This window comes from Protomyctophum bolini (genome assembly GCF_963924005.1).
Source record: "Protomyctophum bolini genome assembly, chromosome: 19".
Classification (NCBI taxonomy): domain Eukaryota; kingdom Metazoa; phylum Chordata; class Actinopteri; order Myctophiformes; family Myctophidae; genus Protomyctophum; species Protomyctophum bolini.
Window position 1 is genome coordinate 27,830,905 of NC_137880.1, and position 72,089 is coordinate 27,902,993.

General features: G+C 41.2%; 2 protein-coding genes and 1 long non-coding RNA gene across 3 annotated transcripts in view; all 3 read right to left on the reverse strand.

Moving 5' to 3' along the window:
- Window positions 1-4,037: 4,037 nt before the first annotated feature.
- Window positions 4,038-5,153, reverse strand: LOC308334741. Its single transcript, XR_013965914.1, has 3 exons — window positions 5,075-5,153; window positions 4,824-4,960; window positions 4,038-4,745 (listed from the first exon to the last, which is right to left on the reverse strand). It is a non-coding gene; the product is annotated as an uncharacterized lncRNA (long non-coding RNA).
- A 10,513-nt stretch (window positions 5,154-15,666) lies between these two features.
- lin28b (lin-28 homolog B (C. elegans)) lies at window positions 15,667-46,663 on the reverse strand (the record flags this gene model as incomplete). The annotated part of the gene is made up of 4 exons (XM_080791455.1): window positions 15,667-15,982; window positions 21,507-21,694; window positions 41,805-41,995; window positions 46,636-46,663. 4 exons carry the CDS (start codon window positions 46,661-46,663, stop codon window positions 15,667-15,669), a joined length of 723 nt encoding a protein of 240 aa, XP_080647581.1.
- A 7,713-nt stretch (window positions 46,664-54,376) lies between these two features.
- The window catches only part of prep (prolyl endopeptidase), an 18,093-nt gene continuing 380 nt past the window's right edge, over window positions 54,377-72,089 (reverse strand). The window contains exons 2-14 of the mRNA XM_080790271.1: window positions 71,909-71,983; window positions 69,703-69,836; window positions 68,713-68,843; window positions 67,893-68,102; window positions 66,341-66,462; window positions 65,757-65,862; window positions 64,060-64,251; window positions 63,432-63,629; window positions 62,726-62,829; window positions 59,428-59,659; window positions 58,458-58,589; window positions 57,639-57,795; window positions 54,377-56,529 (exon numbers count right to left, since the gene is read on the reverse strand). Of these exons, the coding sequence (XP_080646397.1) occupies window positions 56,235-56,529; window positions 57,639-57,795; window positions 58,458-58,589; window positions 59,428-59,659; window positions 62,726-62,829; window positions 63,432-63,629; window positions 64,060-64,251; window positions 65,757-65,862; window positions 66,341-66,462; window positions 67,893-68,102; window positions 68,713-68,843; window positions 69,703-69,836; window positions 71,909-71,983 (2,088 nt within the window). The 3' untranslated portion in view covers window positions 54,377-56,234. The remainder of the gene's footprint in view (window positions 56,530-57,638; window positions 57,796-58,457; window positions 58,590-59,427; window positions 59,660-62,725; window positions 62,830-63,431; window positions 63,630-64,059; window positions 64,252-65,756; window positions 65,863-66,340; window positions 66,463-67,892; window positions 68,103-68,712; window positions 68,844-69,702; window positions 69,837-71,908; window positions 71,984-72,089) is intronic.

Consider the following 72,089-nt stretch of genomic DNA (forward strand, 5'->3'; position numbering starts at 1 on the left):
ATACTATAGCGCGCCGTTTTTCATCATTTTTGATGATTTGACAAAAATGAAAAAATGACAAAAACGATGGGTTATAGCCCATGTTTTTTGAAATTTTGAAAAAAAAAGTTAGCCTCGTTTCTCATCATTTTGGACCGTGGGCTATAGCCCATATCGTACGGCATACTATAGCGCGCAGTTTTTCATCATTTTTGAGGATTTTAAAAAAATGACGAAATGACAAAAACGATGGGTTATAGCCCATGTTTTTTGAAATTTTGGAAAAAAAATTATCCTCGTTTCTCATCATTTTGGACCATGGGCTATAGCCCATATCGTACGGCATACTATAGCGCGCCGTTTTTCATCATTTTTGAGGATTTGAAAAAAATGACGAAATGACAAAAACGATGGGTTATAGCCCATGTTTTTTGAAATTTTGAAAAAAAAATTATCCTCGTTTCTCATCATTTTGGACCATGGGCTATAGCCCATATCGTACGGCATACTATAGCGCGCCGTTTTTCATCATTTTTGATGATTTGACAAAAATGAAAAAATGACAAAAACGATGGGTTATAGCCCATGTTTTTTGAAATTTTGAAAAAAAAAGTTAGCCTCGTTTCTCATCATTTTGGACCGTGGGCTATAGCCCATAGCGCGCAGTTTTTCATCATTTTTGAGGATTTTAAAAAAATGACGAAATGACAAAAACGATGGGTTATAGCCCATGTTTTTTGAAATTTTGGAAAAAAAATTATCCTCGTTTCTCATCATTTTGGACCATGGGCTATAGCCCATATCGTACGGCATACTATAGCGCGCCGTTTTTCATCATTTTTGAGGATTTGAAAAAAATGACGAAATGACAAAAACGATGGGTTATAGCCCATGTTTTTTGAAATTTTGAAAAAAAAGTTATCCTCGTTTCTCATCATTTTGGACCATGGGCTATAGCCCATATCGTACGGCATACTATAGCGCGCCGTTTTTCATCATTTTTGATGATTTGACAAAAATGAAAAAATGACAAAAACGATGGGTTATAGCCCATGTTTTTTGAAATTTTGAAAAAAAAAGTTAGCCTCGTTTCTCATCATTTTGGACCGTGGGCTATAGCCCATATCGTACGGCATACTATAGCGCGCAGTTTTTCATCATTTTTGAGGATTTGAAAAAAATGACAAAATGACAAAAATGATGGGTTATAGCCCATGTTTTTTGAAATTTTGAAAAAAAAAGTTAGCCTCGTTTCTCATCATTTTGGACCGTGGGCTATAGCCCATATCGTACGGCATACTATAGCGCGCAGTTTTTCATCATTTTTGAAGATTTGAAAAAAATGACGAAATGACAAAAACGATGGGTTATAGCCCATGTTTTTTGAAATTTTGAAAAAAAAAGTTATCCTCGTTTCTCATCATTTTGGACCATGGGCTATAGCCTATATCGTACGGCATACTATAGCGCGCCGTTTTTCATCATTTTTGATGATTTGACAAAAATGAAAAAATGACAAAAACGATGGGTTATAGCCCATGTTTTTTGAAATTTTGAAAAAAAAAGTTAGCCTCGTTTCTCATCATTTTGGACCGTGGGCTATAGCCCATATCGTACGGCATACTATAGCGCGCAGTTTTTCATCATTTTTGAGGATTTGAAAAAAATGAAAAAATGACAAAAACGATGGGTTATAGCCCATGTTTTTTGATATTTTGGAAAAAAAAGTTAGCCTCGTTTCTCATCATTTTGGACCGTGGGCTATAGCCCATATCGTACGGCATACTATATTTCGCAGTTTTTCATCATTTTTGAAGATTTGAAAAAAATGACGAAATGACAAAAACGATGGGTTATAGCCCATGTTTTTTGAAATTTTGAAAAAAAAGTTATCCTCGTTTCTCATCATTTTGGACCATGGGCTATAGCCCATATCGTACGGCATACTATAGCGCGCCGTTTTTCATCATTTTTGAGGATTTGAAAAAAATGACGAAATGACAAAAACGATGGGTTATAGCCCATGTTTTTTGAAATTTTGAAAAAAAAAGTTAGCCTCGTTTCTCATCATTTTGGACCGTGGGCTATAGCCCATATCGTACGGCATACTATAGCGCGCAGTTTTTCATCATTTTTGAAGATTTGAAAAAAATGACGAAATGACAAAAACGATGGGTTATAGCCCATGTTTTTTGAAATTTTGAAAAAAAAGTTATCCTCGTTTCTCATCATTTTGGACCATGGGCTATAGCCCATATCGTACGGCATACTATAGCGCGCCGTTTTTCATCATTTTTGAGGATTTGAAAAAAATGACGAAATGACAAAAACGATGGGTTATAGCCCATGTTTTTTGAAATTTTGAAAAAAAAAGTTAGCCTCGTTTCTCATCATTTTGGACCGTGGGCTATAGCCCATATCGTACGGCATACTATAGCGCGCAGTTTTTCATCATTTTTGAAGATTTGAAAAAAATGACGAAATGACAAAAACGATGGGTTATAGCCCATGTTTTTTGAAATTTTGAAAAAAAAAGTTATCCTCGTTTCTCATCATTTTGGACCATGGGCTATAGCCTATATCGTACGGCATACTATAGCGCGCCGTTTTTCATCATTTTTGATGATTTGACAAAAATGAAAAAATGACAAAAACGATGGGTTATAGCCCATGTTTTTTGAAATTTTGAAAAAAAAGTTATCCTCGTTTCTCATCATTTTGGACCATGGGCTATAGCCCATATCGTACGGCATACTATAGCGCGCCGTTTTTCATCATTTTTGAGGATTTGAAAAAAATGACGAAATGACAAAAACGATGGGTTATAGCCCATGTTTTTTGAAATTTTGAAAAAAAAAGTTAGCCTCGTTTCTCATCATTTTGGACCGTGGGCTATAGCCCATATCGTACGGCATACTATAGCGCGCAGTTTTTCATCATTTTTGAAGATTTGAAAAAAATGACGAAATGACAAAAACGATGGGTTATAGCCCATGTTTTTTGAAATTTTGAAAAAAAAGTTATCCTCGTTTCTCACCATTTTGGACCATGGGCTATAGCCCATATCGTACGGCATACTATAGCGCGCCGTTTTTCATCATTTTTGAGGATTTGAAAAAAATGACGAAATGACAAAAACGATGGGTTATAGCCCATGTTTTTTGAAATTTTGAAAAAAAAAGTTAGCCTCGTTTCTCATCATTTTGGACCGTGGGCTATAGCCCATATCGTACGGCATACTATAGCGCGCAGTTTTTCATCATTTTTGAAGATTTGAAAAAAATGACGAAATGACAAAAACGATGGGTTATAGCCCATGTTTTTTGAAATTTTGAAAAAAAAAGTAATCCTCGTTTCTCATCATTTTGGACCATGGGCTATAGCCTATATCGTACGGCATACTATAGCGCGCCGTTTTTCATCATTTTTGATGATTTGACAAAAATGAAAAAATGACAAAAACGATGGGTTATAGCCCATGTTTTTTGAAATTTTGAAAAAAAAGTTATCCTCGTTTCTCATCATTTTGGACCGTGGTCTATAGCCCATATCGTACGGCATACTATAGCGCGCCGTTTTTCATCATTTTTGAGGATTTGAAAAAAATGACGAAATGACAAAAACGATGGGTTATAGCCCATGTTTTTTGAAATTTTGGAAAAAAAAGTTAGCCTCGTTTCTCATCATTTTGGACCGTGGGCTATAGCCCATATCGTACGGCATACTATAGCGCGCAGTTTTTCATCATTTTTGAAGATTTGAAAAAAATGACGAAATGACAAAAACGATGGGTTATAGCCCATGTTTTTTGAAATTTTGAAAAAAAAAGTTATCCTCGTTTCTCATCATTTTGGACCATGGGCTATAGCCTATATCGTACGGCATACTATAGCGCGCCGTTTTTCATCATTTTTGATGATTTGACAAAAATGAAAAAATGACAAAAACGATGGGTTATAGCCCATGTTTTTTGAAATTTTGAAAAAAAAAGTTAGCCTCGTTTCTCATCATTTTGGACCGTGGTCTATAGCCCATATCGTACGGCATACTATAGCGCGCAGTCTGGCAGTGTGCCGCAGGTTCGAGTCCCGATCCCGACGGCCTTTATTGCATGTCACTCCCCAATGTCTCTCTCCCATTTACTGTCTGTCTCTCTGTAAAAAATATCAAAAAATAAAGGCGAAAGCCGCAAAAAAACAAACAAACATTAAAAGAAATATCGCTGCAGTACTGAAAATCTTTGATCATAAATTCTGGCATTCTTAGTTTTACCTTTTAAAGAAATTTAAAGTACATTAATTAATAAAGAAGAAAAAAACTAAATCCAAACATGCATGACATGGTTGTTTGTGTGCAGCTCGCCACATCATGTACATCAAGTTCAGGGCAAAAGGCAGTAATGGCAGAAAATGTTATAGCGTAGTAACATTTTCAAGTAAAGTAAAGTTTCACACAGGTTTCACTTGTGATGTGATGGGATGAAAAAGAACCCCTAACTGGTAATGAAGAACTTAACTGAAATAGAAATCCCTCACATCATGATGGAACAAGTGTTAATGTGTTAATGTGAGGTTACCCGCCAACACTGTCCAGTGTTTGGCCTACTGTATACCCTCAGATCCACCATTCCGCTCTCCTTCTACACCCAGGTTCCAATTTGATAGGAACGGCGCTTCTTCACCATTTTCTTCATGTCTTGGTCTGGTTTAAGGTCAGTTCTTCTGAGAAGACGGCTTTTGCCAACAATGGGATCATGATTTCCATGCCTGGAAAAACAATGTTCAATAAATTAGAATACAAGACAATTCCGCGAGACATTTCTTGGGGGTGGGGGCAGACCTTACTTTTTGAGGTATTTCTCAATGGCATTTCGTTCGTATATATCTCCATGTGTTGTTATCACAGGGTCCCTAAACATCTTCTTAGTCAGTGGACAGATCAGATGTTGGGGTGGAGCATCCGGACTTTGACCCACCAGTTTCTTTCAATGAATAAGAATGAAATGAAAATAATGTAGTTAAGTTTAGTATGCAAGTTGTCCAATGATCTACAACAAGTCCATATCATAATTTCACTAAAAGGAATAACTCATCACCTTCTCAACATCATCAATTGAGGTCCCGGCATTTTTTTTCTGTATTCTCCTTGGCTGCTTGATTGTATCTATCACGGCTGGTCAAGAAGTCCTCCGCCAAAATGCTTCCAAAGGGTAAGATACATATTGTATTCATTTTAAAACATGATTAAATCAATATACAGTTACCAACATAACGTATAAAAAGCATGCATTGGCCTGGTCGTCGGTCGAGCAGTCCAGGCACCTAGGCTGGATTGACGGCATGTCGCGGGTTCGAGTCCCGATCCCGACGACCGTTGCCACATGTCTTCCCCCCACCCCATCTCTCTCCCCCTTTCCATCGAAATACTGTAAAATCTCTCAATAAAGGCAAAACCCGAAAAAAATCATGCATTTCCTTGACACATTTAAATTGCCTATTTATGCCTTATGCAAAGCACTGTCTGTCAATTGACTTTGTGTATGAAAGGTGCTAAATAACAATTCCATTCGAGGGTCGCCGGTCCTCTCGAACGGAACAGTTTAACGTCATGCCCAGGACGAAAAGATATAGAGAACACCAACATGAAAAATAACAGTATATAGCGTTGTCTATATAGCGCGCCGCTCAATGACCTGAGACCATGGACCAATGAACCATGTAAATACAACACATTGAGCAGGGCACTGCAGGGAGTTGAACCCCATTCCGGTAAACCAGAAGTCCGACACCAGTGCCTTAGTTTTTGTGTTGTTAATTTACAGGTCCAGGTGTGCATATGCATGTGCGCCTGTGCGTGTGTAGGTGCATATGTGCATTTGTGTGTGCACGCTTCAATGACCACTGTTGGACCCCATGGGGATCAAGGACCTCTGGGAGCCACCCATAATTCACAACGGTCACAGCAAACTCTGTTGCATCACAACTGGTGGCCAGTCTTAACCAACACCGCCGCCGACCCACAGGAGAATACCATCGCACAGTGGTATCAGACCAACCACAATCAGCCAGCCCTCAAACCAAACCCTTCGACCTAGAAGAACTCGAAACTGCAATGGGAAAGTTGAAACCCGGAAAAGCAGCAGGGATTGATGACATACTGGCAGAAATGATACAGCACCTGGGACCTAACGCAAAGACCTGGCTGGTGGGGATACTGAATACATGCATGGCACAGAAAACCATCCCTTCTGTCTGGAGAAAGGCCAAAGTGGTTGCAATCCCCAAACCTGGCAAAGACCCATCATCCCCAAAGAGCTACCGACCCATTTCCCTCCTCTGCATCACCTACAAGAGAGGCTGCTACTCCAACGCCTCATGCCACTCATAGACACCAAGCTGACTAAAGACCAAGCTGGTTTCTGTACAAGCTGCTCCTGTGCTGGACAGAGCTCAACCTCACCCAACACATTGAGGATGGGTTTGAGGGAAAACAAATAACTGGAGCAGCATTCAGAGATCTCTCTGCTGCCTACGACACTGTCCAACACCGCACAATGGTCAGGAAAAGCCTCCTTAACAACAGGCGCTTCTATGTCCAGTTAAATGACCAGAGGAGTAAATGGAAAGCCCAAAAGAACGGCCTCCCACAAGGTAGCGTGCTCGCCCCCCTCCTTTTCAATATCTACACAAACGACCAGCCACTACCCACAGAATGCCAGCGTTTCATCTACGCCGACGACCTCTGCATTACGACCCAACAAGCAGACTTCAAGAAGATTGAGTCTGTCCTTGAAAGTGCCCTCCAAGAAATGTCACGCTAATACAATACAACCACGTGAAACCCAACCCTATCAAAAACCCAACTATGCAGCTTCCACCTGAGGAACCGAGACGGGGAAAAAGAACTGAGCGTCACTTGGGATGGTCACAAACTCTCCAACCATACCCACCCCATGTAACTTGGAGTTACACTGGACAGGACACTCTCCTTTAAAAAACATCTGGAGAACACAAAAGCCAAGGTCAACACCCACACCCGTTAAATAAATGTTTACACACCTCATTCAAGTTGCAGGCAGGCTAGCTGTCTACCTTGATCTCCGTCCTAAGAAAGAAAGACAGAAAAAGAAACACACGCATTTAGAACGACTTAAACCCTCTATATTTAATAAAACAATTCTGGACAGGAATCCTGTATTGCAGGGGTGCCCACATTTACATTGTGATCTACCAGTAGATCACATTGTGATCTACCAGTAGATCACACATGGCATGCCCCCTGTATATAATCTATCACTTGAATTAAGGTGACTTGATTGATTGACATAAAAAGGCCTGTCAGCTCAAATATTGCACACAAACATTTATTATATATATATTATATTATATATATATATATATATATATTATATATTATATATTATATATATAACACAAACTGTTATTGTGACAGTAATAATTGCTATAGTGTGTTCAGTAACAGTGTTAAGTAACAGGACTATTCCTGTCTCTCCAGCTCTTTAATAAATAGAAAGGGTTTTTTTTTTTTTATCAGGTATGTGACACATTTTCAGCCAATCAGGAGAAAGTAGCTATTTATGAGCTTAATGTTCCAGTTCTATTTGTGTCTGTTACAGTCATTACAATTCCACTTGTTTAATCTGTATGCTGACTGCGTTCCTGATTGGATAAAATTGCAGTTTCAGAAAAAGCTTTTTCTGTTTAACAAAAAGATGGAGGGAGGGGAGACATCTGACCTCTGTTACTGAACACACTCTATAGCAATGATTACTGTCACAATATAGAGCTATTTAACACTGTTACTGAACACACACTCTAGAAATGATTACTGTCACAATATAGAGCAATTTAACACAGTTACTGAACACACACTATAGCAATGATTACTGTCACACTATAGAGCAATTTAACACTGTTACTGAACACACACTATAGCAATGATTACTGTCACACTATAGAGCTATTTAACACTGTTACTGAACACACTCTATAGCAATGATTACTGTCACACTATAGAGCTATTTAACACTGTTACTGAACACACTATATAACAATGATTACTGTCACAATACAGAGCAATTTAATTTAGGTAACCAAATGGACTCCAATAGTAGATCTTTACACTCAATAGTTTAATTGTTAAGCATCTGCTTAATTTCCCCACAAAACAGAGAATGTAGAAGATTGCTTTTAATCCTTTGTTTGTACCATGTTGATGTTTTGTATGTATCACTATAGGAGAGCGGTTAGTGACTGTGCCTTATTAACATTAGTGGTAGTCAGTGGCTCAAAAATGTCCCTTATGAAGTTGTGTTGTGTTTATATACGTTACTACTATATGAAACTGTGATCCAGTAGCCGAATGGTTACAGTCGATGGTTTCTGAACATTGGGGCCCGGGTTCTCCTCCCAGTGGAAGACAGAGTTTGTTTTCTTCTTAAACAAAATTGTTTTTGCATCAAGTCGAGGTCCTTTATTCATTCAGTATCTGAGCCACGGACCACCATTTGAGGCTCAAATACTGAATGAATAATGGACCTCGACGAGATGCTAAAACAATTGTGTGAAGGAAGCAAACTCAGTCCTCGATGGGTTAACCCGGGCAGTTTTGTCTACTGACCGCCGGCTACTGGAACACACAGTAGTACGAACATAATATATAAACATCACAACAAGTAACATAATAAGTGATAACAGATGTTTGAACAACAACAACGTTAAGTATTAAATAACATTTCATTGTTGCGCACATACCTGCTGCTGTCACTTTCTTCCGGTGTGAGGCCACGCCCGCGAGTTTTTGCCACGATTTTCTTGTAGACGTGGAGCTTCCTTGAGATCCGGAAGTGGCTCTTCCGGGTACGTCACGGTTAAAATAGTCAATACAGACACGGGTCCCCTTACTGGACGAGCGGGTTACGTCACAGCTTAAATAGTCAATAGAGAAACCAGTCCCACTCCTTGTAGCGTTCTCAGTGGTATAGCGGTCTTGACACCATAGACACACATAACTCACCACGATGTCATGAGAAAACCCAGTCGGCCTCTATAAAGGCAGGCACAGGTTAATTTAGAGGGAAGTTTAACTTTTACCCGTGGTACAGCTGGTACTATACACGCAGCAATGCCGGCATTTAAGCGCGCACCAGTAAGTGCGTGTCTTGCACGCGCATGATGTTGCGCGTGCATGCGTGCATGTGCGCTTGTGCACGTGCAAGCGGGGGGAAAAACGCACTTCCGGTCCCTCACAGATCACCGCACTCACGGAGCACGGTCCCCTCACGAAGCACGGCCCGCTCACGGAGCACGGCCCGCTCACGGAGCACATCTCGTCTGCGAGGCTGCAGCTTCTCAATCAGCCACATGGGTGAGCTGTTGGCGAAGAATTGGACCCAAAATGATTATAGCTCTAGGCTCAGGCTTCATGGCATATTACATCCTGTCTGTCTCCAAAGGCTTTACACTAATTTATTTTCTACTTCTCTTCTCTTTTTCTTTCTTTCTTTCTTGTATAGATCTAGTGATAATGCAAGCAAATCACTTTTGGTGTTTTTAAACTGAATTGTGATGAATTTGTAAAACTTGAAATAGTTTTTCTTAGAACACAACCCTGGGCTACAACAGCTAACTGCAGCTGCACTAAACGGTTTTAAAATGTTAATTTATCTAAATTACAGGTCTTGAAAAGTTAAATGTAGTTTATAAGCCTGGAAATGTATATCCCAGTGTATAATGTAAATGTACAAATACATTATCCGGTGAGATAAAATTAACCATTGCACTGTCTTAGACTATATGTATTTTCTTGGTTGTTTATTTATCTGGCCCTCTGAGGTCTTAACCAATATTAAAATAGCCTTGTTTTAGAAGCATGAAGTCAATAAAAATGGCACAATCTTCTCTCCTGTATTTCCAGTTAACAGACCAGGTTATATTATTAACTAACTATCACCTGAAATGATGAGTCCTTATTTCCTTTTACTACCACTTAGGAGCAGAAATGCACATCGTGTGGTTCTCATTGTCAGTAGGCTAAGCGGGAGTAGCAGTAGCTCAATGGGTGGGTGTGTTGAACAGACAGGGCCTATACTGTATAGTGTATACTCTCTCTAGCCTAGAGCAGTGCTCCTCAAAGTTATATTTTATTTCACTATTATCTTTAACGACCCTATAACTCTGAGAGTATATCCTACAAATGGAATCATGCCTCTTTGAATAAATTACCTTCCCATTTCTAGGCCTACAATACAGTATATAGAGCATTAAACCTGCCGCATAGATTCATCAGATGCATTCAGGACAATGTTGGGCCATGGAAGAGATTTCATATCTTAAGTCTTTTTTTATTATTATCATTATTTGTGGAAAAAAGACATAACATCGATTAACTCCTTTGTATGTGTTGCCTTGTTGTTGAGTGCACCATACATCTTAATCAAAGCTTGATAACAAGATCATAACATTCTTGCAATTACATTATTCTGTGATCCTACATGTAGCCTTCACAAGTCTCAATAAAGTCACTATTAAATGTTACCACATGTAAGTAATCTGTTTTCTTGTACAATCATTCTAAGCCAGGTGTCTTCAACGTTTTTCAGCCCAAGGATCCCTTAGCTGAGAAAGAGATGCAGCAGGGACCCTCTCCCACCCCCACTTAATGTATAAAATTGTGTTGCAGATTAAACTCTTTCATAGATCAGCTTCATAGACTTGACAGCACAATAATCAGTGTATATGCTGGATTCATGTAAATGTGTATTTTCAAACATTTAACCACTTAAACCATCAATATTCAAACTTGACCTTTAACTGGTCTGCTCTTTTTCCCCATCTACACCAAACCTTTGCTGAAAATAGACAATCTACAGGCTCACAAGGCCTCGTAGATCTATTTTGGGCTAAAGTTGTCAGAATATGGATTTGAGGGTTCAAGTGGTTAATGCAAAAGCAATCATCCTGTAACACAAAGATAATAGGATGATCTTTGTGTATCATCCTATCTACTATCATATCACCCCCCCCCCCCCCCCCCCCCCCATGTAGAAATTATTGAGGATCCCTTGGCTAGGGGTCCTGAACCCCCTGTTGAAGACCCCTGTTCTAAACTATATGAGGTGTTCCCGGTGGAGTCAAATACTGAACTGGACAATAAACAAGATATCAATCAGTAGTTACATTGATTGGCAGAAAATGTAAAGCTAACATAAACAACAATATCACTTATCTTTTAACTGTGGTTGTGTATTTTTGTTCAAACTGGCATTAGCAGATATGAAGTTCATAGGCCCACTGCAATATAAGTAACTCTCTCAATGGAGTTTGAACTGTAATACTGCGGTCATATCCCAAATATCCATCTTTAATCTCATGAGTTAGTTTCAGTAAACAAAAGAAAAGGAAAAAAAAGTATTGATAACAATATTCATCTTCATAAACATTTTTAGAATGACCTCTATGCTCACGATTAGTACACAAATCTACTCATTTTCATATTAAATGTTAATAATGCCACTCAAAACTACAAACGTAGTTCACGACAGGAAGGGGCATGTCTCTGGACAATACAACATTCTGATTATCTGAGGTGGTCAAAATGGCCGATGAAGGCCATTACCCAGGCTGACCGGAGAGAGAACAAAACCATCTATTTGGTAATAGGATCATACAGAAAGAACATATAGTTAGGCACTCCTTGTGCGTATGCGTATTACAATCCTATTCGTGTCCACCTCATTGCCTGTCATATCAAGTGGTTACCAAAAAAAAAAAAAACGCGGTTATGATAAAATACTTACAAACTAAAAAAGGAAAAAAATGTCTTTTCAAAATGTGTTCATACGGAAATGTAAAATATTTTATATATGTAGATAGCTAGCCCAATAAACTGAGGTAAATTCACTGGTAGTCCAAAGCTGAATGACAGGTGTGTATCGGCAAACACACTTGTCACACATCTGTAGCTCGTAGACACCTTTCACTCTGGATTTTTGAGACCAACAAACATGAGACCATTTTCAAAACTAAGGTAAAGTCTTGAGAGGGCCTTGATTGTTATGATATTTTTGGAGTCACACTTGGTGAGCCATCTCAGGGCCGTGATTGGTTGAAAATGCCACGTGACTCTAGTGCGTGCGCACGGCGTGTAACGAACAACTGCATGGAGGAAGAGGTAAAAGGGTTTTTGGAGGAGGTAAAAGGGTTTTTGGAGGAGTTAAAAGGGTTTTTGGAGGAGGTAAGAGGGTTTTTGGAGGAGGTAAATGGGTTTTTGGAGGAGGTTAAAAAGGTTTTTGGAGGAGGTAAAAGGGTTTTTGGAGGAGGTTAAAAAGGTTTTTGGAGGAGGTTAAAAGGGTTTTTGGAGGAGGTTAAAAAGGTTTTTGGAGGAGGTAAAAGGGTTTTTGGAGGAGGTTAAAAGGGTTTTTGGAGGAGGTAAAAGGGTTTTTGGAGGAGGTTAAAAGGGTTTTTGGAGGAGGTAAAAGGGTTTTTGGAGGAGGTTAAAAGGGTTTTTGGAAGAGGTATAGGGGTGCATGGAGAAACGGAGGATATGAGGTAGGCATTTGCTGTAAACAAAAAAGGAAGTAGTTATGTAGTAAAGGAGAAAAACTGAAGCCTAACACACTGCCGAACGACATTGTCACTTGGCGAAAATAACAGATTTATTTGCTTGAAGATCGGTTATTTTCTGCAAGCAATACAGTATAAATGAGGCTTTAGTAACTCATCAGATCTGGGAAGTACGACCAGGGAGTCTGTGGCAACACTAAGGATCTTCACACACAACACTTCAGTACATTGAGACCTACAGTTAATCATACAAGCTCATCAACAAAAAAAATACAAAAAAAAAAAATACAAAACCAAGAAATGCACAACTATGTATAACTCAAGAGGTAGTTACTAATATCAGTACATGAATCGGTTACATAACGAGTCCTTTCAACATTGCTGATCCGAGTGTGTTGAGTCAGTCGGTGGATGATTCCCAAAAGAATAAAATACACTTTTTTGGTTGATTCCCTGAGAACAGTTCATCATCCTGAGAGGAATATTGTGGGTAAAAATGTAAAAATACATCATACAAAAAAGATGTTATTTCCATAGAGATTTGAGCATGGGCTGTGCTCCTTGTGTGGTTTGGTCATTCACCTTTCTTGCTTTTCTCTCTGTCATGGTGCATTGTTGACATTTGATTTTAACGCACACACACATTCAAAAAGCTGTACATTTTTTTAAAAGAAAGAAAACGCAGTGTTGCACTTCCAGCAATAAGTCCCTCTTATTCCGAAAGAGCAGGATAGCAAGCACAAGTCTTACTTTAAATGCCTTCAAAGAAATAAAGCCAAACTCTTTGGCATAGAAAATACCAAAAAAAAGTTGGTTGTCTACTTATAGAGCTTTTAAAAAACAACACACAAGCTAGTTTGATATCGTTATACAAAGTCATTTGATTTGTCAGAACATTAAGATACGACTCCGAAGTGACCCGACTTGAACTTTGTGAGGAGTCAACTTCAGATAAGCTCTTTTCACATTCAATATGGTCAGAGAAGAGTTGTTAAGTCACTAGTAAGCGCCACTAAAGCCATGCTTGGGATTCAAGTTATACCAAAAGCAGCACTCTCTCTCCTCTAATCTCTCTCTATCTCTCTCACTCTCTCTCAGTGAATCAGTTTGAAGCACAAGCAGCAATGGCGGTGGCCTCTGGACCAGGACAGCGCCAGTAGCTCACTGGATGCTCCCTAAACAAATTGTAGGCACAGACGGGAGAGGGACAGGTAGTCAAGATTTAAACACAGTTGGGATAATAAGAGAGAGAAAATGGGTTTCAAATTGGATTCTTACAGCTGGACATTCCTCTCCGACTGTAAGAATGGGCCGGCCTCTGTACTGGCGAGGTGACGTTCTGACACCACAACGATAATAGATTTATGTCCTTGCTAAATGTGCTGTCAAGAGCTGCGCTGACAAGGCAAAGGCAATCTAAAAATGTTGAAAGACGGGATGATGCTGAGAACTGACGAATGAGGGGAAGGGCCTGGAGTAAAAACAAGTATGGGGTGCAATCGATAATCATTGAAGGAAATAACCAGTGGTCAAATGGAGAGAGGGGTACAAAGGCTACCTTGATTTCACGCCTTCTGTCACGTGCCATTGAAAATATCCCATGCAATATACAGGGCTATTCAGCTATGTCCAAACATACTCCATATATATAAGCGTTACTTAAAGTTAATAGAATTTCAATCATATATTGTAAATTTACACATATATTAATGACATATAGTGTGACATATAAACTGTGATGTTATTTCCAACTAATTACCCAACAGCCTAAAAAGGTTTGTCTGTATACTAAGAATCCAATGGAATACTGTTACATTTCTTATGTTGGATCTTGATTATAAACTATGCTCTACCTGGGTAACATGATTTCTTATCTAAGGCATATCTATCTAAGATTATAGGAAACAGAAAGGTTAATAGTGTCGTGTCGACTAGCGCTCAGAGAAAATGTTTTCCTTTCTTGTATTATTCACCTACCACTGCCATCTTCCTTTCACAGCTTTAAAGCCTGCGAAAATCACACACACACAAACATGTGTGGGCATGCATGCGTGCGCACACACACACACACACACACACACACACACACACACCTAATTTATGCTCTGTTGTACGACGGCGTCATGCAGCGTAAATAGCTACAACTACAAACTTGTAGATTGCTATTGCCAGTGAGCAATGCAGTTGTACAACAAAGTAAAAATCAGCTTCATTAATTCTCTCTCCTTTGAACGTGCATGCAGCAACACACATGCACACTCTTTGAAACCGAGTTTAGCAACAATCAGTAGGTCCAGTCTATTTTAAGTCAGAGAGAAGGATGCAGTGGAGCGCAAGGCTTTTTTTTCTTTCTTTTGTTTTTTCCTTTTTTTTCCTTTTTTGTTTTTTTTGGCCATTAGGCTGTAGAAAAAGTATTTAGCAGCTCACCATATTTGAACCATTCCCTCTGGAATCCGTTAATAGAAATCTTCCCTGCTATAGATCAGTGGGCTAAGCTAACAATCCTTTGGTTCTGAATTGTTCTAGCTTTGATGGTCACAGGCTGTTGGAAGGCTTCTTCGAATCCTTCTTACAATGAGCTATACTGCAAAAAAAAAAGGAACTTATTTTCTTTTTCGGAATGATTATAGAATATTCATTTGTGGCTTTTAATTCCAGCCAGCCCTATAGAAACAAGTGCCCTATATAGCATTCAAAATGGCCGACAATTAGGTCCAGGGGGGAGAAATAAACAACAACAATTGTCTAACCCAGTTTCATACCACGTTGTTTCACTCTTCAGCTGCACTGATTGAAATAAGACACACAGCCATTCCCTGCAGTCACTTCTCCAGCGGTGGTTGCCGTAACGGTACAAAAAAAGACAGCAAGTCAGTCACTTATACACATTCACACGCATCCGTACCCCGTTGATCATTGCCATAGCTGCGCTGGTCAAAACAAAACAAAAAAAACGATTAAAATAAAAGTAAAACAAAATAAAGACCTCTCATGTTTTCGCAAGTGTGAGGTAGACAAGGATGGGGGCTTCAGGTATCCTTGGTTGAGTGGTGGGGGGCAGGGGCATTCAGGGAGTGAGAGCTACACCTCTACAGGGGCCGTCTCAGGATTTCCTCCATCGCTGGGTGTGGGGGCCGCGGTGTGTCGGGGGCTCCTCCGGGGAAGAGGAGGAGCCGTCCAGAGGAGATGAGCCCGAGCGCTCCTCCTCCTCAGAGGGGGGATAGAGGTAGGGCCCAGTCCCTGGGCTGGAGGCCGAGGTAGAGGCATGCGGGTCCTGAGAGCCTTCGGTAGGCGCCAGCGCCTTCTGTGGACACTGAGCCACCATGTGCGTGACGCTCTGGCAGTAGTGGCATTTCTTTGGCTGGGGGGGCAGGCCACACTCCTTGGCATGGTGGTCCAGACCTCCACAGTTATAACAGCTACAGAGGAGACAAGGGAAGTAGGAAAGAGTTGATGGCATGCATGCAGAGTGTGACACATGGCCTGTGCTAAGAAATATACAGGGATGGAGCGACCTTAGCTACTATTTATCACCCACCACTAGGTGGGAGTATAGCCAACGAGATCCGTACTAGATGACAAAATGACAAGATTTTAAAGCATTTATTATGATGCAAACGGGAGCACAAAGAATAATGAAAAAGTGCTCTTTCTATATTTTCACACAATGTCAAATTAAAAGAGAGTAGTCTACTTTTGCTACTTTGAGTATTTTATGCTTGCCCTGTTATCATAAACAACTACTTTCATTATAAGTCCATTATAAGATTCATCTGAGTGGGCACGCCTAAGAAAACCAGCTGTAAACTGAAATTACACAGGCTTTTAGATACTATTTTCATCATCATAATATCGCTCCATTTGCTGCCGTGCTGACTGCACTAAGCTGGCTCACATCTAGCAAGCCACGAAACGAAAGCGGTTCATTATCATGGAATAATGGTTTGACCCTTGCGGTACTTGTCACTGTAAGACATTCAAAGGCCAGAGAGCCAAATGAGAAAAATGAAAAAGTGTAAGGGGATCCGAGGCCACAATAGTTGGTTACATAACAGTGTGAACAGTAGGGGTCAGAGTAGCATAACAGCCAACAGGAGTCCCAGGGAGCGGCTTACACTGAGCGCAGGACATCACAGGGGAGTACCTGCCACCTCGAAATACATTACTGCCATACTACTGCCTCAGTAGAATGTGGAGACACTTGACCTTAAAAGTGGATCAATTATCCCAAATAAACTGAATAATTCAACTGTGTAAAACAATCAGGGAGCCTTCTCTGTCAGGAAAGGCTGATTTCTCACGTTTAAGTACTGGATGATTGAGGGCACAGGGCAGTGTGGCAGCGTGGATTTATTTGAAGCATTCCGCATCGTTATGTTCTGACGGCCTTCCAACAACAAATACAGCTTACAGTCTCCCTAACTCAGTCTGCTGTACACGCAATGAAGACGTTTTACGTCTACAGACAGCAGGAGACAGGCGATAAACACCTCTTGTGCTTCAACCATCAGGCACTTTTAAGGAGTGCACTTCAGGATTTTCCTGAGGCGTTTATTTGCTGTTTTCACCATCATATTTCTTAACTCAGGATTTCCCTCTGGGGATCAATACAGGTTTATATGATCATATCTTATCTCATTATATCACTGTATTTGCTGCACGTTTACTGTACTAAGTTGGCTCACATATAGCAAGAGGTGTTCATTCTTATGGAATAATGGCCTGCAGTACTTGTCATTGTAAGACAGGGGCATTTTCAAGGCCACAGAACAAAGCACGAGCAAGCACAATACCTCCAGGAAGTGTAGCAGACAAGAGACATCAGCAAAGGGCTACCGCTACATCAAAATTGACATGCCATTATGAGGCTTTGCTGAGCAAGGCCATTGCCTTTTTACAGTATCATCTCAATTGCTTCCTCGTCTATAAAAGCATATCTATACAAAGAATCACATTCAATCTACACATGTAATATATACTGTACACTTTGTTTAACCTTTCAGTTAAAGGTTAATTGCATTTGACACTAATAACTGGCAGTAATTACTTTTATATATTTTCTTCACATTTTGATAACTAATGTCAGTTCATGAATAGCTTGTTGTCAAGGATATTCTTAAGTACGGTAATTAGCAAACATGCAGCCTTAGAGCCAACATGAACAAGCTAAAAACGTGCTGCTTGTGGAAGGAATATTATTTACCGTATCCATTTTAAAACAAAATGCATTTTATCATGTTTTAATGGCTTTGTTGAGATTTTCTTTTGACTGAACAGCAGTTAGACCGGAAAGGGAGATGGGAAGAGACATGCAGGTAAAGTGTCATCGATGTTTCCATTATTATTGATGAGTCTGTGAAATCCATTAATAATACAAGTCAAAGATTTCATTGAAGCTAATGATTTAATATTGAGTATCTTCCAATACAGGTCCTAATCAGACATTGACACGTTCCTACATAATACAACTGCACAGTGTGGGGAAAGTAGTCAACGGTAAGTAAAACCAAATTAAAAAAACAATCCAATACATTACAATGGCCGTTGGGACTTGTTTTCATTTTCAACCACTAAATCACAGAAGAAGTGTTCGTTTAAAATCTGATCTGTCCTTTCTGCCATCTCCATGTTTGTAATTAAAATATAGAAACAATGTGGGGCTCCTTTCTCGATGCTCTGCCTTCATTGTCTCCTCTTGGATGATGTTCTATCATATTAACTAAATTCTGTTCCTGCGAAGAATGTTGTAGTCAAAACTGTGCCATTCTGGGGTGGGGCTTGGGGGAAGGATTTTGTCTTTTTGTCTTTTTTCCTGTATTTTTGTTTAAAAAGGGATGACTGTACTGTGACTGCCTGTACACTATCAAATAAATATATATATTAAAAATAGAACATAATATTGCTTCTATTCTATTGTACTTTTCAAAACAGCATTACAAAGGTCTCTGAAAACAATTACGAAAAACAAAGAAATAAGAAACCATTTTGCTAACTCGGGATAATCATTCTAAAATGTATCATATGTAACGACACAGACACCGCTGTCAGAATTCCGAGCGGATTCTTTACAGTGAGCAGGACACAGGAATGTCTCTATTGCAGCAAGATGGCCCTTTATATAAAGGCCACTATGCAGCATTGCTGACATCCTCATTAGTGTTGCTGCCCAGTCGTCCTATACAGTACATCACAGCAGTGGCTCCTAAATGGAGTGCAGAGACACGCCGGTATGCTGTGAGACAAATCCAGGTCTGCCTTGGGATTTTGTGACAACCAACACATTATTACTACAATATGTACAGTTATACAAAAAGTTATGTTTGATTTTTTTATTTACAATAATCTAAAGTTCTAAAATTCTATACAACCGTGAGGTGTCACTGTTTTGTGTATGACATTACAGGCAACATTTTTTATAATTATTTCTTATTATTATTATTGTAAGAAAGTGTAACAAAGTTTTCATAAACAGTCAAAATAGCAGATCTACAAGCACACAGCACGTCGTCAGCAACGTTCAGGGAGACATGGTATGCTTTAAGAGCGGTAGAGGAAAAGTTACTGGTGAGCATTCAGGAACATTCAGCTACACTTTAGTGATAAATTAATGACGAAAGGTTTGACTATAAAACCAATAGGTGTTGTGTACCCCAGATGAAGGCTATCATAGCCAAAAGACATCGGTAATGAAGTCCCTCCATGAATTAAAGACCATGGACAGATGCGTTTTTCAATGCGTTCTTTGGGGCAACTGTGAGGTGGCAACAGATTTGGTTTCCTTTTTGACTGATGATCAATTGAAAGGGAAACCTGCAACTACACAATAGTTGGTTACGTAACAGCCTGACCAGTAGGGGTCAGAGTAGCATAACAGCCCCAAAAGCCCCAGGGAGATGCTTAAACTGAAGAGAGTGGTGACACTGAAGAGAGGTGACATCATGGGGGAGTACCTGCCTGCCACCTCCAAATGCATTACGACTATTATACGGCCTTAGCAGAATGTGGAGACACTTGACCTTAAAAAGTGGATCAATTATCCCAAATAACCTGAATAATTCAACTGTGTAAAACAACCGGGGAGCCTTCTCTGGATATAGTTTCCTGGTTTGTGAGGAAAGGTCGTTTACTCACTTTAAGTAGGCCTACTGGATTGGCTGATGGTTGCTTCAGCAAATGAGCCATGAGCCGTGAAACAGTAGGAAAAAAACCCATTCTGATTGCATTCCAATGACAAACACACAGCTTACAGCTTTAAACTTTCTCCTGTGTCTCCCTGGCTCCATTTGCTATACACCAGTGGTTCTCAACCTTTTCTGGATCACGGCCCACTTGAAAATCTCAGAAACGTTCACGGCCAACCAATCTGACCACAGCCAACCAATTTGACCACAGCCCACCAATCCGACCACAGCCAACCAATCTGACCACAGCCAACCAATCTGACCACAGCCCACCAATCCGACCACAGCCCACCAATCTGACCACAGCCCACCAATCTGACCACAGCCCACCAATCCGACCACAGCCAACCAATCTGACCACAACCAACCAATCTGACCACAGCCAACCAATTTGACCACAGCCAACCAATCTGACCACAGCCAACCCAAATTCATACAGAGCATGATTATTATAATGATCAATCAATCGATTGTGTTCCGGCTTGTATCAATAGAATTAACATAGTATATTGTAAGTTCCTATTCATCCGTATCACACAAAAAAACTAATTTTGTCAAGGTTCTAAAGAAAAAAGTAGCATTTTTGTGCATTTTTGCTTTCATATTAACGTTGAATTATCATTCAAATCTTAGTGTTTTGCCATTTATATAGGGGCCCACTTGAAATATCCTCCCGGCCGACCAGTGGGGCCCAGCCCACAGGTTGGCCATCGCTGCTAAACACGCAATGAGGGCATTTTCCATGTGCAGACAGCAGGAGCTGGACGAGGAACACCGCCTGTGCTTCAACCATCAGGCGCTTTCAGGAATCTCCATACGGCTCCCTCTGGCAGATTTTCCCAAAGCGCCCTTCAGGATTTTCCATGAGGACAAAGCAATTGATTGGAGCCACTGCTGCATGGCGCATTGAAATGCATATAAGTCCAATCCAAACTGTTGCGGTAAAAGCTGGTAAATTGACGTAAAATAGTGCCTAGATGGCAGGCAAATTGCCCTATTCAATGCGGCAGAATAACCATGGCAACAGGCATGTACTTGGACAGATTGAATAGATAATCTCTACCCACTCAGAAATAGCACACTGCAGTAAGACGTCCATGTAACTAATGTCTCATACACCTTCCACTGCCAGAGCACCATTCTGATATATACGCATTTAAAGTTTTCATTAGCAAGCAGGCATAATATTTGCTATGGCTGCTACACATAAACAACAACAAAAACACTGACGGCCTATATAGTAGCTCTCAATGAGACGATCCCAGAATGTTACTTTGATTCCAGTACGTAATGGGATAAAGCAAAATAAATGACATTTTATCAGGCCATGATGTCCCGATTTGTACAGCATTCTGTACAATTATGTTTGTGTGTCATCGATCTAAACCTATGTTCTTGCCACTCTACATACAGCCAACCAATTGAAGAAATTGCAGATTGAGGCTTCAACCTTTGCTGTCATGAAATATCCGAGACCTTTGGGGTTTACAGAAGATGCCTCTGAACATGTATTCTATAGCTAGTTTGACCAATTCAAACACTCTTCATTCTATTGCAATTATGACCATTTCAAATACACTTCAATCATAAAATAGCCTACCTACAAGCTCACGTGGCTGTGTGACGCATCGTGAGCTTGTAGATAGGCTATTTTCGGTGCGCCAACATGCTTCCATAGGAGACATTGTTGGCTTCTATGGAATCCAAATGACTGAAATCGCTCATGGCGACAGAGGCAGCTTAATCCATTTTATGTACTCACCGGTCTCCCTTTGGTTTGCGTTTCTGGATCGGGACCTTCCCTTTGGGTCTCCTCTCGCTGCCCGCGCAGGGACCCCCGCCGGGCCCCGTCACCCGCAGAGACTCCAGGCCCTTGGAGGACTTCTTGTAGGTGAACTCCACCTGCTCACCTTCTTTTAAGCTGCGGAAGCCCTCCATCACCAGTTTACTCTATGGAGAGAACAGACCCAATTCAGTTCAAACGTCTTTTAAAGCAGTGGTTCTCAAACTTTTTCACGTCAAGGACCACGCCCAGATTAATATGTACTTGGACCAGCGGACCCTCATCTGAAAATATTATACAACTCCCATACACGAAAATTGAGATCTACAATTTCACAACGCATCACAGAACTTGTAGGTTGGCTCTTTTTATATGCCCGATACCATATACACGGTTACTGTAATGGTTAAACAAATTTTTATACGATACTCTCTACTTTTGCTGGGGGGCCCTGGAGCCCCCTCAAGGACCCCTGGGGTCCCCGGATCTCACTTTGAGACCCAATGGTCTACATCTCAGATAGGAAAAATGCCAACATGAATATTCATGAATATTTATATCCCAATCCCAGCCTTTCAAATTATCCTGAAGACCTCCAAATGACCTTGGATAATGTTGGCCTAGGCATGAAAAGCCTTCTATTATAACATTAACATCATCTGACAACTAGCATTTCTTTAGCAAAGTAAAGTGCATGCTGCTTAGGGATGGGACCCATTTAGGACTGAGACCAGATTCTACAAAATGCCTTCTAAATCATGACAGTTTTCTGAGAAACCCATCAGTGGTTTTCAAACTATTTCATGTCAAGAACCCCAAAAAGTATATGTAATTGGCCACCGACCCCCATCTGAAAATATATTGTTCCAGGGACCCCCCAGAAGCAAAGGTTTGAGTTAAAGGGTAAGACCACTTTTTTTGAGGTTTGGGTTGTGTAGTTACTTTGCCATGATGCAACTCCAAATGTGGACAAGAAATAAGAAATAACTGCTCCAGTGATTAGAAATTGATAATTCAAAATATGCTCCTCATTGACTTACATTGTAGCTAAAACAGCTCTCAAAGTCACTCTTTTAGTACGTAAACAAACAGAAACAATGTTGATTCAGACAATATAGAGCATCACCAAAACTCATGTAGTTTTATTTTTTCATAAAAATGTTATCTTCCTGTTGATTTGTCCATTTTATTGGGAAGAAAACCCGGACTGGATCCGTGGATCCGGATCCAGATCTTCAAATAGTAAAATCAACAGGAATCTAACATTTTTATGAAAAAATAAAACTGCATGAGTTAGGGTTAGGGTTAGGGTTAGGGTTAGAGTTAACCCGTTCGCTCTGAAATAATATATATTTAAAGATTTGCACCACATTTTCATGATTTTTCAAAAATAGCAGATCCACAAGCTCGTGCCGCGTTATGAGCTTGTAGATCTGATATTTTTCTTTAGCTAAAGTTTAACATAATGCTTAAAACACCAAAAGGGGTTCCCGTCCTGAATCGGTTAAAACAGTTAATCGTCTATGTGTGTCACTGACCGTTTAAACTTAATAACCAAAATTACGTAATGTAAAACATAAAAAAAATGTTAACAGAATATTAATGGAAAAAATCACTTAAATATAATCTATAGTTGTTTATCATACAATATTTTACAATAGATACATGTTTTAGGCCCTACTTGAACTTCCCACACATAGGACTGTAACTTTATTCATTGATACAGTATGATGTCATATACGCATACGGGTAACAGCCCACAGTCCAAAGATTAATGGTTTATCAAAAAGGTCCAAAAGCCCATCATCCCCAACGTTGCTGTCTCAAGCCCGTAGAACCGTACGTGGTTCTCAACCTTTTCTGGATCAGGATCCACTTGAAAATCTCCAAAAGATTTGCGGCCCACACATCTGACCACCACTCTTAACATGGCGGCAGCCGTGTCGGATTGGTGGGCCGCGTGCATTTTCAGATTTTAATGATCACTCAATCAATTGGGTTCCGACTTGGATCAATGAAACTAACGCAACAACAACAAAGTTCTTATTGGAATCACTATTAAAACACATTTTTCCTATTATAATTTTTACCGACATCTTATAGCTTATACTGTATGTTTTACCCCAGTTGGAATATAGCTGTTCTAGTCTCAGATACAGTGATGGGCAAAAAAACTCAGATAAATGTACTTCATTACTGTCCACCACTGCCCAGATATGACTATGAAATGAGAAATAAATAAATAAAACAAGATACGGTTGGTTCGGAAAACAATAAGCATGCACGAATGAGAAGATACATTGAGGTTTCCAGTTGAGGTTTTCAAATGAGCTTACACAGTCCTCAGTGTTCAAGGGAATAGGGTTGCATTAACACTGAGGATTTTTACTGTCGAATGAAATGCATGCAGGTGTCATACTTTCATCATTATTTTGACTGACTGAACAATTGCCAACTCTGCTATACGCTGCTACCCCCCCCCCCCCCCCCCCCTAGCGTTAGCATTCATCCAGATAGCACAGAAACAAAACACGCCGCGGCATAATTTCACGCGCAGATTCCTGGCATTAACTAGCTTGTACCAACTGCCATGGCGGTCACAGCGCAGAGAGGCGCTTATCTCAGAATGTGCATCCCTGCTTCACTCCTACCTACTTATCACAGAGGCACCATTTCCTATTTCTTCAGCAGGGGTGGAGGGGAAGAAAAGTGTGTCGCACCCATGCAATCATTTCCCTGGACAGAAGACCCATCAGTCTTATCTGCCTGATTGGAACTATTGATTTAGTTACTACATAACCACCGGACAATGATTTATGTGTTGATGATGGTACAGGAACCACTGATATAGGCACTGTATCCCTGACCTTCATGAATTGCACCAAGTAAACACACCCACACGCAGTGGGGTGTGTGCTTAAGTACAATTGTGAGGAATTTCTTTTACTTACTTCACTATTTACAATTTTCAATACGTTTACTACATCTCAGAGGAAAATATTTTTCCCTTTACGCTTACTTTTACAAAAACACTTTTGTTTTGTACTTTTACTCGAGTACATTTTTTATACGGGGCTTCTACCTATAACAGAGTAAGTATATCTGCAGTATTGATACTTTTACGCATGTAAAACATGCGAGCACTTCTTTTATCACTGCCCACACGAGTGTGAGCCTTGTATACCTGCTATACAGAATACCCGGGTCTATAAATAACATGCCAGGATGCGGCATACAAATCGATTAGTAGAAGATGGAGGGAGAAGAGACAAACGAACGACAATTATCTAAACAGAGACACTAGACAGAAGAAATGTTTGTTCATAGTAACGTTTCTCATAAACTATGTCCAATGCCCATTTAGACCCGAGGACGCACCTGTGTCACCTCTATAGCTTTTAACCACTTTAACCATTATTTTAAACTTAATTTAGCCGTTGATAAATAGCAGATCTACAAGCTCATAGCATGGCAAAAAGTGCCGCGCTACGATCTGCTATTTTCTTTTTAATAGTGAAAATAAGTGGAAAATCTTTGAATATACTGTATATGCGTTCACAGAGAACGTTTTTAACTAAAATCTTTGCTTCTGGGGAGATCCCTAGAACAAAATATTTTCAGACCGGTCGGCTGCCAATTACATAGAATGTTTGGGGTCCTTGACATGAAATAGTTTGAGAACCACTGACATAGAAACATGATTTAGAAGACATTTGTAGAATCTGGTCTCAGGTCTAAATGAGTTAAGCGCTGGGTCTGGCCGATATAAATGGATAGCCTAGTTTTTACAAATGTGTTCACACAAATGTAACGAAAAAAATTAAAAGGGATTCAAAGAGATGACTAAGACTTACATGTTAATTGCAAACAAAAAAGAGGGTTTGCACTCATTGTACTTGTGTGTGAAACACATTTCACACAGACTGCAATTAACAATAGACGAATATGGAACAGTTAAGGAAGAAGTCGATTTGTTTTTCTTCTGGAAAACAAATGTTAATGAAAGCTTTGTGGAATTATTTCATAAGGATGCGTTTTCAATTCCAAAGCAACTTTTCATAAAGACAATACTTTTTAAATATGAATTCACCAAATACAAAATAATTGAAAGCAGACCTTTCAAGTTTCAAGAGTTCAATTAACACAGATTTGTAATGGTAATGATAATGCTGTCAAATGCCATCAAATCAAACATTAAAGTGGCAAACTCTCCTTTCCAACTTGTTTAACAACATTATAATGGCCCTGAAGTTTAGATACCTGTTAATATACTTCTAATATTTTCAAATGTTTTTAAAATAAATGTTTTAATTACTACTCGTTACATTTTATTACAAAAATGTATATTAACATGGCATTGGCCTGTACTGTAATGCAGGACTGCCATTTGAGAAGAGTCACAAATTCATAATAAACTAATCAAAGCTTATAGTTAACTTTAAAGCCTCTTCTTCATGCACTATAATTTAATATACTAACATGTTGTGACAATATAGTCTGAGGCATAAACCACACTGGACAAAAACAAAAACATATGCATCAAAAGCAATACCTTCCTATGACTTTTCAACATGAAACAATTGACAGAATAAGCACATATATTATATTGCATCTATTAATATCAGTTACAAGGGCATGTGGTCGCAACGGGTTCCTACTGTATACACACACACACACACACACACACACACACACACACACACACACACACACAGGCCTACATAATACATACATACATATGCGCACACACATACACTTCACATACACACACTATTCAATTCAATGCAATCTATCTCATTGAGTGAGATGTTATTAATTACAGACAGATTTATATGCTGAGACACTTCAGATCCATCTGAAGACTATGGTACAAAGTACAAATAATGTTGGAGCCTGTGTTGTATGAATGTCTCTGTATTTCCTCATTTCGACATTGAGTGTTTCACTTTGAATGTCGAAACCAACATTCCAAGTTAGGGAGTTCACAGCTCAGGTACAAACAGTAAACTGCTTCACATGACTGAAATTAGTTTAATAAAATTCAATAAAAACGTAAAACATAAATAGGTGTATTAAACTTCTAAATAGAGCAAGAGTGCCATATGCTGATGAAAGCACAAACACCATCTCTGGAATTACTGAGATTTGCCACAATGCTGCTTTTTTCAAACCCTATGTATCCTTACAGAGGCAGACTATTAACTTAAACATATTTCACATGAGCCATTACATGTGAATTCATCTGGACATGCACTGGCTGCCTTTCTCCAGTGAGTAGGTGACAGTCCTGGCCAGCTTGCAACTACTATATTGTAACCAAAGCCTAATAGAGCGTCACAGTTCCGCCCCCTTTCATGACGACGACAGGCCCGGAAAAGCATTTCTCATGCATTTTCCCATAGAGTTTCAGAAAGAATTTATTAGACCTTTTATGCCTCGGACAAAGCCAACTCGGACCGTGACAACTCATGACAACAAACACATTTTTTGGGGGCAAATAATTGGAAAGAAGAAAAAAAGGGCAGGGTACAACACCTTTTTTGTTGTTTTTTTATTTTCTAATTATTTGTTCGGCACAAAGATTGTGTTTGTTGTCATGAGTTGTCACAATCCGAGTTTGCTTTGTCCGAGGCTTTAAAGGTCTTTAAATAAATACTCTGTCGTCGTCATGATATATATATATATGTGCTCTGTCGCGAGACCGTATCGTACGACGAACATAGCCCGACCTACAAGCTCAAACGGCGTCGCATGAGCTTGTAGATCAGCTATTTTCGAGTATGATTCGGGCTTGATGTAGAAGCCATCTCATTTTGAGTTGGCTCTAAGGGGAAAAAAGACGAGGATCAGGGAGAGAGAATGAGGAAAACGTTAAAGGATTCTAAACAACAGCCCAGAGGAAGGACAATGATTATGATTGTAATCTAATTGAAATATATTTCCAATGCCTGTGGAAAATAAATTTATTTATTTGCCACAGCAGCCTAAAGACAACACCAGGATGAGACATATACTGTATGTCATGCAAAAACTCACGCCGAACACCCCTTTCCTCTAAAAAGAACAAGAAAGCATATATTCTAAGTCTAACTTAACCACATAAACCCTAGGGGGTATTCTGGTGGTAAATATTATAGATGGACTATTTGTGGTGGAGAGATTTGGTGTAGAGGGGGGGAACAGGTATAGCCCTGGGGTACTCCAGGCAGCTAAGTACATCGTGTTTAAGTAGTTAACCTTTAGCCATTCTGGCTTGACCAATCCTTAGCAAGGAACCACCAGCGAATTGAACCGGACAACCGGTCACGTACTAATTAATACGCCAATTGATTTTATGTTTACGTAATCACTGGACCATTTGAAACGACTCAAGGGCATTTCCCAGAGCAAAAATAAATAGGTAGATCGACATCACTCGTCAGATTTCAAAATGGCAATGCAGTGCACATAATGATAAGTATAGTCATTGATTGCTTTCTGCTGTGTGGTTGAATCAGTATTTCCTCTTCCTGTTCCTTTCAGCCTAACAGGCGGCTTCTCTCTCCAGGTCAAAGTTGAAACCCCCAAAAATCCCCCACAATGCACAAGTGAGGAAATCACACAACTCCTTTTGTTCTACCAAAAGAAAAAACGTGTGATGAAGCACACAAAGTCTCCAACAAAACTATGAGTTTTAGCTCTTCAACATTTCGTTGCTCCCTCTCAATTTTTTTATATTTCGTATTTTTTGTATACATGACTTGAATTTAATCCATTGACTTTTCTGATGATACCACTCTCATGCACTGGTTCTCTCCAATCTGCCCTGATACAGCACCTGGTAATGTATGGCTGGAAATTGTACCAATCCATTCGTCGCAATAGATGTTGGATATTCAAAATGACACTATTCATTCAACAAATAGCTACAGCGTCACACAAAAGATAAGTCAATCTGGCTTTAGAAATATTGTACCAATGAAAAATACTAACAATAGCTTGTGGCTGAATAATAATAACTACATTCCATTCTTGCTTCCATTTTTGGACATACAAGGTTTCCACCCGACAGTTACAATTTGCAGCATTGCCTCCTGGTGTCTTCCTGAGTGACTAGCCTACTACTGCTCCCATTGACGTCCATTCACTGTTGCTGAAACATGGACTTACAGCAACGCGGCCTCTCTGCAATTACATAATAAATTGTAGCATGTGGATTTACGTGAGTGTGCGCGCGCGCGCGTGTGTGTGCTCGCGTGCGTGCGTGTGTCTGAAAACCTTGCGAATCAGACCCCGTAACATGAGTCATGTCCTCTCAAGTAACCTGGCGGGTGTCCTGACCGGTTTCACTTTACACACAGAGGTCAGAAAAGGGCATGGCCAGAGAGAGAGAGAGAGAGAAAGAGAGGGGGGGGGGGGGGAGGGGGGGACACAAAATGGAGGAGTGGTCTTCAGCAGGGGTGGATGGTGGGCGGGGTAAAAGGGGAAGGCGAGGGGAGGAGGGCGGGTGTAAACTGTGGCGGGGGGACTGGGAGCCCATGGAAATGCCTCCAGCGCATTCTGTTCAGCTCCAATGGAGGAGCAACTCCTGATCAGCGGCTGGACGGGTGAGGAGGAGGGGGGTGGGGGGTTCCAGGAACAAAACCCCCATTTGATCAGGAGCCCCACAGGTCAGCGGCAGAAATCCCGGGGTCAGCGGTATAACCACCCCCTCACTACCCTCCCCTTCCCCTTCTGAAGGACCACACCAACCTCCATGGGGGCACCGGCAACTGCCCCCCCCCCCCGTCCAAATTAAAATGTATTTAGCAGTGGATCCCCCACACAACACAAGATTTGTGGTGTTACTGTACAACCTTTTCAAACATACATTTTCTTTTCAAGATTTTCCTTTCATCGCAGAGCATGTAGATCAGCAAGTTTAAAATAGCCTACGCATATAGGCTTAAAAAACCTGTGCTACTTTTGTGTGACTCCGTAGTGTGATCAAGTAGGACATCATTAGATGACGGAAAAATACAGAGATAAGAGGTTTCTGGCCGACGGCAACCATATCATTTAACTCATCTTGCAGGGGGCCTTCTGGAACCTTCAGGGGACCTTCTGGAACCCCCCTCAAGGACGCCTGACCATCAGAGAGCCAGTGCCCCCCCCACCCCACGTCAAAGATCAGGAGGAGATCCGTTAAAAATGGAAGTAAAGCATCCGCCGAACTGGAGACGCACGGCTTCTCAAATGGCTCATGCGCCGCATGTACGAGCCGGTGATATGTAATAAATATCCTTCTAGCGCTGCATGTGCACGTTTGTGTGTGTGTGGCTTTTTTGCATGCATACATGCATGCATGCATGCATACATGCATGTATGCATGCGCATATCGTTGCTGTTGGGCTAGAATCCCCTTATCTCCATATTCTAACTTTTGGTGCATTTTTCTCGTAAATGAATGCCCCATTTGATCACGCCATAGTTTCACAGAAAAGCATCAAAGGTAGCAGATTCGCAAGCTCGAAACACCGCGTTTTGAGCTTGTAGATCTGCTGCTTTTGCCATTTCTTTTATTTGAATCCTGAAAGGTAACAGTTTTGGACATATGCTGTTTCCACCCGACAGAGACGATACATGCATGTGTAGATTTGTGTGTGCGCGCGGCAGTGTGTGTGCGCGTGCGTGTGTGTGTGTAGGAAGCCGGCAGTAGCGATCAATAAAGAGCAACATCCTGGATAGAAATATCCCTCCTTTTCATCAGACAATGTAGTTATTTAGTCACAAGCTCTTGTTAAATGGTGAATTTATCCAAGGCGCTTTACAGAGATTGTGCATTACATTTACCCATTCACACACCGATGCTGGAGGAAACCATGCAAGGCACCAACCTGCACATCTGGAGCAATTAGGGGTTCAGAGTCTTGCTCAAGGACACTTCGACACTAACTCTGGGGGAGCCCGGGTTTGAACTGGGAACCTTGTGACTTCACACCCTTCACTGTGACTTTCACAAATTCTCAAAAATAGCTAAAACAGTCAATCTACAAGTCGGCAGGTACAGGCTTTAGTTTTGACATACTATTGGTCCGACAACGACAAACTACCTCAAACCCTAACCTAACCATGACCGCAAGCACGAAGCAGCACATGTTCGCCAACCTTAACGCATGTTTGCCAACCTTAATCCAATCGTTTTCCGCATGTCGGTCCTATGGTATGTCGGATAAGTGTGCGCACCCCAAGTCGGCAACACGTCGCATCAGATTGGCTATTTTCGTTCATTTTGTGTGACACTTTTGTAGGACGAAGTATAGGGCATTCATTTCAGAAACAAAATATAGAAACAACAAGGTTTCTGCCCGAAAGCAACGATATACGTACATGCATGCGTACGTGTGTGCGCGTGCGTGCGTTTGTCCTTAATATGCATAATATCGTAGCAGTCAGGTAGAAACATCACATTTCCACAACTTTTCAGGATTCAAAAAAGAAAATAGCACATTCACAAGCTTAAAACGCATTTTGAATTTGTAGACCTGCTATTTTTGTTAGTTTGTGAGACACTGACTGTAGTGTGATGAAGTAGGCCCGGGCATTCATTTATGAAAATAACATCGCCCGACAGCAACGATAATGCATGTGGACTTGTGTGTGCACGCACGAGTGTGTGTGCGCGCGTGCATGCGTGCGTGTGCGTGTGTGTATGTGTGCGTGTGTGTGTGTGTGTGTGTGTGTGTGTAGGAAGCCTGGCCAGCAGGAGATCAATAAGGAGTAACATCCTGGATAGAAATAGCCCTCCTTTTCATCAGGCCAGGCCCTGTTCGTCACCAGCGATCAATACAGGAAGCTGTAACGTGAGGGGATGGGAAAGCAGAGGATACCCACCGCCCTGCAGCCTCGCGCACTGTGGCGACCACCGGCTGAGGAACTCTGCTCATTATGGGATGCTTTCAATCAGAGGCGGGCCGCAAGGAGCCGCACGCTCGAGTCTGTGGGTCTGTGTAAGTGTGTGTGCGAGCGTGCGTGCGTGCATGCATTAAGCACACACACACACGTGCTTAATGCTTATATTACTATACTTGTAAGGACCAGATGCCCCCATGAGTGAAGTAGAATTTGAGAAATAGAGAATTGGTTGTTTAAATTGTTTTAGTGGAGTTACGCTTACAATTAGGAAGAGAGGTTGGTTGGGATTAAGACGAGGGGTTGGGGTTAAATTTTGGCAGGATTTATGAATGTGGCTTAGTTGTGCACGGGTGTCGTCTGTCGTGCACTGAAAATCCTTACAACTTGCTCTTGTGAGCTTGTAGATTGGTTATTTTCGGCTTTAGGTTAAGGTTAAATATGGCCATTAAAGAAAATTGCCATTCATAAAAGCAGCGTCTCAAAATGTTGATGTACTAGTAGTAACACCAATGCATGCGCATTGTGTGTGCGTGCGTGCGTAGGGAGGGGTATATAGGGGTGAGAAGGAGATGGCGTTCACCATGTGGCGTGGTGCCATTAAGTAGCTTTTTACACACAGGAAATGCTAAGTGGACAAAGCTGGGCCAGATCAGCCCAGATGGACGTAACCCTACAGGATGCATATAAACAAGAAGAAGAAGGGGAGAGAGAGAGAGAGAGAGAGAGAGAGAGAGAGGTAGAGATAGAGATAGGGAGAGGGGCTAGGCAGAGAGATAGAGAGGGAGAGGCACAGATATATATATATATATATATATTATATAGTGATTTAATAGCTGGCGAGGTACAGAGCACAGCTTGTGAGCTTGTTAGATCGGCTATTTTCACTAGGGCATTATTATGGAAAAATGATAACCCGTCCTATATAAATATGGAGAGAGACAGCAACGATACAAACTGTACATAAATGCACCACACACCATGTAGGTACCAACCATTAACCTATTACACCATGTAGGTACCAACCATTAACAAACTGTACATAAATGCACCACACACCATGTAGGTACCAACCATTAACCTATTTCATCTGCACGATGCCAATGCATCGCACTAGGTACTTCTTCCATCACAAGCGCACGCACGCACACGTGCACATCACACACACACACGTGTCCTATTTTCAAAGAGGTTAATGAGAAAGAGTAAAGAATGTCAAAAATGGTAGACGATAACTACGTGCGTGCATTAGCACGTTGCGAGCTTATAGATCGGCCAGTTTCAAAAAGCCACCAACAAAGACGGTCTCATGGCGCTGACACCCCCAGCGCTCCTCGACACGTTGTCATTAGTGGCCCCGACCTCTAACCCCTGCCCAACCCCCATCACACACTTAAAGAGCCCCCCCCCCCCCTCGCCCCTGCCTCAAATTAACAACACATCCAACTCTCCCCCTGATTATGACTGGGGCAAATATTTGATCTGGGAGGCGGAAGCACTACATCATTCTGCAACATTTATCAGCATCAAGGAGGAAATGAACCCTCGCTGAGGTGACCGGTGATAAAAAGCACATCCTGGCTAATAACTGAACCAATTCAGAACAGGGCTACTATTGTTAGAAAGAGAAAAGACAAGGAAAAAAGGAACTATCTAAGTCTTAGATAGTTCCTTTTTTCCTTGTCTTTTCTCAGTGGTTCTCAACGTCAACCGTTCATTTCAAGGACCCCCAGTTTGATAGAATTTCTGTCAGATGGAAACCCTATAATAAGTTCAGACCAAAACCTTTCCCTATTTTATTATTTTAAAAACATATAAAATAGCCCATCTACAAGCCCCCACACTACGCTAGATACGTTGTGTGAGCTCGACCCCCAATCTACACTATGAATTCCTCAGTGTTATTTTAACTCTGGGTTCCATTTGGGCCTAACCCTATCCCTGGTGGGCCCCATGTTGAGAACCAGTGATTTAAGGAAACTTCAAATAAATGGAATGGGGAAACAAGATGAGCTATCCACCATGCTTTACAAAAAAGTGTAATTAATAATAAACTAGAACAGTGCCCATAGGGGGGTGTTCTTTGTCAGGCATTTGTGAACTTTGTTATTTTGTGCTGGTTCTGGACAACAGGAAATGCAGAGTACCCGTTCCACCCATCTGTCTGTGTCACTTTTATGCCCATATGGAGATTTGTGTGTGTGTCTCTCTGTGTTCCTTTATTACTATAAACGGAGTTCTGTGTCAGAGTGTTGTGATGTCAGAACAGGCCAGAATATGGAGTTCTGTGTCAGGCATGCCCAATTATGGAGTGTTGTGATGTCAGAACTGGCCAGCTCCATATATGGACTGCACTCCCTGTGGGTGTATGGAACGCGTGTGTCGATTTGAAGTCGGTGGGGCGAAAGGTTCTCGAGTTACGTGCATTACAGCCATACACACGTACAGACAGACGTAACAGACAGAGACGTGGTGCATTTATAGATAGATACATCTTTACCAGTCATTTCCCAATTCTTTCTATACCAGGGCTGACGATAGAGTTATAAAGGATAGAGCGTGGACCGGGAGCGACAGCCCCACCCCCCGCTATTCATTTCAATAGAAGTTGCTCAGTGGCGTTTTGAAGCACCCGGAAGAACGCTCTACTTCCGCATTTGCCAACCAAATATTGGCGTTAACTTGGTGTAAACAAGTCTTAAGGTGGTTGCACACTGGACGTGTTTTTCGGAAAACCGACGGAGATACGCAGCTAAAAATCCGAAAATCGCGCTCTGTGTGCAGGGACCTTTAGTGCTTTTTCTGGTTTCATCTTAGCAGTTTTTGTATTGACCTTGGACTGTACCCATTGTACCAAAGCATGTACCAAAGCATCAAAGCTAGCACAACCATGCAGGCTCAAGAGCAGTTTTCTTCCCCAGGCTGTAAGACTGCTAAACAAAATGAACAATGCACTTTTCCACGGTGTCATGGCCTTGTGTGCTGTTTGAGTTCTTTTAAACCTTTTACATGGGTTTTGTATTGTTATTTATTCGCTGTATTTTTATCTGTGTATTGTGAAGCACCCAGCAGCTTTTCACAATGCATGTACTTGTACATCTGTGTTGATAATAAACATCTTGAATAACAAAATTGTCAATCACAGCTTACAAGCTTACATTGCTTCAGTGACTAAATACATTTTCGTATGGGTTTCGGTGGGTCTTCAGACTACGGCGGAAAGTACCACTGGAGTAGTGTGGTGGTGTTTACCTGCAGAAGCACACTGACCTGTCACTGTATTTTGGTGTTTCTGTTGGTAGGCAGGGAGGTGAATAGACCAAAATACAGCAGACGGAATTAAGTGTGTTTCTGGAGGTAAACAAAACAACACTATGCCAGTGGCTTATAACTGCTGTAATAGAGGGAAATGATCTGAAAATAAATTATTTTGCAAGTAACATACTATGACTTACGACTTATGAATTACTTTTTCTGTTTTGTATGCGTCTATGGAGTGGTTATAAAATATAAAATATCCATGTCTTCCCTCTGTATTTTTGGTTTCTTCAAGCTGAAAGCCTTTGAGTCAAAAGGCTATCCTAACCCCTCCCCCATTATAATACAACATCATATGTGGGCGAGGCTTAAGTTCAGGTGGGTGGTGCTACGGTGAAAACCAGATATACTCAAGTGGCAATTGTGTCCATCATGCAGACAATATTTTCAAATGCATGGTTTGAGAAATTTATCATTTTTAAATTATGATTTTTATTAATATGCAATAAATCTTAGTGTATTATGTACATGAATGACACATTGTGATAGAATATACTGTATATATACTCTACCTATCTATATATCACACAACAGTATATATATATATATATATATCCATCAATCTATTTATTTATTAATGTAGGTGCTTTATTTAGATGTAGAACAGGAAACTCAACAAAGAGGGAGGGGGAAGGACACAGGGCTCCAGACGGAATTGTGGTCAACGCACTATCCTGTCACTTCCTGGCATGCCACATACATGTACTGTATGTATGTTTGTCTTGGAAGGACTGTCAAGAATGACTTAATCTTGTCTGTACAGGTAGATGCTTTACCGTTAAAAAAATAATTTTGCTGTTAAATGGAGGATTTTAATTAAACAGGTAATTGTTCCATTTTCTTTCATTTAGAATTGTGTCAGCGTCGATCACACTGCTAAAGAATGTTAAATAAAAACCCTTGTGAATAAATGTTGTTTACATCAATATAAATTAAATATCGATTACATTATTGACACAAACTTAATTCACCTTTATATTTTTTACAGTTGCCACCAATTAAGAGCATGTTACCTGATCAAATCTGATAATACTTATCATACAAAAACAAGTCTGAAAGAATGAATTTGTTCACAACTGCATTAGATCATTTAATAAATCTCTGTACTGTAGCTCAGAATTCTTTACTAACCAAGACGCTGTATTGTTGTACAAAACTGTCTCTTTCATAGAGATACGAGTACAGTTTATTTAAATTAATTATACTCAATTTGTTGTTTCCACTGACAGATCCGACTCAATTTAATCCAATAAGAACTACTAGTGCATTTTAACAAACAAAGCCAATAAATACAACTCTGTGAAATGTCATTTGAGTGACCAGACGTCCAGGTTTGGCCGTGATTGTCAAGTCTCTTTAAAAATATAAAATGTCCCGGTTTTCATCATTCATTACCAAGTTTTCCTTTATTATGTCATTACCAAATAAAGACATAATAAACTCTAAAAAGTAGCATAAAGTAATTAGCCAATCTAGTCGCACAACACACTGTGAGCCGAGCGACTCAGGCGACCCATTGTGAACTTGTGATTTAAGGGTCAATGTTTGTGTTTTGGAAAATATGGTCACTCGCCGCATGTTGTCTCTAGTCCACCACCTTCTCATTTACCGGTCATCTCTGCCTTATAAGCCCAGGCAGGGCTCCCAAAAAATAAGTCACATGCCTACCCTTTCTGCTTCTTTGGTGTTTTTGTTTGTTTGTTTAGTTTTTTTGACAAGCTTAAGGTGAAACGGGCTGCTGCTGCTGCCACCGCTGGTTGGTGGGATACTGTGGCTACAGGAGAGACAAAGCCTGATACTGGCGATCTGGAGGCAGGGATGGGTGGGGCCTGCATGCCAAACGGTGACACGGACCAGAGGTTAATCTCACTAGGGGCCCACTTTAACCTCGCTACACAAAACACACACACTCATGCACAAACCATATACATGCACGCATGCTCTCTCGCTCTCTCTCATACACACACACGTAAAACTTTTTTTTCTTTTTACAAAGGGCTTGCAATGTAGACATCAACACCCACGCAGCAAAAGCAGAAAATGTTTAACTCCTTTTTACACACACACACACACACACACACTCCATCCCATAAAGTGAACACTCAGTCTTGAGGCTTTGGAAGAACAGCAGCACACAGCAGCAAAGCTAGCTCACTGCTCAACATTTCAAACTGATTACCGACAAAGGGCAGCCCCCCCCCCCCCCCCCCCCCATCACACACCCCCTACCTCACCCAACCCCACTATAACCCCCCACCACCACCACCCTCCCCTCCCCTTTTTGTCTTTAAAGAAATTCCTCTTTTTAAAGAATGCCTTTAGGAGAGAGCAACCCCCATGTCCCAGCAGAGCACACGCACACACACACACACACACACACACACACACACACACACACACACACACACACACACACAGATAGCGACATTTCTAATTCTTGTACACAACGGTACATGACTGAGGATTGCTTGTACAGGCAGATGGACAGGTTTAAATACTCTGACACTCACGTGCACAAACAATATGTATACCCCCCCCACACACACACACACACACACACACACACACCCACAAACACACACACACTACATCAGCTCAAATATACAACACACACACATAGCTTCCAACAGGAAGTGATCAGATAGAAGCTATGATGATGCGGCCTCCCAGGAAGAACTTATGGTCGGGAGCCTCACACGAGCAAGCCCGCGCGCGCACACACACACACACACACACACACACAGTCACACACACACCTCACCCTTCTTCCCTCTCAGCCCCTCATACCTCTTGCTCTTCCACACTCACTCTCTCTCTCCTACACACACACACACTCCCCCCCCCCCCCCTCTCTCTCTCTTATTTTCCCACATCGCTCCTCTTTCCCTCTCCTGAGCTAACTCCTCCTCTCTCCCTCTCCGGGTCTCTCCTGGCCTTACACTCCCTCTGTACTGTCCCTTCCCTTCATACTACGTCTTTTCCTACCCCAGCCCCTCCCTCCCTCTCTCTCCCTCCCCCTCTCTCTCTCTCTCTCTCTCACACACACACACACACACACACACACACAATCTTTCTCCCTCACCCATGCATATTGTCAGGGCTCTCTCACATACAAACAATATATTATCTTCAAATCTCCACCAAATTAATTGAGAACATTGAGATATTACTGCATGCCACACAAAGCCCCTCTCTCTCCCTCTGTCTTAATCTTGAGTAAGTCACGTTACAGAGTTCCAAGTAGTATTACTATCAAAGCTCCATTCTATCTGAATGTTGTGTTAACATGTTTGATTTAAACCTTACATCTTAGCTATTTAAATTCAACAATAAAAAAAATAAAAAAACCATTTTGTGATTTTGTTTGACAGACAACAAAACATGGTCTTTGTGTGCTGTGTCTCTGGTCCAGAGAGTCTGTACTGTCTAAAGTTATCTAAACCACTGTTTACCAAACTGCAGGTTGGGACACATTTGTGGGTCACAGACGAATTTTTATTGGTCACGACTTTAGCAAAAATCACATTAACTTTTCCTACTTTTAAAGAATGAAAAATATGTTTTTCATTCTTTTAGAGAATATCCGTGGTCATCATATGAGCATACCTAACAATATATCAAAAATCCAATTTGAATTACTTCCTTTGTACGAAAACATGCTGCGTGATGACGTAACGTGGCCCGAAGAATCTTGATTAGCCTACAAAACTACTGTTTTTAATCTCATTCAAGATGACATCCAGACAGTGAATTACTCATTTTAAACGTACTCATCACGCTAAAATATGTATCTGAAAGCATTATAGGTTAGAAATAAGCCACGTATTAGTAAACATGCTGATCTTGCCTCTTGTCTCTCACTTGTAAACAAAGAGACTCAACACGGATGTAGCGTAGGATACCAACGTCCCATAGCCTGAAGGGATGAGACACTCTGATTGGTTCCAAAACACACAGGCTTCCGTTTCAGACTAAAACTTCTAAATAAAATGCCCAAAAAAGCCATTGCACCCGACTTATATATCAAAAGTTTTCTTCTTTTCTTTACATTTTAAAATAAACAAACAAATCTAAGAAATGACATGAATAAAAAATTATAAAAATTGAGAAGTAGTGAAAATAGCAGATTCAAATCTCAACCTGAAAAGGAACCACTGGTCTAACTATACTTGAGACTGGCAATAGAAGTAATAAAATAGCAATATCCAGAATGAAACATTCGTAATAAAAAAAAGAATTGAGCAACATTGAATGTGTGGTATTCTTCTCCATTTGAATCTAGCTGCCAGTACCAGCACCTCATAAAAACGAAACTAGTGTTGTCAACTTGTCATTTATGACAGTATATATTATTTTGTGACTTATGAAGAAAGATAAATGTGTATAAGAACAGATTTAGCCAAATTCTGCTAAATTACCGCTCTGACTGGTCAAGATAAATTCATGGTACCTTTTTATTTAGACTCTGCTTTGCGCAAATTGAGGACAATTCTGATTTAAATAAGAAACCCTCAACCCAGCTCTTCATGCATGAATATTGTCATCAACATTGCAACTTCTATAGACATACCAAGTCTAATCGTCTCAAATCACATTATAGATTTGAAAAATGTTTCTAGTGAAACCTGTATCACACCAAGGGTCTCTGGCCCCAAGTTACAAATAGCTGAGACAGTTTATTTGAGTTGTGCTAGGTCTCTGTAGGTTCTTTCCCATGTCTCAACATTCATTCATTCTGGCCTGATTTATTTAACTATACTGAATATCAGTGCATAAATGGACCATTGAGCCATTAAACTACATCGGTATGTAATCGATTATGCAGCCAATGTGTCCCAATTTTAAACACTTTAAACACAAATGGCATACCCAAAATAGCTACACCTGGTGTCCCCATTTTGGGTATGCCATCATGGGCCAACATTTTCAAACAAGTTTCAAACATGATAGGGCATAAGAGGTTAATTCAAATAGTAACCTTAATTACATTTAAAAATGTTAATGCATTACAAAATGTACTTAAAATACAGTATTTATCAAGACATCAGTAGCCTATATGCAAACTTTTCAGTTTTGCCATCAGACCCAGATATTTGGCAGACATCTTTGGCCAGTCTGATGCGTTCACATGGTATAATGCCAGTATAAAAGGGCTTCATCTCACTGCTAAACATGGCAATGGGTTGCATTACCCACACAATACATACTTTGCAGAGCCTTTGTTCATTTACTAAACATTCACTATTAACCAGCACTATGCAGAGCACAAATAATATGCATCAGATAAATTAAGATAGATTTAATTAAGAGTGTGACTAGGACACCACCACACTGGAAGCAAGGTGTTTACCTTCCCTTGGTTACCCAAGTTGTAATTTTTCATAGGAAAGCTTTAAAAAGAAATAGAAAGAATAGGCATTTTAAAGATAAATGGTACATACAGTATGTCCAGAAGTGCAATTTACATCATAACTAGACAGGATGTTTGGAATGTAAACAAAACAGCAATGTATGCACCAATGCAGCACAGTGAGATCAAACCATTTCAGCCTCAATGTGGTGTTGTGCACCTCGGTTCATCACTGCAAACAGTTTCACTGGCATGTGACATATATTTTGAGAAAGATAGCCGTGCTCTGTGTCACATCTGAGCCACAATTTTCCCCCAGTTTGATATACTATATCCTGCAAGACCACAATAAAAGCACCTCTCAGAGCGGGTGCGAAAATGAAATGGTGAAAATGACTCTCCTCATCCCCTCTCATTCCTTCTCAAGTCTTTAAAGGCACTTTATAGGACCGTAAAAAGGCGATTTAACGGCAGCAAGAGGAGTTCAAAGGAGGAATCAACTGCTCTTTGTTTGCAGCGGAATAAGACGAAAATATGGCCACTGTGAAGCGACAAGCATCCGATGCACAATAAATCAAACATCTGCCACGCTAAACAGGCTAGCTTCTGCCTTAGATTGATCACAAGACAGCACGGGGGTCAATACGGTATAGGACACATGGCTCGTAATGCAAGCAGCCATTGTTACCTTCAAGTCAGTGAACATGACCACAAAGTGCTATGCATGCAATTACTGTCAACATCAACAAGTGACACAAAAACAACAGCAGGCCCTCCCTCTGCATGTACTGTGGTCATCTGTGATCACATGTCACATGCTACTGAGAGTGTGCAATGGTTTTCTAGTTTGTAATGTGTTTCTTCTTTTTTTTTTGTACATTCACAGACAGTGAAATCCTCAGTGTTCATCCATCCATTTGTACGCTGACTTAAATCTGCAATCTGGAACTTATTTGAATGAATAAAATGTTATACCAATCGGTATACATATGGTAGTGTGTTAATGCAATATAACTATAGCACATCTTCAGTGGTTGGAGACATTTAGACGCTGGTGTCCGACAGCACACATACTAGTTGACAGGTACTGCCTGGAGCTCATAAGCTCATTGGAATGGGGGGGGGGGCTCTAGGGAAGAAATATGGTCATACTTGCGTGATGCCTGGGCAATAGTTTTTGAATGCAGCTTTAAATAAACACTCAGGATTTTACAGTGTATCAAGCAGGCTCTATGCTGTGTCCATGAGGCAAGTGAAAACGAGGCTATAAGTGTGTCATAGACCATGAATGTCTCTCCCTTCCCTCCACCGTCAAGAGGGAGGGAAAGGAATCATGTCGCTTTGAGGAAACTTCACATGTTTTTTCCCCCGTCTACCCCTATTTGGAAAACGTTACGGTTACAAAGTATCAACCTGAATCCCTTGTGAAATGAATCTGATGATACGTTATACAAATGTAACCGTTAATCTTAGAGAAGAAGTGTGTCTCTCGTTTCCAGATAGTGACACCACCACCACACCGCCAGTCCATAACACTGTGTGTAGGCCTACGTTTCAGAACTGGGACTAGTCAACAACATGCATTTTGCTCGTCTACACTTCCTAAACTCACACAAGACGAGCGCTGGTCCAACCGTGGATTATTTTTCCACCTTCCCAGACGTAACGGTATAGAATATATATGTCCACAAACAACATGATTGCAAAACGTTTCTTCTTCATTTTCACCGTGAACTTACTTGGTGGACGAAAACATCCAGAGGGGGGTCGACGGGGCTCCCGTCGCTGCTGGTCATTGAGATAAATCCGAACCCCATCCGTACATTGAACCATTTACAGAAGCCAGCTCCTGACAGGGTCTGGGTGCGGGTTCGGTCTTCATGTTCGTTGGACTTGGCGGGGTCCTCTCCGCCACCTTTACCCGCCCCTCCTAAAAGGCAAATAAGAGCACTTAGCCCACTGCATGTTAATGTACGTATACGTATAGCCTACAATGCATTCAGTATTATGCTGCCCTGTGCGCGTCCCGTTTGTGTTTTATTTGTAGCTATTTTACATAACCCAGTTCAGTTGAATGCAGTCCTTTGGGGTGAGAGTCTCCAGTCCACGAGTCTCAACGGGGGGAATCCCCCGCCACTCGCAAAAAAATTACGGTGAAGTTCAAGACCAGTACAGTTTTTAGCTGCACCATTTTAAAGATCGGTCACGCATGGAACAGTTAGTCGTTAGTGCATATCCAAGCGTGCATCAATGCCCCCCACACACACACACACACACAAAAAAGAAAGTTGTTTTGTAGGCTGTGACATAATACAACGTTGTACCTCACTCATGCACACAGTAGGGGAATACATCCTCGACCAAATGGACCCTTGCGGTTGCAATTGGTTCCATATTGGCACACTCTGGAGTTACAAAATGGATAAATGAACACTGAGGATTTTTACTTGTGCAAAGCGTGCTCGCTGCTCCTGCTGAAACTTGGAAGGGGTTTGTCGGAGGTCTAAAACTGTAGGCCTACAGTTCATCTGAGTTGCAAGGCTAGCAGGACCCAGAAAGGCAGGTGTACACATGGTTCCTCGATAGCTTTACTGAGCAGAAGCCTCTAACAATGCACAATGCAAAACATTACACATATATCGGTGGTCATCTGGGGCGGTAGAAAGGTAGCCCTGTGGGTTGTTTTAAGGTTTTACAGCAATAATCTCACGCGACCTCATTTTCTATGCAATGAGATGTTAAACTAAAACACCCACCCACCAAAAAAAACAAACATAAGAAATAATTGCAGAATAACCTTCGGCCATGTTTCCCCGCGGACCCTCTGTGCCCAAGTTCCAATAGAAAGGCTTCCTTCTCTGCGAAAACGGGCTGCGGTGTACACCATTAATCCGACATCCTCGATCACATCGCTGCCGAATTTAGCTCGCATGGTACGGCGTGCTTTCTGTCTTTTGATATTTGGTCATTTCTCTCTCTCTCTCTCTCTCCCTCTATTCCCTCTCTGTTCCTCACACACTCTTCTCTCTCACACACACACACACACTCACTCATACACACCACCTCTGTGGCTGCCTGGTTCTCTCGCCGCTCTCAATCGCTCGCTCTCCCTCTCTCTCTCTCTCCCTCTCCCTCTCCCTCTCCTGTTCTCTCATTCGCTCGCTCGCTGGCTGTGCCTGTTCCCGTACTGAACACGTGACTTTGTCAATTACATGCTTTCTTGCTACTAATTTCACTACGATTTCCGAGGGCGGGGAGCGGTGCGTGTGTACGCATAGAGCAGTGGTTTTCTTCTCAACAACTTATCATTTCAGGGACCCCATAACTCTGCAAGTGTGTGCAAATGCGACCAAATGGACTGTGGACGGAATACGGGTCCAATAGGCTTACTCCAGTTGGATCCGTTTTCACACCCGCAGAGTTACACATGTAAGGGTCCACTTGGAACCCCCCATATACCGCCGGCCCTACAGGAACCCCGAAGGTCCCTGGGCCTCACTTTGAGAACCACATGGTGTAGAGGGAAACGAACTCGGAACCGACGAGGAAGTATATCCATATAGTCGGACTATGTCCATACTGAACATATGTTATTGCAATTTTGAATGAATAGCCTATAGGCTAGACGAGAAGATAAGCTTTAGAATGAACGTACGTGCAAGGGAGCCGATGCTCCTGTAAGTTTCGCATTTCACCCGGGCCTCACCACATGAACCCTAGCGTCCAGTCTCTTCTGTGGTGAACATTCGGCGAAAATAGGAGATCCACAAGCTCCTGTCATGATGCCTGCCATTGCCTGCATGGTGAACTATAGGCTATTTGTGGGACCCCGTCCTCAGAGATAGGCTATCATGTTTTAGGCTTCGGCATGGGTTAGTTGTTTACAGCTCCTATTCTCATAACCATACAAAAGCTTCACCACAATGTGGACACCATGCAGGGGAGAGTTGAACTCAGAGCTTTTGGAATGTGACTGGAAAACTCTTGAAAACAAACGACATAACTGATCGAGGCTCATCGTCTACAGCAACTGTCAATATCAAATCTATTGACAGGCAAGTCCTATGCTATACTATAGTATGGCGAAATGGCAACTTGGTCACTACGAATAGTCCACTTTTCGAGTCAGAAATACACATGGAAGAGGCACGCAAACTAACAATACTCAAGTCAAGGACACTGGACAGATCGATAACAAGCCCGGGAGAAGAAGTAGAATGGGGGGGGGTGGAAACGTCACAATCTTATCTATTGGGCATATCTACAACAGGGCGGTTCTCAAGGGTTACTCTCGGGTATAAGGAAAAGAGGGAAAACACGTTAGAAAGAAGAATGAATCAACAACAACCTCATCCCCACCCACCGACCAAAGAGCCCACCCTCCGGAATTCATGAGCTTACCCCTACCCCCAATCCATCCCACCCTGCCCCTGGCCACCCAGCCCCCGCGCAAATTCTGTTTTTGAAGATGCGTGTAGTTACGTAGAAGAGGCCGGTCCACAGTGGCCATAGAATTACTGTTTGGGTCACAGGGTTGGATACCGGTGTCAGATGGGATCGACTCCCTCGTGTCCTCAGAGGACATTTCCGACCGAGACGACGCCAATGGGAGAGATTATATATATATATATATATATATATATATATATATATATACACATCACACGTGTGTGTGTGTGTGTGTGTGTGTGTGTTCGAGCTCATGTAAAAGGCACCCGCACCTAATTCGGTATGGTAGGCCTACTTGTAGCCTGTCTGCTAATGAAAACAACTTGAACAATCAATGCAAATATATACGGTAAACTTAACAACTTTTTTTCAAATTCCCGTGAAAATATTTCCCAACTTATTATTTTTTAAATACCCCTATAGTCCCTTAAAGTGGGATTTTTGAGAACTAAGTAATGTAAAAAATAACTTTGTTCAACTTGTATGGCACGATTATGGTAGCATATGGTAATCACAGCATTAAGCTTTACAAAGAATATACCCCGTGCCCTATAACCTTAATATATGCCTATAATGCCTATAACACTCGATGCACTCACGAGCATATGGAAAGATTCCCCGTGCTACTTGAATACCAACATTCTGAGTAGACGTTGGACTCCCTCACCCTAGCTAACCCCACCCAACCCCCACTTCCAACCATCTATAGGCTCCCAGAGGAAATTTGCCTTTACCCTGCATTGCTGTCAATGTAGTTCAAAGGGTTCATTGAGTTCGTCTATTCCTTTCTCCTCTCTTTTTTTTGGAAAGGGGGTTGTTTTTTGTCGTTTAGTGTATGCATTCCAGCCACCAATCCCTCACTTTTTATGTCCTCGACAAGGAAGTGTAAACAGTGCTGAGCAGCAGGTCATCCCATGTCAGAGCTGTTTTTGAAGAATTGGAATGTAATGGACATTTGAAACGTTTTGCATTCAAAGGGTGACTATTGTTTCTTCATTTATCCTTTGTTTCGAAGTGAGAAATGCGAGTGACTGCTTCAATTTCCTCCAAATTGTTTTGGTGTCAAGACTAATTTAGACGGTAAATAAATTAATCCTGTCTGTATTTATCAAAGTTTTCACCCATATATGGGACTTTAACTTCGTCTCATGTGGCATATTTCGTTCATAAACATTTATAACCAACGAAAAAAAATTACAACAATCTCCTAAAAGCTTATGTGTGCCATGTGGTATTAACTTGCACCGCATGACCAACAAAGGCTTTGAACAAAAGGTGATTATTTTTCATCTCAAATATATTCCAATGAACTGATTTATTTCTCTTTTATTTTATTGTAAATAAAACCAGAGCTTAACATTTGTGTTTGGATTCAGAAATGAAATTTATTTTGAGTCTTGCACCTTTTAAGGCCATGAACCAAAAGCCACATTCCTGGAGAATCTTTCTGGGGGAGGTTTGAAATAGCGTGTGGAAACAACTTTTCTCTGAGCGCATAAATCTCGACCATTTTGTCCAAGGACCAAAAGAAAACCCCCCAAAACATGGGTAAACATGGTCAAAATAACTGAATGAATGCCGGTGACGTCAGAGAGGGGCTGAGAAGCGCCTTTTATCGCTGCAAGACGCATGCAGTAAACCGCCTGTTGGTTCACGGGTTATCTTTTTTATTTTAATTTCTGTAAAACATGATAGCCTATAGTTTGCTGGGACATGGCAGGTCAGTATACCTTCTGTCTCACATATAACGTCAATCAATTCATGAATGGGTTTCTTTCTTATCTGATTAGCAAAGATCGATTCTTCAATAATGTTTATACACCTAACCCACAATCGGATGCATTTACAATAAACAATTGGGCGCACATGCACACATTGCGGGTTTATTAAACTTGTTATTTGATAATCAATACCATATAATGATTCGTGATTTAACCAAGTTGCATTCAGTCCGTTTAGTTATAGTTTAGTTATAAAGTAGCCCGGCCCCACAGTAATTAGCATTTCCCGAAAAGCTCCCGTTCCGTCAAATGTCGTGGATTTGACCGTAATTTTGACGATTCACTTCACATATATGGTTCTTCCTAATATTTACAGTTGTCAGTCGGATTATTCACTCACCTGTGAGCGGAGGCAGGGTCAAGGACATGTTAACCCAATTTCCCTGTGTGAATGGAACAGATTATAGTATAGTATAGGCTAGCAGAGTACAGTACAAGACAGGTAAACCAAACCTTCCCCTCCGGACCGTGTCCCAAGTTGATGCTGCAAAAACCGAACAAGTGTGTGTCGGATGTTCACTCACAAAATTTACCGACGCTCTGTTTTTAAATGCACATGAAGGGGTAGCCTTTATTGCTTCAGATTTTGGCTGCCGGGTATAAGCCCGGCACATGTGAAGCAACTGGCCGACTGAATTCAAGGCGATTTTCCACCTATGAATATTTTATAGTAACACGGTAACATAAGCGGATGAGTGTGCAAGGCAGGCAGATTTGTTGAATTTTTTGCGACAGGGTCCGGCAGATTGCACAGTGTATAGCAGAGCAGAGATGAAGCAAAAATAACATGATTATGGCAAAATTGTGGGCGATATCTCAGTAAAAGTGGCCATGCGTGGTTGAGTATTTAAAATAAAAGGTAAACCTTTTTCATTGAGCACATGCGGACACAGTGATAGCATTATTCCAGAGATCATTGACACTGACCATGCATTTTTCATTGAGGACACATTTTCTTTTCCTCGTGCAGACCTTAAATTAAGTTAGTCTATTCAGTCATTATGATAAGAATAAGTAGGTTAAAACCGTTAACACAACAATAGGCCTGTACAAATGTTACCCATTGTTTAACTGACATATTCTCCACCAGTGTTAAAATCAAATGTATGTATGTAATTATAATTCGGCCATGCATAGATAGACAATGTGGCATCCTTTTTGGTGCATGTGCTTGCCTCCCCCACCTCTTCCATTCTTACAAATACAAACCTCACCTCCCCCACTCATTTTGCGCAGAGAGTAGCCTATAAGAGATCACTGTCAATGATAGCATATCATAAACAATTGCCTACTTTTGTTTACTTTAATGCCAATGCAGTTACTTATAAAATTGACAAAAGAACACCTGTGCACAAGTTAGTCTGTTGCCATATAGCATGAAATGTTTTAAGGCTATTCTCTGAACCTAACCTAACCTGCTCTGAGATCTACCATAGACACACTACATGCAGTATTATCTGCGTCAAGCGGCACAACTCAACTGACCCCAGACCAGCTTCTATTCTACAAGGTGTGAAGCGCACAGTCTTCACTCAGGACTGAAATAAACAGCGCCACTCACCGGCTCACTGGTGACATTCTGGACCAGTTCCAAGCACACTGCAAAACAAGGAAAAGTTATGTTCAGAATTTAACCTCATAGTCCAGGATTCCACTTAAGATGACAATCAAAACGACCAGGTTTCACTAAAGACTAATTTCCATCAATAGCAGCAATAAAAATCACACCCGTATGAAGTGAGGGGCGCTCTTATGTACATCATCATGCATCATCTCATACTGGCCAATCAGAATGCCTGTTGCCTGTGATTGGTTAGCTGATTTGCTCAGTTACATATATATACATTTTCCCTTCAATTTCAATGGCGTTTAATGTTTTGATGTTTAATTTACATCATATTTAGCAGAATTCTGATATCATTTCTCCGTTCATCGTCTATGGCAAAACCTGAGGCGGCTGGGGACAACATTTAGAGGACATTTGACCGGAATTCTCTTAAATCTTGAGACGTGTGGGGACAAAAGCTGTTTATAGAAGGGGCTAGCGCCCCTTAAAAATACTATATAATAATTTTTGATTTCCTATAAAACCCAAACCACATGCTGTCGGTCCAGATCAGTGTTGGAAAGTAACTAATTACATTTACTCAAGTAATTTTGAGTTACTTTTACTTTAGTTCAATATGTAAAATGTACAAGACTACTCTATTCTACCACACCCAGATGTGGTAGAATGTGTTGATAATAATTTATACTTGTTGATGCTAATACTTTCACATATATATATTTGTGTCTATGACTGGTCCGAAAATATGTCGGCTACTACTCTACATCACGTGGTGTCATCCCTTTAAGTAGGCCTACTTATTATACCACTTTTACTAGTGATATTGGTGCTTTGACTTCTGAGTACTTTTTCATCCACTGGATCAGAACAATGTAGGCGTTGCTATATCAAGCAGAAATCGCTTTAGCACCTCTTATATTCAGTGTAGATTTTCGTCTTACACAAACATTAAATTCCCATTGACAATTAATGGAGAATTTACGTCATATGTGTCTGAGCAAATCGACATGTTACGTCACGGTGATGTATGATATAAGAGCACCCCTCACTTCACACAGGTGTGATCTTAATGAAAAGTAACAGTTTTGGACAGTTTCCACCTGACAGACGATCATGTGTAACACCATTGGTAACAGGTGCCTGTCCAGACAACAAATTACATTTGTAGAGCATTCTGTTGGCCTCTTTGTGCTTTTAATAAAGCCACAAAAATGATTCCAAAATGCACATGCACATTTCATTTTGTTTTGTTCCTTTGGTTAAAGTGTTCTAAGAAATGTTAGAGGAAATTTTAGGCATATAAACAGGAGGAAATATGCTTTTAATTCACCCCATAGTTCGTTTCGGTCAAATTAAGATAATTCAAAACCTTTCTTGTAGTCAGGGATTTTGAGCAAACTTTCTTCAAAAGGTGATTATGAAACATTTTAATGTCACTGTCCTATTGTCCCATATAGACATATGCCTATACTGGATGCAATAACTCCCACATGTCATATAGCTACATCATGTTTAACTATAACTAAAATACTTATTTGTTGCATGATTTCCCATATCACCCCCTTCCGGGCTTGTTATCAATGAATCAGCAGCAACAGAATGCTCAGATATGAATTACATTTTCGTTTAGTTTCAAAGAAGAAAGCAAACAGAAGTGAAAATACTTCAGTGAATCTTCTTAATAAAAAATAATCAATACAATTTTATATGTAAATGCTTTTGGAAACAATTCTGCATTTTGATAATGGTTAAAACCAACCAGTGCAGTTTCTATGGTCAATAATGACCATGATAATGGTGTTTAGTTCTTCACAATAGGCTAAATATCTTGATTTTTGTGAATGAATGAATATTTCAACTTAATAAAAAGTAGCATAAATATCACAAAGTGATATTTAAGTGAAAGTGGTTAAATGTGCCTATAAGGGTTTTATAAACATTGAACCAATGAAAAGTATTAAGAGCCAAATATTGCCTTTGGAACACATTACACATGGTTCTTTTTACATTCCCTGAAAAGTACCGGTTTTGAATGGACATACAAGGTTTCAACTGGCTGACAGGGATGATATAGTTACAACACATTTCCTGAATGTTTGCCAAGACCATAGAAAGCAGGGTTTTTCCCCTCTCCCTTGTCTAATTGCTGTACATATTATGGTAAAATCAAAGTTGCACATTTTGTAAATGATTCTCCAGAAATAACTTTTCCAACAGCCCAACCAATGAGATTCGGGAAACTGGTTGATTGGCTATACTTAAGTGACTATACTTTAGTGGTGGAAAGTATATACTCAAGTACAATATTTACTTGATTCTTCTGGAGCTATTGCTTATACTTAAAAGTTTGACTCTTTAAAAAAAACACTTTAGTATGCCGTAAGTATATTTAAATTTAAATGTTTGCACTTTTATTATATATATATAATTTGTTTTAAGACATTTTAACTCATAACCCTATAGGCAGTGGTATATAATACTATATAACTCCATGTACATTTACTACAACAGTAGGCCTATAGTCTACCAATGCAAATGCTCCACCACATATATTTGACACATTTAGTTACTTTGCAATTTTAACAACAAATATATAGGATAGGTTCGGCTTTTATTATAGCCTAGATTATGTTAATTAAAAACTATGGATGGGTGATTATTTTAACTATAGGTTCTGTCGAAAAGTTATTTTAACTATACTATATTTAGTTAAATAGCCTTGCAACATTAATTAGCCTATACATGAATGCATCAATAACACAAATTAAAGTAATAGTCTATTTATTATTCTGAAATCAGCCATTCTGCATTATGAATATTTATTTTTTGTCGGTTTAATTATATTTTTGATCCAATTCAGTACGTAGCCTATACTTTAAGTCAACTACTTTTATTGTACTTATAGTATTTCTATACTGTGATATTTCTATTAGCTATATGATAGCCGCTGTGGACCATCTGACGTCATTATAAATCTCAGGTGTCATAGCCAATAGCGACCATTTCAGGGTGGCCGAACCTCTATATGGTGGCGTTAAAGACCCGCCTTTCTAATGTTGTATTGTGGTAGCGAGAGACCGCATGCCATTTTGTCTAGCCTGTCATGACATCCATCACGTCTCAAACTACTGAGCGATTGCATTTTTTTTACTTCGAGACTCTTTAATAGGCTAGTCTACTACCAGGTCCATATACGATCTTTGTGCATACAACCTTCATTGTTGGTTACGTTACGCCCGCCTTATATGCCTCATCACGCACCCCAATCGATTTTGAGCATGGTCTGATCGGTAAATATTTCAACGCGCCTTTTTCCGGAGTAGCATATAGCATAATGGCTCATCTGTAGGCCGAAATGGCTATTTAATAGTTAGTCGGCTGTGTTATAAATTATAATAATTGGAACCACTGCACCAGCTGTGTGAGCTGTTGATTTAGCTTAGGTTCAAAGAGACAGATAGCCTATACATTTCCTTTGAATGATTTTAGGCCCAGAACTCATGGGCCTACATCGATAATTCTTCAGACATTACCGATCCGTTCATCTTAAAACTGATTGCAGTGAGTGACTACGGTCACTGCGTACTACACACACATACTGCACGGCTACTGTTTGGCTCCAAAGCGCCATCTCGTGGTTGGACATGGATATGCAGTCCACCACAGTCAGTTGTAAGCACACTCCAAAACAGCTACTTAAAAAAATATATCCAAGACTGAAAAAGAATCTGACTGTTTGACAGGCTAAAATAAATATGTTAATGGCCAGCGCAAAAAAAATGCTTTGCGTAAATTCGTTTGAACCTCGAAACGTTTTTTAAATTGTGTTTGTTTGCGTATTTTATTCGTGGCGGCTGTTGTTTTCCTCTTCCTTCCCCGCGGTTAATGACGTGATACAAACTTGTGCTGAGTAGACCAATTGAAAACAGCGACGTTTCCATGTAAAATGACATGTCTTTGTAATTAAATTCCGTTCATGAAAATCCCCTTCTGTTTGTTTGAGCTATATCGGCCAATCGGCAAGCATGCTTACGTTTGTCTGAATGTAATAGTTTCAAGTCCAGAGGTTTATATGGCATTAATAGAGCAAACCATGTCACTCATTTGCCAGGTCTATGGATTGTAAATGCAACTTACTTGAGTAGCCTAACATCGGCAATTGCCTGCATGGGAGTCGGGACTTTTGAAAACTAAAACGTCTACATTTTGCAGTAGAATTAGCCTATAGTCATCCCTGATATGCTTGATTATTATAGCATGTCCCACTTGAGAAGTTCACTGCACTTGTTCAACGAATAAATTGATGTTTTTATGATCAAAGTATATATTTAAAAAAAGTTTCTAAACCATATGTGATGCGTTTCCACTTGACAATGAACGGAGGGATTTCTTAATGGCACTGAAATAAGTTTTTTGATAGTCTGTGGTATCATGTAATATATATAGCCTATTGTTTAAGTAACACAAATGTAGGCTACTATATAGCCTAAAGAATCAGAATTTGACTTCATTTTTGTTAAATTGAATGTAAAAGATGTGTTTATAAGAATTAATTAGGAACGCTATTTTTTGTTAGATGTCATTTCTACAGTAAATAGTGGTAGTAAAACAATTATTTAAAGGATCTAGTAAGTCATTCATTTACAAGACAACTGTTTAATAATTAAATCGAATAGTATAGGCTACCTTTATTGCAAAAAAACTGTCAAGTAACCTATATGTTCATTAACATTGTAATGTTACTGTAACTTGTGATTTGTTTTTTTACAATGCCAGCAAGAGAAAATGTTATATGCATTTATTTTGGTAAAAATATAGGCCTGTGTAGTGTACCCAACCCATAGTTAAAAAATAAGACTGTACTTTACCTCATTATCAGAAATCTCTGGAATCATTAAAAACTATAGATAAGATTACATTTTGATCCACAAAAAGATAGCCTATATGCATTGCCATAATTTCACTAGTTTCAGGTCATTCGTTTTTGCTTTATGTTAGCTTATTAGCAAAATCTGATTATAAATGTTCAGAATTGAACTAGTCATATACTGTACAATGTTTTAATAATTCTATTTGCTGCCTCTTGTCCCTTTCAGCTGAACTAAAATAGAAAAAAAGATGTTTGTCAGGGTTTCTTCACTTTCCAAAATAACAGCTTAACCAAATTAAAGAAAGGAGTACATGGTCATTTGTTTGAGAATTTAGACGACAACTTAAACTTTAAAAGGTGCATGCAGTAAGTGACTTTCTTTTGTGAAAATAGCACAAACAAAATATGATAGTAATGATTGATACGTTGAGGGTGTTTGTTCAGTAACAGGGGTTCCCTGTCTCTCTGGCTCTTTAGTATACACAAATTGCATTTTCAGGTCAGGATAACAATTTCATCCAATCAAGAGAGCACTCAAGACACACATATGATAAATAACAGGAATAGTAAATGATAACAATTAAATGAGCAGACAAAATCTACTGAATCTGGTACAGAGTACACTATATAACTGAGGCTGATGTGATTTCTTGATTGGCGAACAAACAATGTAGCTATAAGAAAATATGGCTTTTAACATTTTCACCAAAAAAAAAGCTTTTAAACAAAAATATATCACTCTCACTATGCTACCTGAAAACGTTTATTTTTCACCTAAACATCACCAAAAGAGTGAAACATGTATGAATGAAACCAGTGCATGGTTTTAGTTGTCCTGCATACTTATAATTCCAAAATGTTATGCCATAACAAATCTCTATTTTTAAAGAGGGGGAGGGGATTTCTTTCTATGCACATGACAGTTGACGACCACAAAAACAATGCTGAAGATGGTCTAACACAGAATGTTCTGATGAATGAAATTCCCTCTTAAATGCTTTTAATAAAGTCAAAACTTTGTAATTAATGGACGTCTTGTGGGAACTCTTAAAAAAGGGTATTAGTAAGCAATCGTGGTCTAATTTGATTGAATATCTTACAATGGCGAACTGGAAGTCAACACAAAACGGTCAGTGAAAAGCCCACATGGAGCCCTCTGTCAGAACACACTAAACATGTCCTACTCTCAGCACGTGTTACCCATTTATTTTAACACACTGCCCCCTAACGACTGACTAGGAGTAGTTGTAGTTAAAGGACCACTTCACCACCATTCAACCTATCTTGAACTGTTGAAACTGTTGTGTCACCTGTTTTTAACTTGTTAGGCGACCTTGAGTGACTTGAAAGGCGGCTTATAAATAAAATGTATTATTATTAATTGGTCCCGAGTCCTCACTAATGTTTAATTGTTTGATAAAATACCACCACCATTTATTTCTACTCCGTGTGTCTCTCATAGGAGGGCTGTGGGCACTTCAGAAACCCATCCAGCAGTGACGTCAACGATGGGGAATCCAGAAAGTTGCAATGCGAAAATGGAAGCAATTGTTCTCACAATAAAAAAATATATATTTTCTTTCTGAACTGCCCACAGGCCTCCTGAGGCTATGAGACACAGAAAAAAATGTGCTCCCTTTAAGTAATGATAGTGATGTAAGATGCAAGTTAACTTACCCTTTCATTTATTTTTATGGAGGAGACAGTGGCTCAGGAGGTAGAGCAGCCACTTGGGAATCGGAAGGTTCCTGGTTCAATTCCCGGCTCCCCCTGCAGAGTGTCCTTAAGTAAAGTAATTTAACCCACAACTGCGGCTGATGAGCAGGTTGGTGCCTTGCATAGGTCTCCTGTTAAATAATCTAATGTAATGCATAATGTAAGGCGATTTGGATAAAAGTGCAATAGAAATGCACCATTTACGTTATCAATCATTTTATGAGCTACGCTGTTCAAATTGGTAGACATTCTCATTTGGGAACTTCATGTAAAAAAGTGTTCCTGGAATAAATGGTTATGACAAGTTCACTGTTCCAAAAAAAAAACAAATAAAAGTTTATTGAAGTTATAGCACTGTAGCCATTGTCATTGTGTTCCCTTTAACGGTAGACAATCAGACAATCAGCACACATCAAGAGGTAGAAATCAACATCAGTCACTCGCAGACACACACACGCGCGCTCGCGCATACACAAACAAACTCACACACACACACACACACACACATAAAAGTAATCCCATGTCATTAACAACACTGCTGACTTGCAGAATTATTTGTACATTAGTGTTCAATTAAAAATTGACATGCTGAAATAATGCAAGCTGTGTGAGCCTCTATGATGTGCTCCAGTACTGATAAATAAATAGTGTGGGTGGGGTCTGAGGGCACCAGAGGAGGTTTTAACACTCCAATGTATCCCCTTATGATGACCTTCCACTTACCTTTGCCACTTGGACCTCATGACTATAATGGCTGACTGGGTCATTTCAGTAACTGAAAGCCCCGACTATAGGAAGCAAAAAAACAAAAAAACACCTCGCTGACAGTGTAGTTTTCATTGAACTATTTTAGAACTACAAACGTGGAGGTTGACACGTCAACAAAAGTGAGTGGGTGTTTTTAACTCCAATTTGGCTTAGACTTCGATGCATGTGAAAAGTGCTGCAGAGGATATCCTACAAACCTGATGGGATTACATGTCCATAACAGGCCCCGAGGATTTATTTTGGGGAGAGAGGAACTGAAGTCAGAGGTGAAAGACCATCAGGAATGCCAAAAAGGTATGGGAAAAGAAAACAAAGATCTGGCCGAGGATGAGAGACAGAGGATATGAGCGTAAAAATAACGTGACCATGAAATAAAATAAATGAGGTGGGAGCGTGGCAGGGGGGCCTATCATCTCTGACGGGTGGAAACCTCACATGTCCAAAAAACATTACTTTTCAGGGTTCAAATTCCAAAGTATTAAAATAAGCAGATCTACAAGCGCAAAATGCATCACACGCTTGTAGATTTAACCCATTTAGGACTGAGGCCGATTCTAAAAAAAAATCTTCTAAATCCTAAAAGTTTTCTATGTCAGCTGTGCTCAACCTTTTTCATGTCAAATTTGACCGCAGACCCCAATCTGAAAATATGTTTTTCCAGGAACCTCCCAGAAGCAAAGATTTGAGTTAAAAAAATATATATTCAAAGATTTGCGCAACATTTTAACGATTTTTCAAAAATAACAGATCTACAACCTTGTAGCGCTCGGTGCCATGCTATGAGCTTGTATATCTGCTAAAGCATAACATAATGCTTAAAACACCAAAAGGGGTTCTGTCCTGAATGGGTTAAAATGTTATACTTTTTGTGCTGTATGATCTAGTAATTAGGGCGTTAATTTACAAAAAAAGAAAAATGGAGATAAGAGGTTTCTGCCCGACAGCAACGCTATATACACCAGTACTAAAATGAAGTGCCTCTGGAAGGGGGGGCGGGGGCGGGGGACGGACAGCAGGGCTATTTGACCCAGGAGATGTTGAGGCAGCGGGCGATAAAGGCATATGTGTCGGCCACCTCCTGGATGACCTTGCTGGTGGGCTTGCCGGCGCCGTGGCCCGATTTGGTGTCCACGTGGATGAACAGCGGGTGGTTCTGCTTGGGGCTGCGGCCCACGATGTGCTGCAGCGTGGCGATGTACTTGAGCGAGTGCAGGGGCACCACGCGGTCATCGTGGTCTCCCGTCAGCAGCAGCACGGCGGGGTACTGGACGCCGTCGCCCTCTGGCACGCTGATGTTATGGAGCGGAGAGTATCTGGGAGAGGGAGGGGGATAGAGATAGAAATAGCACAATTAGCCTTTCAGGAGGCTATGTAATAAATAGCAACTGTCCATTGCACAGCACTAGTGCTTCGTCTATTCAGCAGGAGTGGGCCACGACAAAACACTTAGAATGCACCAGAGGTTTTCAAAATAAATGCGCTAGAGTGCCAGCAGATAGATTTTACTCTGAAAAGCCCCGCCTTCCGTTCCCCCCCCCAAAACCAGGAGGCATAATCTTCCATTCTTACCTCACGCTGGTCATCCTAAAGTCTCTCTAGAAGCGTTAATATTCCAAACGAGAGGCATGCTGAAGTCAGAAATGAAGACAGAACATTGCCCATCTGGTCAAAACCATGGAGTTCCCTAGATTAGGATACGAGCCATTCTTTTGGAGCCACAAACAAGGAAGTGAACGGCAGTACGCATTCGCGAACCAACAAGAGTACATTGCAGAAGGAGAGGACAAAAAAAATAATTGTCGACAGCGTATTTAACAAACATTGAACTAAAGACAAACATTAAACCTGTATATAGGATGAAGAATATGAGTACCAAAAGTAACAAAGGAAAAAGAAATTCACCCAAATCTAGTCTCTTAAAGGCTTCATGACATTAATTTTCATTAATTTTTCTTTTCGGTTTTATGACCTCAAATACACCCACACAACCTAAACTTTGAACATTCAGTGGATTTTTTGTGGTCTGGGGTTTTCTCTGTGTGTTCTGAAGCCTTTTAAGCCACAATGAAAACAGGCAAAATCCCTCAACAGTGACATCTGCTGGCAAATCGTTATGTCATATATGGGATTTGTGGACTAGTCTGTTACATCACAGTCCACAGGCAAATCAGAGCACTTGTTTGAGCCAGAAAACCCCAGACCACAGAAAATATACTGAATGCTAAAAGTTTAAGTTTTTTGGGTGCAATTGAGCTCAGAAGACCTTTCTTTTTAATGTCACCAGACCTTTAATGTCTAGTATTCTACTTGTGACTTTGGCATGATAGTGGGATTATTGCAATGCGAAAAAAAATATTGTTAGAGGAATTACAAATACTTATATTGGGAATGTATGCACATCATGCAGAGAGCAAGCACCTACTTGATTAGCCAGTTGAATTGGTCTTTGATTTCTGAGCAGCCAAAGTCTGTCGTCCAAGCGTGTCCTATTGTGAACTTGTGGAATTTCAGCATGTCCATTACCCCCACCTGAGCTACAGCACAGCCAAACAGCTCTGGACGCTGGTTGACACATGCCGCTGAGAGAGAGAGAGAGAGAGAGAGAGACAGAGAGAGAGAGACAGACACACACACACACACACACACACACACACACACACACACACACACACACGCACGTAACAACTTTGTCAAATTAAAATAGTTCTTGATTGAGCGTTCTATTGAGCATTATTGTTCCAAGGTGTAGACTCGGGACTCTCTGGAATGCATTCGTCGATTGCTTTCATCTGAATAGCACCACTCAACTGCATTCTTAAATAAAAAGGTGCGTGGGATTTACCAAGAAAAATTACACAATCATATTTATCAGGTCGCTATGTTCTTTCAGTGAGCCAGCACTCCAAAAATGCACGGGGAATGCAAGGCAGACGATCCAGAAGAAACATCGAGACATATGCTCGTATTGCAATAAACGTAAACATCCTTGTGTGTGGTGAATGGCCTGAATACGTTGCACTGTTTATCACATCTGAATAGCTTAAGTGAGCATATTAAAAAGTAGAATAATAATAAATTACTACTATCCAAAATAATAAATTGTATCAATTCTAGTTTCCCACGCCTATACTCTGAGAGGACATTGAGCCCTGCTTGGCTGGCCGGCCAGCCAATGAGGATAAAGTGACGACCGCTACTCGGTCCGTCTGTAGATCAGGCCTAACGACATGACCATACATACCTACGAGGAGGCCGCCGTTGGAGCCGCCGTTGATGGTGAGTTTAGCGGGAGCGGTGTAGCCCTGCGTGATGAGATACTCAGCCGCACACTGGAAGTCAGTGAAACAGTTCTGCTTGTTGGCCAACATGCCAGCTGTGACCAAACACACAGGGAGAGGAACACAAAATTGAATTGAAGGTTGTGGGTTTTTTTAAGGTAAAAAAACTAAGAATGATAAAATAACACTAATATTAAAAAAAAAATATATATATATATATATATATATATATATATATACACACATACACACTGACTCCTGGGTCTGGGTGTGTGTGTGTGTGTGTGTGTGTGTGTGTGTGTGTGTGTGTGTGTGTGTGTTAAAGAGTATAAAAGAGTTTTCATTGTGGCACAGACAAATAGTAGGCTAACCTAATAGGCTATGATCAATGCAACTAACATAGTATAGAGCAGTGGTTCCCAAAGTGGGGTCCGGGGACCCCCAGGGGTACCTGAGGGAGTTCCAGGGGGGACCCATCTATTTTGTTCATGTTCATAAAGTGCTAAAGTGTTTAAAGCAGTGGTTCCCAAACTTTTTCATGTCAAGGACCCCCAAATTGACACTACTTAGCCCGTGGACCCCCATTTGAAAAGATATGCCAGGGACCCCCATAAGAGAAGACGTACACATTTAGACGTCTACATTCAGACGTCTACATTTAGACGTCTACATTTAGACGTATACATTTATTTGTTATCCGTGTTGCGAGGATGAGGGGGTACCTGGAAAAATATCTACCCCAAAAGGGGTACCTGGTCCAAAAAAGTTTGGGAACCCCTGGTATAGAGTACCCATCTGACCACTTGGGCTTCTGAGATTTGCAAGTTGACCAGAAAATGTTGAGAACTACTGTCTTAGACACAGATGAAGACACAACAGCAAAGGGATCGTCTTACCACTGAAGACCTTTTAGCTACACATACCAAATCTCACCTTTGTGCCATGTCTCCCCATACTCCCCTCCTCCTCGGATGTTGGCGACAGCTAGCACTCCCCCCATATGTCGCACGAAGATGAGACGGGATACGCTGTAGCTGGGTGTGATAGAGATGTTAAAGCCCCCGTAGCCGTACAGGAACGCTGGGTGGGAGCCGTCTAGCGTGATGCCCTTCTTGTGGACGATGAACATGGGGATCTCTGTGCCATCTTTACTGGGGTAGAAGACCTGGTGGGTGGGGAGAGAAATCAATCCGTCTTTTAATTTAGACAGCAATGCCAGTAGTGTGTCCCAACGTACGGCCATTATAACCAGCATGGAAATCAGCCGTGGTTCCAGCCAGGATACTAGTGTGAGGCTTCAATGTGGGTAGGGTATCCTGTACTGTCTGTAAGTAAAGGTATTGCTACTTTAAAATAATGACTCGTGTAGAGGTGATATTCATTCGTAAGAATATGTAAGTATTTAGTGAAAATACTATGTAAATAGTCAAATGTTCAGTCACACGAGAGAGACTCGGAGTAGAACCGCTGCTCCTTGGGTGCAGGCTTTAGTTCCGACATACTATTGATCCGAAACCTCAATCCTAACCTAACCCTAACCGCAAGCACGGGAGCAGCGCATGTCGGACCATCGCTTTTTCGCATCGCATCGCATGTCCCCCCGCTTCGGATCTTCGGTGTGTCGGAAAAGCGTGCGCACCCCCCGCTCCTTCGCCGGAGCCAGCTTAGGTGGTTCGGGCATCTGGTTAGGATGCCTCTCGGGCGTCTCCCTAGGGAGGTCCTTGACGCACGTCCCACTGAGAGGAAACCCCGGGGCAGACCAAGGCGCAGTTGGAGGAAACACATCGACTCACTGGCCTTGGAACGTCTCGGAATACCCCAGGAGGAAGTCACCATCTAATGTTGCTCTGGAGAGGGAAGTCTGAAGCACTCTGGTGGAGCTGTTGCCCCCGCGACCCGACTACGGATAAACGGTTGAAGATGGATGGATGGATGGACTATGTAAATATTTTTCTCATAATTCTTATCCCACGATTTTGTAACCCATTTTTCACCCCTGTGTCAATTATCTAATGTGATCCTGGGCTCTACACACCCTCCGCCAGCCTAGTCCCCATATATGGGGGACATGGGGAGAGCAACGGACTTTAACTCATGCTTCCTTCATGGCTGAGTGTCCAAGTTGCTCCTTTACACCTGACAGGGGGGAGTTTCCCTGGTTGGACATAGCGCGTGGAAGGAACACGTTATTCCAACCAGTTCCTTTCCCCTCCATCAGGCACCCTGGCTGGCCAGGGGGAGGCAGTTTAGAGACCAGGGTTACTGCATGTTTTTTGTGAGGGTACCTACCCTAGAGGACACGGGGAGAACATGCAAACTCCACACAGAAAGGCCCTTTTGCAAACCCCACTTCGGGTATGGGCACTGATGACGCGGAGGAGGAAACACGCCGCCAGCACCCACAGCGTCCCGAGCAGGAATCGAACCCGCACTACCAAACCAACATTTCTATAACCATACCAGTAAGATGCCAGGTCAGATCAACATATGGAATGAATTCTGTACTGGCCATATGGAGCGTGTCTTGAGTGTACAGGGTTTGATGAAGTCAGATCAACATATGGAGTGTCAGAACAGGTCAGCTCCATATATTGAGATCTAAGGGTTTGAGGTCAGATGTAGCTGGCCGGCTCCATATACACAGATATGGAGATCTAATGTCACGAGGCATGACCATATATGGAGGCGACCTACCGTCGCAATTACACTAATTTCTAAACTGTTCACATGGAGGTAAATAATTACACACATGTGTGTATGTGGTTTTCCATTTAACTAAGGAGATGGCTATATTATTGTATCATCTCCTTTTGTAAAATAGCTGTATGCATTACCAAAGCAACAGTAACACAATTAATACAAAAGAAAAACAAGAAGCAAAGTGCTTCTTGAGTGTGGAGCCCTGCAATGGCACTAAACTCAAAGGTAATTAAAAGCCTTTTTTATTTTCCTTTCGACACGTGTCTTAATCTGTGTTATACTTGTAACTGTCTTTATATCATCTAAATCACAATGGCACTCTAACAGCAAAAGGTATAGCCTTGCGTCATAATAATACACATGCACATACGCACGCCAGTGTCCACCTTTAAGCAGACAAAGATAGCAGTAAATGACATAGCTGTTCATTTTGGTAGTTTGTAAGGTAAACATTGTTTGAACGCGAGGCTGGGAGTGTACGGTGTATGTTTCTGAATCACACACCAACACCATTGTTATCCACTCCACTCGTTATTTGTGTGAGTCTGCTCTGTGCCTCTGTTGTATTCACTGTGCTGCTGCTGCTGCTGCTGCTGCGCGTGCGTGCGTGCATGCGTGCTCGCTTGTGTGTGTGTGCAAATGCAGTGCATACACAAATGTGTATATTGCTCGCCACGACCGTATCGTTGACCTAGTGTCTGATGCAGTGCTGTGCAAAAAAAAATGCAGCATGCCATCCAGAATAACAATGTACAATTGTACATTGAAGAGTGTTACCAGATGGGTTTAGTTTTATCTTTGCTTGTATCCCGAATACACCCGATATTGTTTTTGTTGACACCAGTCATAAGGGGTCCTGGTTCTGGAGGTACCAACCATTACTCAGAATCATAACAAACCTTGGGTTCTACATACTGATATTTGGAAGCCGGGGCCATGTCCATAAACTGACCCTGAGTGGCTTAACAATAGCATTAGCTGGCATGACAAAGAGCAATGCCAAACAAATGTTTCGGCTGTTATAGTTTGTCTGTGTGGAGGAGAAGGTGCCATGTGTATCCTTAGGTGGCCATGAACTGCCATAATTAAAATGTGTAACAATCGCAGAGATTTTGTGTAACTTCTCCTGTGACTGCCTGACTATGTTTGACTGGTAAAACTGAGCCATGTGACAGAGCCTTGAGGGTAAGTCTCTCTGACAGAACAGATAAAACAAATGGGTCAAAATGAATGTAATGAGCAGAATGTATCTAAAAGTAGCATTTCATGTTCACAAATATACTCTGACTTCATAAATACTTCCCTCGCTTCACAAATCTTTCGATGAATTCACAAAACATGTGTCTGACTGTCAACCCAATTTATTGATATAACAGCAGACCAAGTCTTACGCCTGCGCTATTTCTTAGCCGATTCTTATGAACAACTTAAAGTATGCCGAATAATGTAAAAATGACTTATGATCAACTACAATACCATCTAAGAGGCAATGCAAAGTAATAAAAAGAGAGAAATCATTGGCCGTAGCTACCTGGGTGGTCTGGTAGTCAGAGGGATCGAAGCCTTTGACAGTGACCTCCCTGAAGATACTGGGCTGCATGGGATCTTTGGTCAGGTCACAATGGTAGATGATGGCTGGATGGAAGACAAGACGAAGACAAATTTACATTTTGTTGTTCTCATTAGCTGTATGAGAAGAGAACTGATGTGTTTTTCCATTTCTTTATTCAACAGAGTAGCTTTATACACGTGTAAAGCTGCTTACAGCATTATGGTCTTTTCAGACAGTCCTTAGTAATTCATTTTCAGTTAAGAGGGGAGTGGGCAGTTCTTGTCTGTCCTTAGTTGAAAAAGACTGCAAGGTGAAAAGGTGGTATTATAACGTGCCACTATGAATAAGAATTAGAACTTGAAAAGTGAGTGAGGATGTGCATAATCTTTCCTTTGAATGTTACGATCAAAACCATGGAGAGCGACGTAGATTTAGAGAGAAATAACAGTTTAGTCGGGCCATAAACAAGGAAGTGAACGGCAGTGCGCATGTGTGAAACATGTCTAGGGTCGCTGAAGACAGCATGGCCAAGCAAAATACATTATTTAAAAAAATGTGATTACAGCAATCCCGTTTTATAACATTAAAAAAGCTTTAATGACAGAATTCCATTAGAAGCAGCTCACGGTTGGATTTTATATGATGGAATATTCCGGCATAAACAATTAAGTGTGACAGGCCTAACCTGGGGAGAGGAAGGAGGTGAAATAGTAGAAGATCTCAGAGTCCCTCTTGCGGCCGGTGAAGCCCACCACAGAGCCCACGTCCAGGGGGAAGGTCTTCAGCTCCTCACCGCTGCCCAGCCGGTACATCTTCAGGATGTTCTTCACGTCGTGGAGGAAGCACACAAACAGGTAGCTGGAATACGTACAGGTGGCGAACACTGCAAGGGAGAATGAATGGATGATCGTTAAAGACTCAAAATGTTAGAGGAGAGTACCAGGATATAGCAGTGGTAGTATTCAATTATCTCCGGACCCGACATGTTCGTCAGGAACTTCCAATGAAATCATTAGAATCAATCGAATAACCATCACACATTCTGTACTAGTAAGTATGATAGTAAGTTATAGTGTCTAAAAAGGGCCAAAAGAAAAAGGGCGTGATTTGATTAGGCAAAAAAGGTTTTCCAGAATTAGCAAATTTTACATAATAAAAACATTCAAAAACATGTCACGCTGTGGCCTGTTGTGAGCTTGTAGATCTGCTTGTAGATCTTAACTATTTGCCGTCGAACAGTGAGATGCCAGATTCCAATAAACTCATTATTGCATTCTCCATGACAGTGTCTACGTTCTAGTAGTGCATCCTACCGATGACATCCTTGTCATGTTGGGGGATGAGCTCCTTCCAGTTGCACTGAGCCGGCGAGGCAAAGTCTATGTTGATGAGCCGGTAGCGCGGCGCGTCTAGGTTGGTCTTGAAGGAGAACAGCGTGCCCTCGTTGGTCACATACTCGTACTCGGCGTCAAAGTTGTCGATCAGTTTCACCCACGGCAAAAGCCCTGGTGGTGAAGACCATGAGAAATGACACCCAACACCAAGCAAACAAAACCCAGACAGATAATTTCACTGCAGTGGAAAGCATGCACATGAGAACAACTACAACTAGTAAATTCGCAATTTAAAAAAATTGCAGAGTGTGGTTGCCGTAATCGTTTATTACAATGTTGGTTGTGGGTTAGGGTTAAAAAAAGCCCTCCCAGTAATTGTGCTAGCCAATTACAATTTCAAGTCACACCTGTGATCATGTTTAAGTAAGTCAGGGGGGATTTATGCCCCCAAAAATCATGTTTTTGCCAGAAATTGTTAAGATTTTCGCATTTGCGATGCCCCCTATAGATGAAAATGTGAAAATGTGATTAAAATTTGGAATGGATCGGACATTCCGTTCGTGATTTATGGCATTTTTTGTACTATCTACTATCTTCGGACGACGATTACGGCCGAAAGATACACACTAGCAAAATTCTTGGTAGTTGGTGTTTTAATCGGATAGGTCCGGAGATCATGTGTGCCGATTTTTGTGAGATTTGGACAAAATCTGTAGGAGGAGCCAAAAGTGTGTTTTGGAGAAAATTCAAATTTGCAGGATTTTCTTTCCTGACGAAAATGGGCGTATGAGCAAATGCATCATGACCCAAGGAATCCATGGAAAAATAAATTTATATTTTACGACTTACGGTTCAAGAGTTATAGGGAAAAAGGTAAAGTGGGCTGTTATAGCGCCACTATGAGGCTGACTGATTCCTTTTCAATTAATTTTCATGATTATTATGAACCTCCCCCCCCCCCCCCCCCCCAAGTCTTGTAAATATGGCGCTTACTAATGATGTCTCTGCGAGTGCGAACAAAGATCATCATGAATGCAAGTGGCATTGCAGGAGGTTGCAGGACTGTGTTTGCTGGCGTTCTAGCGAACAGAGCCTGATACATGGTTTTTGGATCCGAGCGGCAGATCCAGATTTTGGAGGAGACAAATGGAACCAAATGGATTTGGCTTTATTTGTACACTGTCAGAGTTAAATGAACACTGATGATTTTATAGTGTAGATTACAGGTCAGTCCCAGAAATGATAATAAATAAAATTAAAAAAAGGTATCAAATAGGGATCCGTGGCCTGATGCATATCAAACGGGGGGACCTTGAAATTCAAAAGGTTGAATGCCAGTAGGCCACTGGCCTAGCACAGGGGGTTCCAAAATAATCATATGTGACAAGGAGTTGAGGCATAACATTGTTTCAGTATAGTTTCAATTGAATTGTAAAAAAGTATTATTATTTTCAAAAAAATTGTATATTTCTAATATAATTTGGCCAATGTTTGACTACGGTAGTTTTAATAGTATAGTTTGTTGATTACTTTTGGCGCAGCAATGGTCTTTCTTCTTCTTTTTGTTTAGGCATTAGAAATGTCTTAAAAGTCCTTAAATTGTCAATTCACTGTCATCTGGGGATCCCCACTAAAATCATGTGAGGACCCCCTGGGGGTTCTCAGGTTGAGCATACCTGTGATCCCCTGTGGGGTGTTGTGGAGGTCACAGTACCACAGTCTGTTGACGGGGTCACAGCCCTCCCTGATGGACAGCAGCACATAGCGCCCATCATCAGAGACCTGCAAGTGTTGAACAAACACACATTATGGATCATTCGCACACATATTTAAGTTGACTGGCGTCCCCCAGGGCTCTATACTTGGGTTGCTCTTTTTTTCCCTCTACACCAAATATCCATCAAAAATAGCTGATCTATATATATACTATAGGTCAGCTACTTTCGTCCCAGAACACACAAGAATAGAGATGCTAGGGCTAGGCTAAACCACTCCGATATACTTTGTTGCCTACTAGTTGGGCTGCTAGCTCACAGCATGGCACATTGCGATGCATTCTCAGCTTGTAGATCAACAATTTGTGTTGCCAATTGCTTTATAAATAACAATAATTACATTTTTATGGCCAGCCTCAACCAAAACAAAAAAAACATAATCAAGTAATAGTCACAGGACATTTTTTATTATAATTGATCTGATTTAATCCACAAATGTGTTGATGTGAGTTTATAGATTGGCCAATGGGGCCATGCCATCGTACCTCAACTCCACTCATCCACTTGGGGTTTTCTGGGAACTCTGCACACAGGCAGTCTTGAGACTGGGGAGTGCCCAGGACATGGAAGAAGAGCTTCTGGTGCAGGTTTGTGGATGTCTCAGTGCCTGAGAAAGAAGACAGTGACAGTTTCATTGCTGCCCCCTTGTGGCAATCTAACACATCAGGAATGTCTGTCGCATAGACATAAAGGTAGATGCATCTTCCGGCTCTGGAGCGTCTGTATCTATATATTTTTAATATCTATGGTCTGTCGGGGGAGATACAGCAGGGATGATTTGCAGAAACAAACCAAGAGTATATCAAAGGATGACAAAAGGATCCATCAGTCATGAGATGAAAATGGAAAAAGTGGAAAGAACATTACAACAAGACTACTTTTGGACTATTTTACTAGTCTTGCATAGGAGCAGAGATTTCCACCTACTGATGCTTGACTTTAGTGCATATTTGGATGGATGGTTTTCAAAGCGGTGGGCGTGGGTTTGTTAGCACTGGCTTTCTCCGCCATTCAAACCCATTCATTGAATTTAACATTTTCAGAGGTCTCGGATCACTTGGCAAGACTCACGTTACTATTCATTATCACTTCATTCAGGAGGGTATCATGGCCACTGTGGTAAATGAAACTATGTCGACTTGATAGAAGTTCATAACGACACAAACTGTAACTACAATGCATTGCATTAGGTACATGATAAATAATTTCAAAATACGAAGGAATTATATAATACTTTCAGCTCACATCATGAGCCCGTAGAGATAATTGCGAATATATCATTAATTGCGATTGAACGATTATGTCGGGTCGGGTGGAAACCTCATATGACCAAAACGTACTGTACTTTTCAGGATTCAAATTCAGAAGTAGCAGATCTTCAAGCTCGTGTCGCTTATCGCTGCGCTGCGAGCTTGTGGATCTGCTACTTTTGATGCTTTTGTGTATGATGATCAGGACTGTAGTATGATGAAGTAGGGCGTTAACCCATTTTGGGCGGGAACACCTTTTGGTGTTAGCATTATGTTATGCTTTAGCTATTGAAAAATAGCAGATCTAGAAGCTCATAGCGCGTACTATTTTTGAAAAACGCAGAAAAAAACCAAAAAGTTAAAATATGGAGATAGAGGTACTAATAGCGAGCAGAGCAGCCCTACTCACCGTCACTCTTGCCCTCCTGCCTGGGGTAGGAGTTGTAGAAGAGGCCCTACTCACCGTCACTCTTGCCCTCCTGCCTGGGGTAGGAGTTGTAGAAGAGGCCCTACTCACCGTCACTCTTGCCCTCCTGCCTGGGGTAGGAGTTGTAGAAGAGGCCCTACTCACCGTCACTCTTGCCCTCCTGCCTGGGGTAGGAGTTGTAGAAGAGGCCCTACTCACCGTCACTCTTGCCCTCCTGCCTGGGGTAGGAGTTGTAGAAGAGGCCCTACTCACCGTCACTCTTGCCCTCCTGCCTGGGGTAGGAGTTGTAGAAGAGGCCCTACTCACCATCACTCTTTCCCTCCTGCCTGGGGTAGGAGTTGTAGAAGAGGCCCTACTCACCATCACTCTTGCCCTCCTGCCTGGGGTAGGAGTTGTAGAAGAGGCCCTTGCCGTCGTGAGTCCAGGACATGCAGCTGAACTTGACCCGCTCCAGCTGGTCCTCCAGGGTCACGGCGCCCTCCACCCGCAGGAAGTGGATCTCCACCCAGTCTGAACCGCTGGCACTCGTACCGTACGCCAGGTACTCCCCGTCCTCAGAGAATGCGTAACCTTCGTAGGATTATATGGTTAAGAGAATTAGTCTCCCTTTGTTTTCTTCGTTTTATTTTTCTACATTTTTATCTCACGATATCGCAACCCATTTTTTCACCCTGTGTAATCTAATGTAATCCTGGGCGCTGCACTTCCTCTGCCAACCGGGGGGGGGGGGGGCAGCGGACTGACCTCATGCTTCCTTCTATGCATGAGATGTCCAAGCTGCTTCTTTTCACCTGACTGACAAGGGGGAGCTTCCCCGGTTGGACGTAGCGCATGGAAGGAACACGTTATTCCAACCAATTCCTTTCCCCTCCATCAGGCGCACCGGCTGGCCATGGGGAGGTAGTTTTGACTTTAGAGACCAGGATTACTGCATGTTTTTTAGTGAGGGTACCTACCCTAGGGGACACAGGGAGAACATGCAAACTCCACATAGAGAGGCCCTTTCGCCAACCGCGCCTCGGGTATGGGCACTGATGGAGGAGACACTGCGGAGAGAACATGCACCCAGCGCCCCCAGCGGGAATCGAACCCAGGACCTTCTAGCTGTGAGGTGACAGCACTACCGACTGTGCCACCGTGCCCCCTGTTTGTTTGTTTTCTTAGTGGGTTTTGTTGTTACCTCGCAGGGCGACGGTCCCATCCTCAGAAAAGGTATTTGGGTCCAGGAAGACTGTGGGTTGTCCGTCCAGACTCTCCTGCACGTACATCACACTCTGGTTCTGGAGACCTGTGTTGTAGAAGTGGAAGTACCTGAAAACAAAGGACAACAACATAGCTGACCATCATACATCCTGGGTGGCATTGGAACATATTATTGTAATCAAAAGTTGCACAGGGCAGATATGACAAATGACCATAAAAATGTAAAAGCGGAAATAGCTTATAGAGTTGTGCTTGAAATGTATTTCAAGCAAGGAGTAATTCTCCAATCTGTTAATAAATACTTCTATTAACCCATTTAGACCGTATGACGTGTGGAAATGTCATAGCTAATCCAACCGACGGGTCCTAGCGCATTTTGATTCTTTTTTGGGGGGGGTTGGCCTCTCCTTCTGCACCATACTCCTTGCTGTTGGCGCATGCGCGTTGCCGTTCACTTTCCCGTTTACGGCAAGGTTCATTAAATAAGGTTAGAAAGCGAAGACCGTACGGTGGACTCCATGTTGCTCCCTGGAAGGAAAGAAACATGCGCAATTGAGACCAAGGAAGCTGAACGCGGAAATGTTGGCTGCATATAGCCCATTGCGCATGTTTCTTTCCTTCCAGGGAGCAACATGGAGTCCACTGTACGGTCTTCGCTTCCTAACCTTATTTAATTAACCTTGGTTTACGGCTCAGAAAGAATGCCTCGTATCTCCTAATCTAGGGAGCTCTCCGTATATAGCAGATCTACATGCGCACAACACGTCGCTTAGAGCTGATTTGCGAGCTTGTAGATCAGCTACTTTCACTATTTCTTAATTATTATTTTCATTTATGTAATTTCTTAGATTTGTTTGTTTTGTTTTAAAATGTATAAAATTCTTTAAAATGGGGGTTTTACTCGAGTTGTGGCCCATACAAAATTGGAAAAAAGTGGTCTAAAATAGTCCTATCAGACAGTTCTCACCTGCTCCCTCTCTTGAAGGGACAGCTGTACTTGGGGTAATCATAAAGCTCCGTCATGCGCTCCTTGAACAGGTCCCGTACCTCACAGCGCTCCAGATAGGGCAACGTCAGCTGGTTCTGAGAGTTCACAAAAGCCTGGAGAAAGAGCCCTCAATGTAAGACAGATGTTATCCTTTACACCTAATCAACAACAACACATTAACTTTTTATGTTTTTTGTAATGCAGCGTCACTTGAGCTTTTAGAGATGCTACTTTAGCTATTTTTTTATTTGAATCCTGAAAAGTTAGCCGTTATGGTTTCCACCCGACAGAGGCGAAAACTTCAATCTGTCTATAGCGAATACAGCAGCAAATGTGAAAAAGCCCACCACCCATTTGACCACTCTGACCAACACGCCACGTCATCCAGCTGCCGTTTTCAGTGGTCATTTCATAAGGGTGGGCCGCATGCAAAATCGGGGATATTATGAACACACACACACACACACACACACAGAATGGAAAGATTTTGACAGCTACTGCCCCACTTTCAATGCTACAACAACTGATACCTTAGAAACGAACTATTATACAGTACACGTAATTGCTTAGCAAAAATTCTGCAGAAATCTTTCATGCCATGTTTATTTTACATCTGCTGGTGGGTGCTTAAATGTTGACAATGTAGGCTACAGTAATGTATGTGATTGCCCATTTGCATGGTAGGATATGATTCAAGAACACTTATTAATCTCCACGTTAACTCTGTTCATTGCAAATAGCTGATCTGCACCCCACCAGGGTATATATTGGCTATTTTAATAAGCTACCACGGTAGTTTATTGACAGTTGACCTACTTTTACGTCTTTTGCAGAGCAGTGAGGTTTGGGCTATTTTCTGGGTGTTCATTTAAACGAATGAATACATTAACCAAGAACACTTTAACAAGATACAATACAATGTATTGTTCATTGAAAATAGCTGATCTGCAAGCTCACTACTAGATGGATTACAATTATACTAATAGTGATATATAAATAAAATCATGGACATGGACAGCTAGACACCCAATTAAAATAGAAAACTCATTGATTATATAAATGCGTATGTGGCTTAATTAAATGACCTGGCGTGGCTGTTATGCATCCATGGTTCAGTGCACATTTGCTTGAAACTTGATTGTTTGATAGAAAGACAAGACAATACAATATTTCCTTCTAAAGTCCTTCTGTTATGGTATGAATGGTATGAACCGAGCAAATCTGCATCATTAAAGTAGTGTAAAGTCACTGTTTAGGCTACAAGCTCATCATGTCACTCTAGCAAAGTGATTGATCTGTGTCTCTCCTAGGGTCCTACTTGCCCCACAACAAGGATGCGGGCTGGAAGCAACAAATGTTTACGCCCCTTTTGGGATATTTTGCTGGGCCCTATACTCGTGGCCCACAGGTTGGGAATGGCTGGTCTACAGCACTGGTTCTCAAACTGTGGCTCGGGACCCACTCATGATTTTTGGGGGTCCCGCAGGCGACAGCGACGTGACAATTTAAATACCTAAAAAATGGCCATTACTGCCTCAAGTCCAGACTTTAGGCAACCTTTATTTTATTTTCTGTTTGTTTTGTTTATTTAATTTAGAGTAGCCAATAATTTTTTACCCCCTTTTTCTCCCCAATTTAGTCATTATGCCTCCCAAGTCCCCACACACATTTCTGTGTTGTCACTGCTGTTGTATCCTACTGACTCACCGGCCAGTGAGTCTTCACTACTCCCTGTACACCCATGACTGCGTAGCTCTGTTCAGCTCCAACAAAGTGAAGCTTGCAGACGACACCACAGTCATAGGCTTGATCATGCAGTTGAAAGGGTCAGAGAGTTCATATACCTGGAGGTGCACATCACTGAGGATCTCCCCTGGGCAGTACAGACACCAGACTGAGTGTGTGATTTAGAAAGCACAACAACGCCTCTACTCTACAAGACTCAAGAAAGCTGGCATGCACACCCACACACACACACTATTATGCTCAAACTGCACCTTTTCTAAACTACATTGGTTGTATATATGGAACAAAAAACAAAGCCTCGAATTGCACCTTTTTAAACTACTTCACATTGTGTGATAGGTTCTCTTGATAGGTGTGTGTGTGTGTGTGTGTGTGTGTGTGTGTGTGTGTGTGTGTGTGTGTAGTTTATACTTTATAGAATGACATGACCGTCACCTACCTGTGTCTTCTCACTGTCAGGATCTTCCAGCCAGCTGTAGGGATCAGGGATCTTCTTGCCATGATAATCGTCCACCTGGGACAACAAAAAACAAACGTTACATTCTGTGTATGAGGCATGACAACGTGTAACGCAATGAAAGGAGGGCTCGGCAAACACGCACAACAGCAACATACTCGGA